The sequence below is a fragment of the Pelecanus crispus genome, chromosome 3, assembly GCF_030463565.1.
Source record: "Pelecanus crispus isolate bPelCri1 chromosome 3, bPelCri1.pri, whole genome shotgun sequence".
Classification (NCBI taxonomy): Eukaryota; Metazoa; Chordata; class Aves; order Pelecaniformes; family Pelecanidae; genus Pelecanus; species Pelecanus crispus.
Genome location: NC_134645.1, coordinates 46736327 through 46806917, shown reverse-complemented (window position 1 = coordinate 46806917; position 70591 = coordinate 46736327). Strand labels below are relative to the sequence as shown.

The 70591-nt window shown below is 53.6% G+C and overlaps 1 protein-coding gene across 3 annotated transcripts in view; it reads right to left on the bottom strand.

The window, feature by feature from the left end:
- Nucleotides 1-69739: 69739 nt before the first annotated feature.
- The window catches only part of MRPL14 (mitochondrial ribosomal protein L14), a 10739-nt gene continuing 9887 nt past the window's right edge, over nucleotides 69740-70591 (bottom strand). For 2 of the 3 annotated variants that reach the window (XM_075708022.1, XM_075708023.1), the window contains one exon: nucleotides 69740-70393. In XM_075708022.1, the coding sequence (XP_075564137.1) occupies nucleotides 70030-70393 (364 nt within the window). In that variant the 3' untranslated portion in view covers nucleotides 69740-70029. Of the gene's footprint in view, nucleotides 70394-70519 lie in introns of all 3 variants that reach the window. The other variant, XR_012830949.1, reaches the window with a different exon arrangement.

Below are 70591 nucleotides of genomic sequence, written 5' to 3'. Positions count from 1 at the left end.
GACATGTCTGCAGTACTAGCTGTCAGATGCTAAGAGGGCCCACAAGGGAAGCGATCCCTCTGTCAAGGCCCAGTTTTTATGCTCTAGTTGCCCTCAAAGCCAGGAGCATGAACTAGATGGACTTTTGATCTGACCCAGTATAGCGCTTAGTTCAAATTTATACTGGCTGGGAGTCAAGCCTGGTTTCTAACATAGTGTGTTGTGCAATCCTTGCTCTCATTCCTAGTGTCCCCTCATCCAGAGGTTAGTGAGTTTATATCTTGAGGGAAAGGGAGAGTGCTTTCTGACTGCAGTCACGTTTGTACCGTCAAGTCTTGCCCAAGCCTGTTTCTGAGATCTTACTCAGAGAACCGCTTATGCTTACTTCCAAAGAAAGTAAGTCTTTAAATGCAGCTGACCTTAACAGATGTCTTGAAGTGAGGCTCTACCAGCTCTCTATCCATGGACCGTGATGGCGCTCTCTTCATTTTCTTATCCATTTTCTGGGTTTTCTTTTATCCACAGTGAAATGGCTACTGGGCTGTAACACAACCTCTCTTGGGCTCTTCCATGCCATCAGTTCAGTCCTGACACAGAACCAAAGAACTGCTAACTTAGGCCCACAAGTCAGGAGGAGCTTTTCTCTGCTAGACTGGCCTAGGAGAGAAGAGTCAGTTGACTCAAGAAGAGCTTTCCAGCAAGAAGTAATGGTATATACCCTGTTTTTCAAATCCCCTTTGTAAAATCCTGAAGTCAAAGGCAGCAGCTGGGGGACCTAATCAGGTGCCACTGTCTGGGGCTGTTGGGATTTCTGTCCACCCATCATCCGGGCTCGGCTGCAAATCCGTACTGTCACATTTGTTGGCAAGTTTGTATTTTTAGCATCTTGAGATGCCTTGCATTATACAACACTCACGGATTTCCCTTTTCTGGAGCTTGACACACTCTCACCCAGACACAATAATACTTACCTGTTTATCTACCTTCCTCCCTGGCAAGGCTGCCTCACCAGCCCTTCTTCGCTGCCACGTGCTGGTTTCTTTAATGATCTGGAAAGGAAGATGTACAACAATACAAGAAGGATATGTAATGAGATAAGGAAGATGTATAATGAAAACTGATACAAATATCCGCTGGACAAGAAGAGGACTTGAGGAAGCTCAGGGAGACACCCCTCAGTGGCTTAGTGAAGAGGGATCCCCATTGCTGGAGAAAGCCCAGGATGATGAAAACAAGGCAGCCTGGAGCCCTTCTCTGACTCATGGGCTTTATGGGTCTCTAAGTGATCTGTAGCAATGCTCTGGGAGGAGGCTGGCACTGTGGCTGTGGTGTCAAAAAGGCCTGAGAAAGCATACTGCTGAGGTCCCAACACCTTTATATCAGCCAGTGTGCAGCTCCTGCCATAGGTCAACTCACCCATCACATGGGAGATAAGACAGTGAGAATGACTGTGGGCTAACTCTTGTCTGGCAAGAGCCTGAAAGTACCGGGATGCATTGCCTCAGAAAAGAGAAGAGCAAGGGGGTTGTCAGTATGAGTCTGCTAATGGTCTCATGGAGGACAGCTGGGGACATCTGCCTTTTCCCTCATAACCACAAAAGCGGTGGAGGAAAAGAAGTTAAAGGGTGGGGAATTCCAGTGGAACAACACACATTTTAACACCAGACATGAACTTAGCAGTACTCAGAAGGGGCCTGGGTAGCTAGAAGGCACAGGGCCATTGCAAATAGCAGTAAGTTATGCAATTTTTCTTCCCATTCTTATTGCTGGCTTCTGAGAGTTGGCCTGGGGAGTTCAGTGAGTTTCCCTCTCAGGGGACTGGGGGAGTACTGTCTGACTTAAGTTAGCTCTGTACCATCAGGCCAACTTCTATAATTTTGAAGGCAGTAAGCAAGGCTCAGGAACATTGTAAATAATGACCACATGTGTCAGAAGGGGTATGAGTTATCCTGCTCCAGGGCTTGGCTTTGGCTGCTCATTGACTGAGCTGCTTGGCTGGAATGGATACCCATGACAGAGGGTGAAGGGCAGAGATGTGCTTACTCCACACTCGCCCCCTCCGAGCCCTGACGTCTTTCCTAGGAGCACTGGTGCTGGCCACTGTTGGACATGGGATGGAAAGAGGTGGCTGGTGGGATTCATCCCATGTGCACATTTCCAGTGTTCCCCTTTCTTTTTCTTCTCTGGTGCTGCAAGCACAGTTGCAGGCTTTGGTTAGTACATCCTCCGTGACCTTCCAAGCTTTACTGTCTGCAGCACCTGAAGAGAAACCCGGAGCATCCCACATTTGATTGCCTGATTCCACAAGCTACGAGCCTGGGGATAACCTGGCTGTCATGGTGACAGTCTGGAGTACCACCTAGACCTTCAGGGTGTGGCAAGAGGGTTTGGTAGTGGCAGAGTGATTTGAAAGAGAGGCAGATGACTGCCTGCTCCAGAATCACTAAGGACTGTGCGTTGAGCCAGCCTGGTGGGGTCAACCGCTATAGGGACTGCTTGGGGTTGTCATATCCCACCTGTCTGGGGACTCCAGTGAGGCTGAAAGCTAGCACTTCGCTTTATTAAACAAGTGCTATTTTCTTGTGGCTTTCTTTTAGCTGTAGTCATAGCCTGTCTAGTCATGAGCAGCTCCAGGCTGTCACACAAGCAGAGGGAAGACTGCTCATCACTCATCAAATGCTGGGCTTATTTGCATGTTTTCAGTTTTTATGCAATTTTTTAAAGTGCAAACAGATGTCACAAGATTTTTATCTCCATTACCTTTGTATGGTTTTTATCCCCATTAAACTTGCAAAGAAAAAGTACATGCAATCAAGTTTCTGGTCCAGCAACTGCAAGAAGCCCCATGAGAAAGAACAGCCCAAAGCCAGGTAGCTTGGTTACACTAAAAGCCTAAATACTCCAGGACTGAAGTGTTAAGACTGGGAGTCTTAACAGCGCAGGCTGATCCAAGCTACAGATGACTGGGTTCCTTTTTCATATACTCATCTTTCATTTACAGCTCAGACGATCCTTGTATGAAATTCCCTCCTCTCTCTTTTGGTGATCTGCCTCCCTTCAGTGCATGTTGTGTCTACCCAAAACATTGTCTCTTCAGAGTAGCCCCTGCGGTTGGAAAGTGCTCTTGTCCATATGCTACAGGCACATGAACTGGGGCAACAGGAGCTGACAGTCTCCCCCTCAGGCATCAAAGAGGCAGTGGTGAGTCTGGCTGTCCAGGCACCATGTCCAGCCTTTTCTGTCTGGTAGACAGCCCAGAGGTAGGTAGAGGATTTGAAGTGGACTGGGAGGGTATTGTAAGAGTAAGTATGGGAGACACAGGAAGGGAGTTACAGCATTGCAATCCAGTCATTGAAAGCTAGGCTTCAATAACTCTGCTGCTCCCAACAGACTTAACTTCACTTACCCAAGCTCATGTCACAGAGCAACAGCTGCAGCCTTACAGGAGACCATGCTGGTGTTCCTCTTCCAACAAAAATGCCCTCAGGACTGCTTTGAAGTTGGAATTGAACAAGTCTTCCTTTAAGCTGCTTTATATTGCATCTAGTTCAGGCATCAGCAGAAAATTCATCTGCAACCAGGAACTGCAGCAGCATCCAAAGGTGAGGTCTTATCTCTCTACCCATGTCACCAACTTGCACAACACCATAAATGGTACTGTGCCACAACACACAAGGGGGCAAAAGAGACAGATCGCTTTGCTGTTCTGCCCAGGTGACAGGAACTATTCATACAATATTGCTCTTTATAGGCTTTGGCTGAGCCGCACAGAGCCTCCTACAAACAAAGGGGACGAGGCAGATTCTGCCATGAAGCACTCAGCTTGTAAGGAGACAAAAGAGTGATGGGATCAGAGAGGAAACAAAAAGAAAGCATTTTTTTTCAAGATCACAGAACAGGTCAGCAGCATTAGGTAACACAATACTGAACTAAATACCCAAGTGCAGGTGCTTCCTGTAGGACTCCTTCTGTAGATAATCTAGTCTACTTGAGCAGGTTTTGTTAGAGAAATATTTAGGGAGATGTTCACTGCTTTGATTTGGGCTCACAGGCACATCAAACGTGTTGCAGCTGTGTATCGTTTGAGGTGAAATAAGCAACTGACAGTGTAGAATGGGGCAATCTGTCAAACTCATAAAACCCTTTTTTTGGGTCCCATTTCTAGGAATAAAAGAAATATTTGTGCAATCACCTAAACTGCTAAACATTCTCGCATCGTTATGCTGTTAACTCCCTTCTGTACCAGACGGGAAGGGCCATTAGACCTTTTTCCAATCTGATTTTTGATAAGACTCTTTAAGACCCCTGTAAATCTTGTCATAAAAGGTATTTGGCACTAAAAAAAAATCCTTAGGTGAGAGAGCTGGAATGTGGGGTGGTGTTTTACGGAAAGAGCCTGCCCTCGCTTCCTGGAGCATTCAGTCCATGTGCTACTACATCTGCCAAGACAATTCCAGAAGAGATCACCCTGTTGCCCAGTTTCCAAAGCAAATGTCAATTAAAAAAAAAATTTCCTTTTCTTCTGTTTTTCATTCCACTAAAATATTGAGCTGGAATATTGTGAAGGGATGCATGGATTTTGCTCTGGCTATTTGCAGGTCTGCTTCACATCAGGATCATTGTTTCATCACTAGAAATGTAAATCACACCCGAGCCAGTAGGAAAGGTGAGACAGCTAAGATGGCAGGAATCCATTGTTTCAAGCCATTTTCTCAGAAAGCTTTTTCTATTTCTTTTTCCTGACATCTCACAAGTTGTTTTTTCTATTCTTCTTTTTTTTCCCCAAAAACATAACTTAATCAGATCTTCTTTTTTCTTTTTTTTTTCTCTTTTTTTTTTTTTTAAAGGAAGGATCCCAGAGATAGGCTGCAGCCCCTCCCAAGCGCCTTTCTGTCTGGGAGGAATCTGAGTCCCAAATATTGAATGTTCCAGTCTGGCACGCTGAATGACACACAAATATCAGCTGTGGTAGAAGTGAAATGCTTTGGTGGATCATTGGACAGTGCCTGAGGCTGCTAACACTTTGGTCGCATCCTATTGTTACATTAGCAGCCCTGTTAAAAAAACAGCCTGAAACTTATCCAGTGTAAAAAAATGTAATAAACTAATTTAGTGCAGACCTCCTAAGAGTAACAAAACACACCCTAAACCTCCTTTTTAAGATCAGCTGCATTATTTTTATAAACAAGTAGTCATAACTGGCCTTTTTAAGGGTTCAGAATTTGCATCCTGGATAAAGAACCACTTTAAAAAGGAAAATTCACTGGGCTTTCTCTATCTACACTTTATACCCAATTCACTTAGATGCCTAGGTTTTTCTGTGAGCAGAGGCATGCCCCATCAGATAGCACCACTTTCATCATTTCACCGCAAGGCTCCCCCCACTTCCCAGACATGGAGATTCCTGGGGAGGAGAAAGGCATCTTTGCAATCGTTCAGGGGATCGTGCAAGAGCCAGGATGTGGACCTGTGCCTCCCACTGAGCGGTGGGATCACAGTACCGTCTCCTGTAAAATGCGAAAATATCCACTCAGGCAATAACCAGGTGGACTACGCTCCTTCCACAAAGGAGTGCAAAACACATTTGTTCAAAAATCCAAAGCAAGTGTTTATCATGGACTACACATGAAAGAGAAGCAAGTTTCTGCTTTAGAGCTTGCTGCCTAAATGACCCAATATGAAATGAAAGAAACTTCCCTTTTCAGAAAGGCAGAGGCAGTCCATGTGATGCATTTTTGGATTTTAAGGCCAATGAGGGCTATGTAGTCCATAACACAGACCAAAACACCTCCCCACAAAGCAGGGGCTCAGTTATACCCATACTTTACAGAACCTTGTGCTGCGTTGGCAGGTAAAATGAATTTAAATAAGGGAGAGGCATGGTTGGTGTCCGCTTGAGGCTATAATGCAATGCTTAAACTTGCACATACGTAAGGAAATACAAGCCTACTGAAGAAAATGCGAAGCTGACACAGCAAGGTGGCTGCAGTCTTGGCTCATGTAGCCTGTGGAAGCTGACCTGCAGTAAGAAGGACATCTGCAAAGGAGTGGAGGATGACCCGAGATTCAGTGCCACGTGGGTGTCTTTTCATACATGGCTTGTTCAATCCATTTATTCCACATTGGCTGATGTCACATCTCCCTAGAGGTTTCAAGGCTTTTCTCTACCCCAGGGTTTCAGAGTGGTGTCAGCTGCAGAGTCACAGTCTACCTTCACCAGCCAGATGCAGCCGCCAGCCTGCAATCAACTGCAGCATCTGCATCCCAGCCAATCTCCTCCAAAAGTGTGGCCAGCCTCTTCCTTAAACAGCTTCCCCTTTGGACTGACACAATGCCAGTTTTCCCAAGCCTGTCTCCCCCTACCCAGCCAGGGGCCAACCTGCTGCAGCCAGGACAGGGGCTGCCCTAGCTGGGACTTGGGACAACCTCCGCAGCTGGCACAAAACAGGTGGTGGTTCAAGCGAAGCCAGTGAAAATACTGTGATTCACACCATGGGGAGAGACCCTGCCACATTATTCTTGAGCTCTGGTCCCTCGCTTTATCTGTATGCCACTGCCTTTCCCATCTCACCATTTCTTCAACCTCCATCACAGCAGAAGCCTCCACATTTAGCCCATGCCCTCTCAAATAGCTCATGTCAGCAGCACCCTGGCCACAGGCTATATTTTTCATTCAAATATTTTTTTGTTTTATTAAAATACTCATGGTAAATACATTCATTAGGAAGATAGAGCAAGTAGGAAACACGAGGTGGGATGGAGAGATTTGACCAGCTATAAATAGCAGCTAGAATAAACAGACAACTGGGAATTATGGGCTGTAAGGCTGGGCTTAGTGTGGAGCCAGCACCTGCTACTAGGAGACTTTCACCAGTTTATTTGTTTGCTTTTAAAATAAAAACTGTTTACAATGATGAACTCCAGGCTGACAGATTTGCCACTTTCTGGGAAAACATTACCATTTAATGATCACTTGCAGGTGTTTTTCCTACCTGCTGTGCAGTACTTGCCCCACTCTGCATGCCAGAGGCAAGGTAGGGCTTTTGGCACAGACTCCTCTTACCCCAAACCCTTTTGTGGTGCTGGCAGCCTGGGCAGCTGCCTGCAGGTTAACAGGATGGGTCACAGCACATTATCTGAGCTTACAGGAGGCTTAGGGGTTTTCACAGAAATGAAGGGTTTGGGAACAGGCGGTGCAGTTAGACGAAGGGAGCGCAGAGAGGGCTCTGCCTTTGGGGGCATACAAGAAGAGGGAACCCTGAAAGGCCCTTCAAGGGAAACATGCACTGATGCCATGGATGAGCCTTGGAAACATTTCTGAGCAGGGGAAAGAAAGGATGCCAAGGCAGAGGCTTGATCTGAGATGGCCACAGAACCTTCACGGAAAGGCTTCCTGGGCAGCGGGGATGGTGCCTCTGAGCAGCCCCGGCACAAGCTGCTGGAAGCACTTACGGGGTGCAGAGGCTCAAGCATTTTGTTTCCCCAGGAGGGCAGGTTGTCACGGACAGGAGGGATTGCCCAGTACGACTCTCACAGTGGCTGGTGCCAGGTGGATGTGTGTGAGCAGCGGGCATGTTCCTGCAGACACCACAATGACTTCTCCTGGCCCCAGGCCTCTGCTCAAAGACTGTTGCCTGTGGCTGCTTCCATGCAGACTAACCCCACTTTCCCCCAGGCGATAAAAGGATGCACGGTTCTCTTGGCCATGCAAACATCGCATCATTTTGAAGGTGACTGCGCTCGCCACCATCCTGGGACAGTGTGGTCATATGGGTGAGGTGTTTGGGTAAATGGTCTATTTTTCAGTCAAGCTTCTGCCTGAATGAAGAAAAGGCAGGAATTCTTAGCCTGACTAATGCTCTGCAATACATCACTGGCTGCTGAATTTCAGCCATTGCTGCAGTTGAGCTCAGTACCTTGTTTTTGTCTCCCACAAAATCAGCCTGTCTGGACACAAAGCCATTAAGAGATGGGGAGCACCAGACCCCTCCCGCTCTGTTTCGATGTGTGCCAGCACCTCCTGTGGGATGTGCCTCATTTCTTATTTACATTTGCCTGGCTTTAAATTGCAATCCCTGCTGCTTATTATGCCTCACTCTGCTAGATTAAAGAGCCCTAAAATGTCACCCTTTCAGTGTTATCATCTGCCCTCTGCTATTACTGCCTTGCAGTAATAAAAGGGACTTCCCAGTCATTATTTTATACCCCACAATCATAGTTCTTTCTTAGATCAATTAGTTTTTACTCCTCTTATCTGCATTCAAGCCTCACCTCCCCTTCAGTGTTTCCATTGCCTGCTCGGGGACCTTTCCTGTTTCTCCTCTGACCTCTGGGAGAGGAGCCAAGCTGAACTCAAAAGGGGGGCTTGGTGAGAGGACATCCGATCTGCTTACGGACCAGCTGACCTAATGTTGAACAGGCCAATGCTTTTGTGCATGTCTGAGCTTCTCACTGCGCATCCTGGGAAGATAACATGATTGCTTGCTTGCCTGTAAAGTTACATCCCCTTTGGCATAATCAACTTGCACAAGACATGTCAGTTTGCGTGACTTGGTACTTATCTATAAGGACTTTCATCTTCTACCTTGTGCCCAATTGCCTTTCAATAGAGTACTCTTAACTGAAACCATTTTATTTTATACACTCTCTCTTTCTTTCCTGGAGTACATAAAAACATCAGGGCAAAATCCTTTCTGCCAACAACTTCAAAAACTAACTGGACTGGGGATGCTCATTGGATTTTCTCCCTCTCTCTCCTAAATCAGTACTTTTTCATTTTGACAAGAACCCATCCAATTCCCCAATCACTACTTGATAATAAATGGGAGACAGAAATTAATCTTAAGAGGGTCAGACCCATTTCATTGTCCAGCTTGAGAAAAGTTTAAAATCTAAGCTATTAAGAATGCATAGTTAAAAGCACATTGGAAGCCATTGAAGGCCAGTTTGGACTATATGCCAGCAAAATGTCTTTTAAGGGCTGGTAGGAAATTGTTTAGCTTTTAAATATAGCTTTTCAACCCCCTGGTATGGTTTTACGAAGTAGAGGCAGCATCACTGTTCCCCAAAATATCCTAACCACATCATGTTAGAAATGGAGCTTTACTACTTCACTTTGTTTCCTAGCTACCAACAATTTTTTTTGGCTTAGTAGTAGAGATGAGCAGTGAAATTTGGCATTCAGACCGCAACTTCATAAAATCCTTTTAAAAAATCTCATACATATATATACGCATACATCTGTAACAATTACAGTTGCTTGCATAGTCACTCTTTTCAGAAATGTTTCAATTACTAACCTTCATCCTGGATGCACACTCATTTCTGTCCCGCGGCTCCTGCCAGCCCAGCCCTGGACCCCCCCCAGCTCTGCCCCTGCCCCACAGCCCCCTCCAGCCCAGCCCCAGCCCCCCAGCTCTGCCCTACACCCCTTTCCCACCCCAGCCCCATCTGCAGTCGGAGCACTCTCTCTTCTCTCCTCTCACCCTTCCCAGCTCTACCAGTCCCTTTAGATTCATCACATTAAAGAAAACATTTCATGGTCCTCTCTTTTATCTCCTTCAGTGAACAGTTAATCAGAAAAAATGCTTTCATGTTGCTAAATCAGGGCCAGTGGGCAAAGCCAGGCTGACAAGAGACATTTTCCTCTGCCACTAACCTGGGCTAAATAGTATTAATTACAGAGGCTGGGCTTTGATTGCTGGAGTGTGGTGGGGCTTGGTGAGAGCTCTCTCCTCCCCATCCGCTCCCTCCCACCGGAGACCCATACTGCACCTCCCTTACCTGCCTGCCCTGTGCTGCAGCCCCGTCCCGTGCCACGGCACGACTGCAAATGGGATCCCCTAAGTCTTTGTCTGTGCTGCTCAGGCAGCATCTCTGGGAGGGTCAGGTCCCTGGGCTGGAGGTCAGGCATTGGCCTGCAGGCCAGCTGGGTGGTTGGGGTATCTCTGTTCCTGTCTCCCCCGTGCCTGTCTACCTGAGGCGAGACTTTTTTCAGGGCAGGGACTGCTTATTTCTATGTGTTTCAGAGAACCTGAGAGAAGGGATGGGAGGCAACTCGAGAAACGTCACCCCATCCAGTGTTTCTCAGCCTGAAGTCTGTGGGCCACAAGTGGTCTGTCAGATGTCAAAGGGACTGCAAAGTGACTTCAGACAATTTGGGGGGACAAACACATCCATCCTCACACATGCCAGAAGAGGAGCAAGGACAACAGGCAGTGGGAATAGAAGATGAAGTGAGGGCAACATGGTACAACTCAGACCTCCAAGGGGAGGTCCAAAGGTGTTTATCGCTCTTTCAAAGAAAGAAAGGTCAAGAAACACCAGGCCAGTCTAGCCCTGCAGAGATGAGCGATCCCCATCTGTGTGCATCTCCACTGACATTGTGAAGGAAACGATGGGAGCTGGACATGGATTGAAGATTCCACTCGAGCCTGATGCTGTGCCCCTCTGTGTTGGCAATAGCATCCCCCAGGTCTCCCAGGTGGGGGGTAACAGCCTCACATCGCACCGGCACCATCAGCAAACAGCTGGTTAGCAATTCTGCTGAACTGGCTTTCCGCAAATTATCAAAACAGGCCGAATCCCCAGATGCATGAATCACGTCTGAAACATGGCTGCTCTTTAAAGGCAGAATACCACTAACCGCTTTCCCCGTCTGTCTCTGAGCTGAGCAGGGGTTTACGAAAGTGACCACGGGAGGAATTTGCACAGCAGTCACTCTCTGTTTCAGAGACTTTCCCTTGGGACGGGTGGCACAGCTGGGTGCCTGAGTCAAGCCATGGTTTAGGCCGATTAAGGTGACCATCTCTGGCGACCCATGGCAACAAGCTCTGCACCCATGTGGCTGGTGGGCAGCATGGTGTGAGCACAGCACTCCAGGCAACAGGCACCTCTAGACTCACTACAAAACTCTGCTGGAGCAGCCAGGCAGGCCAACATTTTTAAATGCTTTTTTTCTTCGTTTTGAGTATTTGCTGCTGTATATCAAGACCTGTTTCTCCAACCAGCAACCCAGCATGCTTATAGCTGCCTTTCCACCACAAAAATAACCGTGGTGTGAGCCCAACTCTGTGCCCTTTTCAAATTGGGGTCCCCTCTTTCCATCCTATGATCCTGCAGATCCCAGGTCCTTCCTCCTCTGTGCTGCAGCTGGTTTCCACAGGCTCACCCTGCCTCCCAAGCCAATGCTTTGCTCTACCCTGCACAAGCACAGAGAGAAGCAGAAGCAGTAGATCTGCTCCATTTTGCCCCAGTCCACACTTTGATCTTCTGTGTGCTCTTCCCAAGGAGTCACGGACCTGGTCTTCCCAGACAGCAACAACAGGCTGGAGTCTCCAGCAGGGCAAATCAGCACAGGGCCTTGGAATTCCACTGGCACGGTCTAACCACTTAGCCCTGTTGCTCTGAAGAGCAAAGAATTGGAGAACTGGGAAAACACCTAGGGTGGTCAGGGCCCAGCAACCAAAGTCAGCTAAACCTTGATATACCAGTAGCTTGCATGGACCCAGCTGCTCAAGGCAGGGTAATCCAAGTTCTTTGGGAACAGAGCCCTTTGCAGTGTCTGGATCTCTATAGAAAAAGAACTCAGACTTCTCAGTAGCTTCATTCACACTTTCAAATTAAAGTGCAGCACTTACAGGATGAAATCTGCAAGTAAATAACCCAACCAGGTAATTGTCCCCGTGCTATTCTTTCTGATATTCAAATGTATTTTAAGCTGACAGTGCTGTATTTACAGAATACAGTACAGCAGTTACATGCAACACCCTGGAAGAGCTGTTGAGGGGGCAGAAATTGGCATTTTGATGGCTAGGAGGGCAGTAAAGAGCCTAGGGGATAAGCATGTTCTCAGCCAACATGCAGTGGTGAAGAAAGCTAAGGCTTGAGTTGCCATTGCTGAGCTTAGAGTTAACAGCCTCTTGATATGAATGACAGTTCAGAGCCCTTGTTGCAGCATACTTCAGACCACAAACAATGCGGTTGCATCTTTTTGTATTAGCTTCAAATATTTAGGGCTCTCTTCATTGCCAGAAAGACACAAAACTTTTATTCTTTCTTTTTTTTTTTTTAATTTTTTACAGTGAAAATGTAGAAGATAAGAATGGCCAGCCTGGATCAAATTAAGCCTCCATCTAGCCCAATGTTTTCTGGTGTGCCGGTTTTTGTTGCTTCTGAGAGAAAGGCAAGAAGCTTTGCAGCAGTGGGATAATGTGCTTGCCAAAAGAGTTTCTCTCCCTTAGAAGTTGTCTCTCTTGCTTAGAAGTTGTCTTCTGCCTTGAGGCAGAAGCTACTTGATTTGACTTTGTTCTTTGTTTGTTTTCAGTTTTTCAGGCTGTCACTGTGAATAATGGGTCTTTGGTGCTGGAACACAATTCTTGGACAAATATTAGCTTCCATGGTAAATTCCAGGGCTGCTGAATTGCAGAATAAATCTCACCTCCACTGAGTGGGTGGCTGGTGTCTTTGGGGAAGGTAAAGGGTGCTGGTATGTCACCTCCCCGTTAGTCCACAGAAGGTCATAATTCCTCACTGAAGTTCTGCATGTGGAGAGCCAGGCCATCCTCCAGCCTGAGCAATGAGCCAGGCCTGCCTGAAGCTCTCCTGATCTTCACACTTGGGAATCTGCTGCCACATGGTGGCATCCATTCTCTCTTCCTGTCCCTAGGAATCCCTCTCCTTGGCATCCAAGAGGTAGCATGTGTGGGAAGAGCACTTCTGAGCTCTGCATTGTAACTACCCCACTAAGTTTCCAGGGACCCATTCTGGAGCTGCTAGAGCTTTTCCAAGAGCATTATTTCCTGTTTGGAGCTACACAAAAGCATCATGGCTGGTGGCAAAAATTCTGAGAGAATCTCAGGTGCTTTGGGGCCAATGGGTAGGATTTGTAAATGAAAGACCTTTACCAAACCTGATGGCATTAGAAGTCTTTTCACGAAGCAGAGCAAGGTCTGCATCTGTCTGCTTGCATTTCTGCTCTGCAGAAGTTGCAAGGGCAGCACCAGGCAGGAAAGGAAATTACCAAGTTAATTCCTGTTCCTGACAGAGACTGAAAAGCAGAAAGGCAGTTGTCACAAGAGCTGGTGGAGAGCATCGGTCTCTCTAGCTGTGTGCAGCACTGTGAGTTTTCAATGCTGTATTTTACTTCTTGAGGCCACAGGTTGCTTTGTCCTCAGTCAGGCAGCCACATGCAATTCAGAGAGGATGCATTTACAAGGCAGCTGCTCAAAACAAGGCTGGCTGCTTCCTTCCGGATGGGAGGTGGCACCTGTGGGTGGAAAACCCATGGGAAGTTCCCTGGGGGCACCTTTGGTTTAGAGACTGTGAGGCAGCATGCTCAGAGCCTGCTGTTCCAGCGGTGCTGCTGTGTACAGTGCTGCAGATGGCAGCTTTAGTCAGTGGGCTTGCCTGGCTGGGAGACGCAAGAAGCCATCCAGTCAAAGAGGGAGGGTGGCAAGGCAATGGACCTGTCCAACAGGTCACCTAGGTAGGGCCACTTGGTTTGCAACAGACTGTGGGGAACCTGGCCCAAACTAACAACGCCCAGAGTCTGGAGACAGAAGGAATGACGTCTGGAGTTGACAGCATGCCTGCTCTCCTCCACGTCAAGACAAAGTTGAAGTCCATCCAGGAGAAGCTCCTGGGTGGAGGAAAAATATAGATTCTGTGAGGATGGCGAGTTACCATGGACCTTCTTCCCATCACATCACAGGCCATGCCCAGTTGCAAAAGCTGCACCTCTTTCCTCTTCCAGCTTCGCCCCCGCTGCGGTCCTCCAGCGGTGAGAATAATGCAGGGCAGCACACTCAGCTCCACCTGGGGGGAGCAGCACGGGATGGGCACGGTGACACTGGGAGCAGTAAAGCATGAGAATAAAGATGGGGAGGTGTGACACCCAGGGAGGGAGAAGGACTGTCCAAGAAGCAGAACGGGGAGGGAGAAAAGGAGTAAGGGTGCTGTGGGCAACTTATTAGGAAACTCTGTGCTATGGTGAGATCTCTATGTTGGCAGGACACTGCTGCCCAGAGGCGCTTAGTACCCAGGCCTGCAGAGCAGGGATTCAAGAGAGCATCTCTCCAGTGGGACAAGAGGACATCTTCATGACACATAACAGAGCTGCCCCGTCTCCCTCCTCTGCTGTTCCTCAGCTGCCTGAGCTGTAGGGGAGGAAGGGGTGGCCAAGGAAGGGGATTTTGTAAATTTTGGCACAAAACAAGCAACAAAGCTATTGCAAGCTCAGCCACTGTCATTCCATATGGTTTGGTGTCCTGTGGCAGTACGTGCAGATAGGAGGGAGGCTTTGAGATCATCAGTATCCAGCTGTTGAGCATGCGGGCCCCCAGGAAGAGCCCTGGGTTCCATGCCACAGCCTGTGTGGCTGCAAGCAAACCCACTCGTCTTCAGCTGTGCCTCTCTTCCTCTCCTAATGGAGACTGGCTAGCTCTCTGCCCCAGATCCTCTCTCCTTGTTGCTGTTCTCTGCCCTTGCTTGCTGCATCTTGTTTCACAGAAGAGGATTCACTGTGTGGGGCAGAGGCCACGTCTGTGCCCTGGGGGGTCCTGCTGTGCCTGGGAGACCTCAGATATTGGGGTAACCAGCCTAGGTAATTAATAGCAGTGGAAGGTGCTGGAGAAGTGCTAGGGCCGATTAGACGAGCCACAGCAGAGGCTCTGGGTGAACACATCAAAGGAGGTCTCCCTTTCATCTCGCTGCTCCGAGCAGATGACTCTGAAGCATCTCTTCCAAGGACAATACGGGGGAGAACTCTAATAACCTTACAGTGTGGAGCCCTGCCAGCACTCCCAGCGGCCGCTCTGGCGGCAGCTAAAGGGGCGCCTTCTCCGCTTCCACCCTAATTGCCCTTAATTGGCTCCTGCCTGCTGGCAGCAGAATGGCAAGGCCTCTCCAAGGATCACTGCGCCAGAGTGACAACGTTTGGAGAAGGATCGCCCGCCCCTGCCTTGCCCCACCTTCCTCCTGCTCTCCCCCACCCACAAGAGCAATACAATAACCTTCCAGAGTATGAGATTTTCTGTCTCTGCATGACTTTTTCTTTCTAGGCCCTGCTCCCTGCTTCTCTGGAGGGGGCTTTGCCAGGCAGCCGGGGCAGGGTAGCGGTGCAGGGTTTGTGTCCTGAACCCAGAGGAGTGTGTGCACAGTGGCACAGGGCTGAGGGGGATACAAGTGTTGTGCCTTCATATAGCGCTGAGACTGTCTTGCCCGAGAGCACATGTCAGTGCAATGAGCCCTGCTGCTCTGCTGCTTGCCAGGACTGGCTATGCAGGTGACCAGAGCTTTGAGGTCCCCCATGCAGAACCAGCATCCTGGAGGACTCAGCTTGTCCCATCCCACACAAAATCCCACTTTCTCTAGGGAGACGTGCTGCTGTCCTGGGGCAGCCAGGTGGGAATGGGGCTGCATCCAGGGTGATCTCCTGCCTATGGCCTGGACTGTTATCCCAGGGGATTGGAGGGGAGGCAGGGAGGGCTGCTTTCCACCCTAGCTCTGTGTCTGAGCATTGGGTGAGGGCACATGGAGCAGAAGGCCCCTGCTGCCCCCCTTCGCCGGGAAGGGTTCTCCAGGACACACTGGCCCTTGGTGTGCCTGGCTCCGGTTTCCTGCGGCAGACCTCCCTGCGCTTTCCCCTCTCCGCTTGACACCCGCACAAGCCGTTCCCTTGTGTCAACAGGAGGGTGGGAAGCCACAACACGAAAAGCACCTTGTAGCCCCAACCAGGCACGTCCCTGCCGGGCTGCCTCCCTGCTCCTGCTCCTGGCCAGGAAAAACCCTTGCTGCAACAGCAAAATATAGCCAAGCATCTTCCCGGTCCCTCATGGTTACCCACATCTCAGCCAGGGCCAGTCTCCGCAGGCAGCGGGCAGTGGGCATCATGTGAGCAACACCCTCAGTGGCAAGCTGGCAGGGGCATGGGAAGGCAAACATGACACAAATCCAATTCTGATGGAGGGAGCTGCAATGTCTTTCACTCTGAGGTTATTTTTAAACTGTTTATCAAAGGCTTGCTGCTCTTGGCAGTGGGGTGGTGGGCTATTTTTGGACGCCTGCTTCACCTCTCCACAGATTTGGGCTGGCATAGGCTCATCCCTTCTTTTGCCTGGCACCCTCAGACCTCCTGCGGTCTCTGAGGTTTGCCCCGCTAAGGTCACTGCTGTATGCTTCTTCACATGCGGAGGGACTTTTTAAGCAGGAGGTCTGAGCTCAGGCACAGCCTTATAATTAGTCCTTATTAGCAAAACTCCTCTCATCCTTTCCTGCTATTGGTGGTGACACAGTTGCTTGGGTGTGGGCATAATACACACTTTCGCCTGCTATTGTCCTTCAGGAGGCTGACATTTGTCCTGACCTAAGAGTGGCATTCTGGAGCTTTGCATTCAACTGATGTCTCTGCTACTGGCTCCCCACTTGCTGCTGTCATGTCACTTTGCCTGTCTAGAAGAGCAAGGCCATATTTCCCTGCTCCACTGGGTTGCTGGGACAAGTAATTGGGGCAGGCTGACTGAAAACTCAATGCTGTCCTCACAGGGCCTCTTCTCTGTGGATGGGTGAAGGATATGACATGTTTCACTGAGGTGCGACATTGGGAAAGGTGGTCTGGTAAGGTGGGGCTCAACGCAAGTGTAGGTAGACAGTAGGGGTGCATGGAAGTGCAGCAGCTGTGTATTTGAGTCAGTGAAAATGCAGACTAAAATGGTAATGCAAAGCAAGGCTTTTGAGGTTAATAATAGGCTGCCTGAGTCTTGACTGTGTAGAAGAAATCTGTCCTTAAAAGAAGCTCACTGGCACAGTGCTTGGCCCCAACACAGTTATCCACAGGAGCCTGAACAAATGACTGGCCTCATTACTGACCCACAGCCAGAAGCATGGCTTGAGATACTCCGGGCTCACATAAAGAAATCAGCACTGTCCACACTGCCCTTGCAGTACCAGGGAGAAAGTCTTGGAGAAGTTTCCCAAGAACATCATCAAATTCAGGGATTTCATTTTGCTAACAAAGCACAAATCTTCTGCTGAAGGAAGATTTTCTACATTCAAATGACTCTGGAGAGCCAAAGGTATGTGCAGGCCAGGAGAACCTCCTCCAGGAATGAAGACAGAAGAAAGCCAGTGCTGGCATGTGCAAGATTCTGGACTCAGAGAGAATGGACATGTCTTTTCTTACAGGAAGCAACTGGATGAAAAGGTGAAAATCACTTTCCTTCAAAACTGGCAGGGCTGGCCAGATATCCTTCAAGCTATACAAGCATACGCAACTGTACTCTCCAGCCCTGACAGTTAATGGGCAGACAGATTTCTCTGAAATGAGAGACTGGTGGGAATCTAAGAGCCCCACAGGCGCACGCACAGGAGAAAATGAGGGGGAGCCCATTGTCATCTGTGACAACAACCACCCAGTCACCCCTGTGGCCTAGCTGGTCACCATCTCCATGGACAAGATAGTCAGAGGGGGTTGATAATGCTGGGGCAGTGTGGGAGATCATCAGCAAAGAGCTCAGGGGGAAAATCCTCGGGATAAAGAACCAAGAGGTATACACCAAAGGAAAAACATGGGTGAGGGAGCATCTCCCCATTAAGGACACTCAGATATACCCAACAGCGCCTACCAGTGCTGGTGTGCATGTAAGACTGCTGTGCCAGCACAAGGCAATGTGTCTGGGGAAACACAGTCATTCAGATTTCTAAGTAAGTTAGGAATAAAATGGGCAGGGTCACTAACCAGCTCCTACAGACATGCACCAGGGGAGGTGACCGCAGCGTGTGGCTGGCTGCAGGAGCCAGCACTGTAAGCGTGGCCAGGGCAAACCTGCTGGGAAGGACATGCTCGTGGAGTGAGTCTCTTGGGCACACTGAGGCTGCTGGCACAAGAAAACATTGCTGGCATGAGGTCTCACTGAGGCAAGTTGCCCTCTGACATCTGTGGGCATGTGGATGTGAGCAGACATTCCCGTGGTGAGTAAAGGTTATGCCATGTGGCACAGTCAGACAGGCACGTTCACCATGAGAGGGTCCAAAGGAAAAATCATGCCCTTGGCCCTTCCTCTTACTAACAGGGAGGGAGTGACTACGAACAGTAGGGTGATTGGGAAGTCTAGGGCAGTGACCACGAGAACCTGGAGCCTGCCTGGATGAGGGATGAGTTCACTGTTCCCAGTCAGAGACCTCAAGGGGACAGAATTTTTGGAAGGGAAAAAAAAAGGAACGGGAAAAAAAAGAGAGAAAAAAGTACAGTGCCAAATGTTCTGTTGCTGTGAGCAGGATTCACAGGTTAATGAAAGCAAAACTCATCCCGTCACTCTGTAGATCCCCCTCAAACCTGGAGCGAGAGCCCATCTGGTTGCCTTCTGCGCTGGACCACCTACCAAAGAAAGATTGACAAAAATGCATCAGAGGGCTTTGCACAGGGCTATGGCCAAGAGTCTGCCATAGGACCTTTGCCTTTCTGGGGGCATGACAATACAGGAGCAGGTTTCCCTGATATCAGTGCAAAGGCCTTGGGCTGGAAAAGCCCTGGGTTAGAAAGCTGGGTGAGAAAGGACTTGGTGCAAGCTGGAAAAGAGCCAAGGATTTGAAGGAACAGTGGGGAGACGGTCATCATCTTTGACATCACAGAGAACACTAACAGACATGAATGCAAGCACCTGCTGCACACTGGTAATGTCCAGAAGGGTCCTGGTGTCTCCAGACCTAGAGAGGTCCCTTTTTCTCCTCCCTCCATCCTTTAAGCTGTCCACACCAGACAACACATAGGCCCTGCAAGCTTCATCTGACAGTGATTGTGCCACAGAGTTCCTCGCCACCAGCCACCACCGTGCTTTGTACAGCCTCCTGACGGGCTCACCACCTACCCCAAAGCCTGGGCCAGGCCACCTATCCCTGTGTGTCACAGCGGGACCCTGAGGTGCCACAGGGAAGGAGGAGAAGGGATGGATTAGTTCATGTTGGAGAGGCCCAGGGGTCCCAGCCCCACCGGGCAGCAGTGCCCCTCTGCTTTGGGCAGTGGGAGCAGGGACCGAGACACGCTCCCAGGCACAGCAGCTGCTCGGAGAGCACTGCCTCCCCATGGGCTCCCCGCCTGGCACGGAGACCGTCCTCTCTTCCTTTGTGGCATGAAACAAAGAGCAGAGGGAGGGAAGGAAGTGACTTCTCTGGAAGCGATTGTGGCGGCGGGATGAGCACCCATCTCTTTCCAGACAGACGGAGGAGTGACGCCCCAGCCCTTCTCCCGTCCCCTCTTGCCTCCCATTCACTGCTGGCATCCCTCTTTCTCCCCCCTCTCCCTTGCCTTCTGCAGTTTGTGAAAGTGAGAGAGAGGAAAAAAAGAAGGGGGGGAGAGAGAGAGAAGGAGAGAGGGGGAGGAAGCGGATCCGGGGCACTGGCTGGCAGGCAGACAAGGAGCGCGGCAGGGGCGGCTGGGAGCCCGGGACGCGCGGCCGCTGCCAGGGCCTTCTGGGCTGCGGGGCATGTACGTGCGGTCAGCAACGTGCGAGCCGGTGTGTGCCGGGGCCGGCAGGCACGCGCTGCCGTGCCAAACGGCCCGGGCTGGCAGCCGGTGCGCCCGTCAGCTGAGGCTCCCTGCACGCAGCCCCCATCGGCTGGCAGGCGTCGGGGCGGGTGACGGGCGACTGACTGCTCATCCCCGGCACCCAGCCAGCCCCGGCGGGGGCCGCACCTGCCCCAAGGCCAGCACGGGCCACCCCGCGCGTCTCCGGCGGCTCCTCCGGCCCCACCGCCGGCTGGTGCCATCCAGGTGACCGCAGGTTTCCAAGCAGGCGGGTGTGCTTTTCTCTCACACCAGCCTGCCTGCCATTTTTGATCTAAGAAAGAGAGATCGTGACCTCCTCCATCCCAAGGCCACATGCCTCCTCCCGCTGGCCCACGGGCGATGCCTCGCTGGGGATCACGCTGCCGCGGCTCCCTTCTGCCTGTGTCAGCAGTTTCAGAGTGGTTCCCAGCCCAGCACGGCTCCCACGCCCTTGAGGAGTCCACAGAGCACTGAGGCTCCCTCCCTCCCCTCAACCCCCTGCAGCCTGGCCGTGCTCCTGCACCCCTCTTTGGGAGCATCCTGCCCTGCTCTCACTTCTCACCCACCAACTCGGGAGCAAAAAGAGGTCTCACTTGCACCCCCCACTCAAAAATGTCTCCCCAGATGTGCCCAAAATTCATATTCCACACTCAGACAAAATTTCCCCTGCATTCCTATCAAATTCACACAAAAGGGAAGAAGGGAAGGGAAGGGAAGGGAAGGGAAGGGAAGGGAAGGGAAGGGAAGGGAAGGGAAAGGGAAGGGAAGGGAAGGGAAAGGGAAGGGAAGGGAAAGGGAAGGGAAGGGAAGGGAAGGGAAGGGAAAGGGAAGGGAAGGGAAAGGGAAGGGAAGGGAAAGGGAAGGGAAGGGAAAGGGAAGGGAAGGGAAGGGAAGGGAAGGGAAGGGAAGGGAAGGGAAGGGAAGGGAAGGGAAGGGAAGGGAAGGGAAGGGAAGGGAAGGGAAGGGAAGGGAAGGGAAGGGAAGGGAAGGGAAGGGAAGGGAAGGGAAGGGAAGGGAAGGGAAGGGAAGGGAAGGGAAGGGAAGGGAAGGGAAGGGAAGGGAAGGGAAGGGAAGGGAAGGGAAGGGAAGGGAAGGGAAGGGAAGGGAAGGGAAGGGAAGGGAAGGGAAGGGAAGGGAAGGGAAGGGAAGGGAAGGGAAGGGAAGGGAAGGGAAGGGAAGGGAAAGGGAAGGGAAGGGAAGGGAAGGGAAGGGAAGGGAAGGGAAGGGAAGGGAAGGGAAGGGAAGGGAAGGGAAGGGAAGGGAAGGGAAGGGAAGGGAAGGGAAGGGAAGGGAAGGGAAGGGAAGGGAAGGGAAGGGAAGGGAAGGGAAGGGAAGGGAAGGGAAGGGAAGGGAAGGGAAGGGAAGGGAAGGGAAGGGAAGGGAAGGGAAGGGAAGGGAAGGGAAGGGAAGGGAAGGGAAGGGAAGGGAAGGGAAGGGAAGGGAAGGGAAGGGAAGGGAAGGGAAGGGAAGGGAAGGGAAGGGAAGGGAAGGGAAGGGAAGGGAAGGGAAGGGAAGGGAAGGGAAGGGAAGGGAAGGGAAGGGAAGGGAAGGGAAGGGAAGGGAAGGGAAGGGAAGGGAAGGGAAGGGAAGGGAAGGGAAGGGAAGGGAAGGGAAGGGAAGGGAAGGGAAGGGAAGGGAAGGGAAGGGAAGGGAAGGGAAGGGAAGGGAAGGGAAGGGAAGGGAAGGGAAGGGAAGGGAAGGGAAGGGAAGGGAAGGGAAGGGAAGGGAAGGGAAGGGAAGGGAAGGGAAGGGAAGGGAAGGGAAGGGAAGGGAAGGGAAGGGAAGGGAAGGGAAGGGAAGGGAAGGGAAGGGAAGGGAAGGGAAGGGAAGGGAAGGGAAGGGAAGGGAAGGGAAGGGAAGGGAAGGGAAGGGAAGGGAAGGGAAGGGAAGGGAAGGGAAGGGAAGGGAAGGGAAGGGAAGGGAAGGGAAGGGAAGGGAAGGGAAGGGAAGGGAAGGGAAGGGAAGGGAAGGGAAGGGAAGGGAAGGGAAGGGAAGGGAAGGGAAGGGAAGGGAAGGGAAGGGAAGGGAAGGGAAGGGAAGGGAAGGGAAGGGAAGGGAAGGGAAGGGAAGGGAAGGGAAGGGAAGGGAAGGGAAGGGAAGGGAAGGGAAGGGAAGGGAAGGGAAGGGAAGGGAAGGGAAGGGAAGGGAAGGGAAGGGAAGGGAAGGGAAGGGAAGGGAAGGGAAGGGAAGGGAAGGGAAGGGAAGGGAAGGGAAGGGAAGGGAAGGGAAGGGAAGGGAAGGGAAGGGAAGGGAAGGGAAGGGAAGGGAAGGGAAGGGAAGGGAAGGGAAGGGAAGGGACAGTGGAGCATTTTATAAGATGTGGTTTCTTTGTGTGCGCCTCTGTGCATCATGTCATGGGCCAGCTGGGAGTTAACTAAGTCTTAGTCTCCTTCTCCTCTTCATCTTCTGAAAATGAACGAGGTTTCCAGATGTTCTGGAGTCCAGAGAGCAGTCTCCAGAGCCGGAGGTGTGCTGAACCCATGAGTCAGCAGCTGTCAGTAGCGGTTACACACATGTGGGTGACACCGCTGGGGTAGGAAAGTCCCTGTGATATCACGCACCGGACAATAGGCATGTAGTAACTTGGCTACTCTAACCCATCCTTGGCACAACTAAGAATACATCAACACTGCAAGCAAGGTGTCCCTATGTCCCGGAGAGCACATACTACTCCAGCTCTCTGGGGAGGTAGTAGCAGCACAGCTATGCAGGGATAGACCCCACAGCAGCCTCTGTGGGTCACAGCTCTCATGCCAGTGGCTGTCAGCTGCCATCTGCACCTGCATTTGCTTACTTTTGGTGTATCTGACCCTTTTCAACTGTTCCTCAGAGTAAAGCAGACCCACTGGAACCCTCTGAGAAAGATGTTTACCCCTACAGCAGACAAACCCATGGGGAAGTGGTAGCACATGAAGCTGTGGGGGGTGGCTGGTGCCTTTTCAGGGTACTGAGATGCTCCTGGGCAGTAGGTTACCTCCTTTGCTGGGTGTCACTTGCAGAACAGCCCAGCAGGGCACTGCCGCAGAGCCCCAGCTCTTTGCCTGGGAAACATGAAAAACGCCATGGGCAGGGAGAGACAAATGTCATGGGGAGGCAGGAACACCAGCTTTTGAGCTCACACCAGTTGTGCTTGTAAATATTTTATTAATTTCTCCATTATTCACTGTAGCAGGCTGCTATCTAGCCTCTGGCTATCAGAGGGCAAAAGCATTAAAGAGCGCTAAGTGTATAAGCAGGCCTGACACGTAACAACTGCTGCATGAAGGCAGCACTTTTCATCTTCACGTCCTTACTGCAGGTTGCTAGCCCAGCCCCAGGCCCCCGGCTCTGCCCCGACTCTCATTCCTGCCCTGCAGCATGCTTGAATGCCATTTAACACATCGCGCACACGGTGAATTTGTAATTTATGCTCCCAGACCCAGCAAAATATTAATCTTCTATGTGTGGGGAGCCAAATAATAATCCAGGTTTCTTGAAGCAGATGAATAATTACGTATCTATAAAACTGGACAAAGCTAGATTGGCCATGGGCTGCCATCACATTCCCTTAAACAAAGGAAGCAGATGAGGCAGATCTAACCACATCCTTCATTCACCCCATCCTGCAAACTGCCTTTGCAGTGTTCAGCAGGGAAGGGTGAGCCTTTGATCCAGGTGGCCTGAGCTGAGCAGCTAAGATGGGTAGAGATGCAAAGAAAGTCCAAGCCCCTGGGTCCAAACCAACCCTAGAGAGCTCTCCAAACATGGGGGCTCTTCAGTGTTGTGCCTCTAGTGGAAAGGCATCTTGGCCTGTTGGCCAAGGCATGGCAAGGTCCAACAAAAGCATGTTGGATTTCATTTCAGACCACTGGGCAGCGCACTGGAGTGACGTGACAACCTCTTTGCCACCATGGGGCTAAGTGAAAGGCCCTGCTCTCTCCTGTACAGCTCTGCCCATCCCATGCCAGGTGCTGGCTGGCTGCAGGTAGCTTTCCAGCTCTGTGCCCAGCACACCCCTCCCTTCCTTGCCCAAGCTGCTGAAGATGGGCACCACCAGCATTTCCTTCCTTCAGCTTCTTCATCATGAAGGACATGACCAGGTGAGCTCAGAGCCTGTGCCAGCAGTGGCAGAGGAAGCGGGAAGTTCCCACTCTGATTTGCAAGAGCCTGTGGCATGCAGGCAAGGCTGGCCACTGCAGAGACTTGTTTCTGGTGTCTGTGGAGCAAATTCAGCAAGGCACTGTTGAGACAGGAAAGTGGGACTGCGGAGAACTTGTCCTCCCATGTTCTCCAAGATCTCTTCGCTTGACAGTTTTGTGCTTTCTGCTGCTCACGGCAGAAAAAGTGAGTGCTTACACGAAGTGGATGTCAGAGAAGGTTCAGTTCTCCTTTTCTGCCTCTGGAAACCAGTCAGACATAACTCTGCTGGGAGCATAACACCTGAAGGCAGGTGAGAGAATCTGGGTCTTGCTGACAACACAGAAAAAGGTGATGCAAAAGATGCCAAGCTTGTCAGTCCAGGCTGGTGACAAGGGCAAACCCCAGCTGCCGTCAGCTATCGTGGCTTCCCCTATGCCAGCAGCCCTTTAGCAGGCTCAGACCTTCCCCGGGGCAGTGCTGCTGGGAGGCTGCTGTTTGGCGTAGGAAATGGGGGCAGCAGCTTCCCTGACTGTGTCTGTGTCAAGACCTCAGCCAGGGCATTGTGCTCCAGGCTTATCGCCTGCCTGGCTTTTTTCCTGCTTTCCCTGGGGCCCCTCAACTCTGCCAGGGCATTTCCCAGCCCCAACCCCCTGGGACCCTCTGCCTGCACAGCGGCAATGATGTCCCCCCAGTGCCTCACTCCAGGCAAAGGTGGGGACGGCTGAACCCCGTGGCGGGGGAGCTTTGTGCCGCTGGCAGGCTTCCCACCTATCTTCCACCTATTCCCCACCTTCCTGCCAGCACCACTCCAAACAGCAAGGAGAGAGCTGCCTGCAGGAATAACAGGGGTGTATTAGGCTGAGGCTACTTGCTGGGGCTGTCTGTCCAAATGCCTTGAAAGCTTCTCCTGTGTCAGCCCATGCTTGTCCCTCTGCTGCCAATTTTGGGATGCTACACCTCTGAAAGTCACTGCTTTGTCCCAGAGGCACGAGCACGGTGAGGACCCCCATGACTCTTGCCTGTCTCTTCCAGGGAAGCAAGCAGGTCACTGGGGGAGAGGAAGAAGAGGAGCCAAGAAGTAGCAAAGGGAGGAGCTGGGATGAGTAGAAAGCAGGGATGAAAAAGCAAAAGAAGTGACAGGGTCAGATAGGGGAAGGGGCAGAAGGAAGGAGACGAGTTAAGGGATAAATTCAAAGGACTAGAAAGGAAGAGGTTGCTCAAAGGGAACTACAGGGGTTGTTTAAACCAAGAACTACCTGGGACAGAGACTGCCTCCATGGTTGCCCAGCCTGTAGGCCTGGATCCCAAATGAGCCACAAATTAATAGATGTGTGAACTCAAAACAGAGCTTAGCAGGCAGATGAATGGGAGGGAAATTACCAGCATTCGGAAGACTGAGGAGACATCCAGACCCAGAAAGGCAAACATAAAAAGAAGCAGGAAACGCAAAAGCAGCCAGGTCTCTGCACTGAAATCACTAACACAAGGAGGGAGAGTGAAGGAAATGATGAAGCCGAGCTGGCACACTGGGAAACAGCCTGGCCCCACCATGTACCGCCAGCACTGCTTCAGGGGAGCTTAGCACCAGAGCACTCCGTTTGGGAAATGCTGTTCTGAAAATAGCCCACTTGGTTGTGAGATCATTCATTCTTCTCAGCTGGAAACCTGACCCTGTCGCCAAACTTATTTTCCAGACTAGAAGCTGACGTTCATGGAAAACTTCATCCCCAAAGTCCAAATAGCGAGATCCCGAGCTTGTCGGTGCTAGGGTTCAACACCTCGGCAAGCTGCACAGCGATCTCAGCAGTCTCTCTGGCCTTGTTCCAGCCTGGCTGGTGGCTCAGTTGGGGAAGAGGAGCGCAGCCAGCGTGCCTCAGTGGCTAGTCACGCTCCACACACCGTGACCAGCTCCCAGGCAGCCCATGGGCTGGCTAACCTTGGGTTTGCATGGAGCATTCATTGGATGGTCTTCAAACAGATTTTACAGGGCCCAAAGCCTGGCAGTAAATGACAAGGGTGTAAGAAGGCTCAAATACCTGGTTTGATATTAGGTCTCCTGGCTGCTATTAAAGGGAGTTAATTTCTCCTGGATCTCCGGCAGCAGGAGGGGACGTGCTTTTGGAAGTCTTTTCTGGCTCGAAGCATCACATGAATGAGTGTGGATATGTCAAACACTTTTGGTCATGGCTTTTGTCACGGAGTCATGACTCTGCCAAACCACTATCCTACTTATGAGGTTTTGGGTGACTTCCACCGCGCCATGCCGGGGATGTGAGCCATTGCGTCGGCAGGGCACTCCCCCCGCCCCGGCTCTGCACTACCTGCCATCTGCGCTGCTTCGGCTGCTTTTCCATAAGCAGTCGGCCCCAATCCAAAGAAAACAGCAGCAGCGATGCCATGCCATTGCAAGCATCTGCGGGAAAGCCAGGCCTGCCACAGGCAAGCAGCCTTCATGGAACTTGGGGGGAGGCTGGGCACACTCCAGGCCCTGTGCCTAATATTTGCCATGACACCCAGATCATATTTGTGTGCGGCTGGCAGGTGCTCACCTCGTTTTGGCTGGGGCGGTATTTGAGTGTGTGGTGAAGGTGTGAATTATACCCTGTTTCAGGCACTGCAGAGCACTTGAGGGACAGCCAGGGCTGCAGGCATCTCCGCTGCCTCCAGCCTTGGTTGCAGGCAAGCTCCTGCAAAGCCCTCGCCTCCCTGCCTTGCCGTCTCTGCAAAAAGCACCAGCGTGGGGCACACAGGGCAGCCCCGGAAGCCTCCAGCCGCTTTGCTCTCAGGCACCCCAGGGGGAACCAAGGCACGATGCTCCTGAGGAGGAGCTGAATTTGGACAGTCAGGAGTGCACCAGTTGGGAGGCTGGAGGGAACCAAAATGCCAGGTATCCGGATGCACGGGTGGCCCCACGGGGGGCGAAAGTCCCCGCTCCTGCCGGCAGTGAATAACCATTATCCAGGCCGCCTACAAAGGCCGCTGCCTATGGGCAGACGTGATTGCAGGCACAGCCTCGGCTCCTGGGCTTGTGGGAACCCAGCGGAAACCCTCCCGGTTTTCCCTGGGCTCAGCTGCACTGGGAGATTTGCATTGGCAGCGGGGTGGCAGGGAAGCTCGCCCACCCCTTGCCCATACACTGCCAGCGTCCTGCCAGTGCAGGCAGCCTTTCGCCTCTGTGAACTTTTTGTCTCTTCGTGTGAAAGGGGAGTGTTTTTCAAAGGAATCATTTAAACATTGGCATCTTAATTAGAAGTGGGCAAATGGCACGAGAAGCCATACCTTTGGCTCAGAAGCACACCTTTGCCCACGCACTCCTCTCTCGCCTATAGGCACCCAGCCCGGCTGCGCATTACGCTCGGCTGGGTTGGTGCCCCCTCCATCCCCTCTCCCAGCCTCCTGCTGCTCTCCCAACCCCTGGAACCTGCCCCCTTCCTGCCCCCTCCCAGCCACCCCTTGCTCCTGACCCTGGTGTCACCTATAGCTGCAACAGCTATTCAGCCTATATCCATTATTAAATGAAGAATCCTCTGTGAAGCGGCGGAAAAGCCCCGGCTGTACAATGTACCCAGAGTAAAAAGGGAAGGCTGTTAACACCACTTGGAAAGGGGCCTGCATTTGACAACAAACATGGCCAAGTTTCGAGCTCCTTGCTAATTAGTCTATTAGCTATATGAGTGGAGAAAGCCTCTCACCATCCAGCGCCGCTCCACTCTCGTGCTTCAGCCCTGTCACCTCAGGAATCCCCTGCCCCGTCTCCGTGGCGCGGTGCTACGTAGGCATCACACCAGCGGCTGCCTGGCCACTCGCCTGTGCCTGGACAGGAGAGCCAGCCGGAGACGGTTCCTTGCCGCCGATTTTCTCTAAGGGACAAAAGCTGCTTAAAAAAAGGAGCCAAAGCCCCAGGTGCTGCTGGGATGCTGGGCTGCAGAAGGAGAGGGCACCCTGCAGTAACCCATGGACCCGTGCACCTGTGGGATGGGCGTCCCCATCCTGATCGTGCTGGCAGGAGCCACCGGGAACAGCCCTGTGAAGAAGGTGTTGGGGACAACTCGTCCCCCTGCCAAGCCCCACACCTCCTGGACACGCTTGGGTGCCAGCAGAGCTGGCAGCCCGGGGCAGAGGTCTCTCCCTGGTGCACCTTCAAGCTGGGAGCAAGCAAAACCATCACTGTGCACGATGGTCCACGTTGTGCACAACCCCAGTGCACGAACCTGCATGCTTCTGCACCCCCAGCCTTTTGGCACCTTTCTGGCAACCCGGCCAGCCAACCCAGCAGAGAGAGGCTCCCAGTGCTTCAGCAGCAGCTGGGGACCATCTGTCCATCCGTCCATCCATCCGTCCATCTGTCCAGGGAAGGGGTTAAACAGCCCGTGCCCCACCCCGTGAGGCCAGCCTGGGCTTCCAGGCATGGAAGGGAGAGGCATACAGCTGGGGCTCATTACGGGGCAGCCATAAAGAGGGTGGAGGCACTTCCTCCCACACTGATCAGAGGAGCTTCTCAACTGTGTGCCCTGGAGCCAAGGGATGAGGTCCAGGGCTTGTTTACCACCTCCAGTGAAACAGGGGAGTTTTTGTCCATGTCAAGGAGAAAGCCGGCTGATCCCACCAAGAAGCAATGTGTTATGCGCCCTCCAAAGTGAGGGGACCACTTGATGACCAGCTGGTCTGCTTTAGTTAACTTCTCCAAATCAGGAGGGCCTGATTTGGCTGGCCTGCTTTGAGATATTTATTCATCTAATATTCCCTCCACCAGGAGACAAGAGGGGATACTGTGTTCCCTAACCTTTTACTGAGGGTCTCTTACTAACAGAGCCTGTTGACAAATCACGGGGACAGATGCACCTCCAATGCCTGAAAACATGGAGCTGTAGTGGCAAAAGGTCCGATTCACTCCTGCCCTGTGCAGGACTTGCAGAAATCAAGGGAAAAGAGACAGCCTTTCTGACTTGGCCACAGTGCACTGAGGGATCGACACCAAAATCTCCAGATGCTGAGCTCTCTCTGCTCAGACAGACTGTCCAAAAGACTTGGAGATCTCTGAGAAATTTAGCAAAATCCTAAGGGATGCACTAATAGCAGAGGAACTAAGCAGCAGCCATTTTGTCCTGGGGGTGGCATGTTGCCTGGCCATCAACAGATGAATGGAAACCCACATGCCAAGGGATGCCGGAAGCATGGCCTTTTCCCTTGGAATGACAGGGAGCTCCACATGAAAAATGGATGACTCACTCTCCCGAGCACCACAGTCAGACGTGGAGGGGAGGAGGTCGTGGTACTCCTCCAAGCTCAGCCCCCGGAACAAACTTGCCAGATACCAAAATGAGATGTTATGAGATGTTTGGCTGGTGTTGCTGGTCTCCCTGCTTCACACCCTCAAGCAGCAAAGCTGTGCTGGCTGGTAGAAATCAATAATGTAGATGTAATTCCCTTTGGTTTCCAGTGAAAGCTGAGAATGTCTGGAGGGCCAGTTGCAGCTTCTGAGTGTTGGTGGGATGGTCCTGTACCTCTTCATCGAGCAGAACTGAACCAACTCCTGGGGCAGTTTTGTCTTGGCTGAGCAGGACAGCCAGAGAAGGTACTTTCCAAGATCCGAGCTGTGTTATCCACTGTGACCCCTTTCTCCCCCCTTCTCAGGACAGGGGATTTTGTACTCCCTGCGGGATGGCCTTATCAAATGCTCTTGAGCTGCAGTATGAAGTCTTGGAGGAAGCTATTCCCCTTGGTTTCATCCTGCGCCATTACACAGGGGCGATCAGCCAAGGAGTTTGAAAGAATTATTTATTAATGGATCATGAGATCACTGAGGTCACTCATCTGTGAAATCACTGAGGAGCAGAAAATGGATCGTTGACCTCAGGTCCTTGAAAATCATATAAACCTGTGGGGAATGTCTCTGCTCCAACCCTCATCTGCCTTTGACAGATGTTTATACCACAGTGGCCTCTCTCATCTCAGTGCTGTAATCCAGGCAACGGTCAGCCCTTTCATTGCCAATGCCTTCTTTAGTGCGGTGGGTTGGCTTTTCCATGTCAGTGAGGCTTAGGGTCTAGTTTTTCCATGCAGCCTCCACCCAGCCTCTGTGAACATGCTTACCCTCTGGCAGAGGCACCCATTTGCTTGAGCCAACCTTCACAGAGCATTTGAGTTTGAAGGGGAGGTTTGTACACTTTAGCATGGGGCTGAATGAGTACAGCCATAAGAGGTTTTCCCATATAGACTGGCACCAGGTCTGCATGAAAAGGAAGGTAGCTCGGGTCTGCTCTGAACAGCCTTCTGCAGATGTCTGGCATGGCTCTGAAGGACTCCTGTGGGTTTGCTTCCCTGCTGAACCCCTGGAGGACTTGCCAGCTTCAGTGTGTTCTCCTCCTGAAGGACTGCTGCAAGGTCTAATGGAGACTGGGCCTTCTTTCTCCTGCCATCATGAAAGCTCATTCAAGGACTGATGTTTACTCCACACTTGCAGCTTACCCTGGATTAGTGGTTTAATTTCAGCCACAACAAATGGTAGGCTTCATCCACCACTTCTCTAAATCTTTACTTGGTGTCTAGCCATCACCGGATGAGGGACCTATTCAGGAAGTCTTCTCATCTGATTCTTGTAGACAAGAATGATGTAATCAGCCTTTCCGGTTGACCCCTGGTTCTGCAGAGCTAGGAGCCTCCACGGTGCAACTAAACCACTGCATTTCTCAGCAAGAAGCGATAACAGCCTGCTGTCTTCTGTCAGCTGAATGGTAGGGTTGTCTGAACAGTGGGTTAAGCTTCATCTGGGCAACTGACAGCTTGCTGGTGTTGTACCATGTATCCTGCAAGGCTATCAACTTTTTGAAAGAGGGAATATGGTGTGGTTTCTGGACAACATGGCAATGTGAGGAGAATCACTGTTCATTGATTTTCAGCAATGCCCTTCTTGTTAGCCTGCAAAGACCAGCTCACTTCTGGAACTGCATGGCTGTGCCTTACCATGTAACGGTGCATGACCAAAATCAGGGTACCTGAGACATCATCTAGAGATATCTCTGCCAAGGGGGGATACCACTATCTAACCAGGCCTGACAAGTATTTGTAACAACACCTTGGTTCTGGAAATTTCTAGAGAAGGAGATTGTGTGGTCTCTGCAAGGCACTCTGTCTTAAGAGGGCAGGAGCCCTTAAGGGCTTAAGGAGCTGAGAAGTTTTTCTGGATGTCTAACCTTATGTCTCCTGGAGATGAAGAACAATCCATTCTGTTCCTTTTTCAGACACTTTTTACAAGTCTGAAGTTCATCATGTTTTCCCTTTCATTTTCTCCTAAGCAGACTAAACAACTGCCGTTCTTTCAACCTTTACTCATAGGTCATGGTTACTAGGCTACTGATCATCTTCCATGGACTCTAATAGGTGTAAGCCTTTCTTGAACTGCATTGCCCCAAACTGGATATATCCAGAAAGTATGAGGCTTTCCTAATGCTGCATAAAGTGGAATGATTGCAGCACTCTTGTTTATATAGCCTAGTAGGGAGGTTTGTTTTTCTTCACATCTGTGTTTTGTCAGGTCACTCAGTAATGACACCTGTCACCACAATGACACCCATGTCCTTTTCTGAAGGCCTTGTTGCCCCCTTGTATATGTATATAGCAAATTACCCTGCTGTGGCTTGCATTTGCCCTTATGAATTGCATCCTGTTTATACCCGTTTCACCAGTGTCACAATCTGCCTGAACTCCCATCCTGATCTCCAAAGTACCTGCAACCACCACGTGGCCGATCATCGGCAGCAAATGTAACACGCGTCTTTGAAACCAACACCGAGGCTGATCATGCAAGTAGCTCACAGCATTAGAGCGAGGACATATCTTCCTCATCTGCTACGGCCTTGCCCTCCAACCCTGTTGTAGAAGGAAATCAGGTTGTTGCCAAATCCATGTTGGCTCTTATTTCTCACCTTGCTATCTTGGTCAGTCTTACAAATAGGGTGTCTGCTCCAGGGCCCTTGCTGGCGCTGAAGGCAGCCTGGTAGGTCTGCTGTCCAATGGTTCCATTTCCTTTACTCGTCTAAGAACAGGTACTATCTCTCTGCCTTTTTTCTCTAGTCATCTGGAACCTCACCCCTCCTTCGTAAGATAATTGCTACCACATTTGAGACCGTTTCAGCCAGAATTTCAGCAGGGCTAGCTAATCCGAAAGGAAGGGAGAGACTCATCTGAGGTCACTGGCGAAAGGACGAGGGAAGCAGTGACTCTGCCCCAGCCGGGGGGCACATGGCCCCAACCTCTCTGCCTGGCTCAGGGAGCCCGCAGGTGCAAGTCCAGCACCTCCCGTGGCGTAAAGAGGGTACGTGAGCCTGCAGACAGCATCCTGCAGCATCTGGCCTGTTTACATAGCAGGGAGCTTTTGTTAACATCAGGAGCTTGGCCAACGAAGGGAAATTTTACAATTGCACCACACAGCTCTGTTGACTCAAAAGGAAGAGTTAGCTTCAAAGCAAAACAGGCTCCACGTAGCCAGGCTCACGTAGTCCGGCCAGCTGCACAATGAGGCGTTTCAGCGGAGGGCTGGGAGGCTGCTGGATGGATGCACAACATTCACACGGGGCAGATAGCGGCTCTCGCTAGGCAGCTGGCAAACGGGCAGCTCCCAGGAGCCAGAGAGCGCCCTGGGAAAGGGGCAGGCAGAGGGGGAAACAAAGGCTGCCGGGTGACTGCGGGGAGGCTGCGGGTGCGATGCTGACATCCTCTCCATCAGGGAGGAGCTGGCAGCTGCCTCTGGGTACCCGGGAAGGCACAGGGGATGAACAGGCCGCTGAGTTCCCAGGCCCCTTGGGGGATGTGACAGCAGTCACACGAAGTGCAGTTCTGCGCATCAGTGAAGGGGTCTGCCCTAGCGTTGTGTCCCCCCACCCCAACCGCACTATTTGCCATTTCTTTTTCCAGACAGGAGTGGCACAATTCTTCGGTGAACCCTTTTGCCTTGTCCTTACCTTTAGCCAAGAATGAATTTATTCTTTGCCCCGCTTTTTGGTCCAGCAGTTTTCCCAGCCAGGCAGTGAGAGAGGCAGGCGGGGGGAGCGCTACACCCGCCCCTCACTTGTTTCTCCCCTGCCTGCCACAGAGCCAGGCAGCCCTGCACGCCATTAATTAGAGGGGACGGAAATGCCCCGTGCCCGATATCCGGTGGGACTGAGTGATGACAGCCTGCTAATCATTTCCAGAATTTGTGATTGGAATTAAAAGGCTGAGTTCTCCTTCGGCAAGTGTGGGCAGGGCAGCTGGGGGAAGGGAACGGCCCCAGTTTGGGTAGGGAAGAGACGAAGCTGCACAGAATATTGCTGGGCTGCTGGAACGATTCAAGCACTGGCCAGCTGGGAGGTGATTTATGAGCCTATGGGACAGCCATAGATGTCCTGTGGGACATCTCACGGTAGTGAGCGGTTACAGCTTTGCGGGACACCAGCCTTTCTCCCTGCCCATCACACGCAGCACCTCCACTTCCAGCACCTGCTCCCCACCTTCTTATGCTCCTGGGAGAGAACAGGTCCTGCCTCCACTCTGCCGGCCCTACCAGACAATCAATGCTGCTTGCTTGCCTGCTTTCCAAACAAGCACCTGCATGCTCCCTCCCTTCTCACCCACTTGTGCCTGGGAGAGGCTTCCCACACACCTTTTCCAAACCACTTTCTCCACTGTGGTACTGGAGAGCATAGGGAGCCTGGCCACTTGCTTTATCCCAGGTGGGGACTTGCCCCACTGGATTCCCTGGTGCTCCCCACCTCCCCGCTGGCTGGTGGCTGCTGCTCGGCTGCCTGCTCTGGGAGATGTACATCCTTGGGAGGGAGCAATCTTTCGTAGTTTTGTGGCTCAGCAGGACCCAGCAGCACTGCAGGAACTCTGCTTGCACAAGGAGTGCTTGGTCAAAAATGGCCCCATCACACAAGGTGTGGCCCAGGGGTGCAGGACACTAAAGGCAGCAAAGCCTTTTATTATTATTCATGTCACCAAGAGACAAGCACTCCAGAAGAGAAGCAAGCCTGTGCTTGCTGATCTGGCTCGTTGGCCTGAAGCCTCTCATCTAAAAGCAGCCCTGGGAGGGCCTCTGAGATGCTGCCCTTTCTAAGCACACACCAGAACTGTTTTCTCTTGGGAACAAGGCACTGCCCCTTTTTTCCCCCTTTTAGGGGCTTCTCACATCTTTGTCTGAAGCTGCAGGTCTGGGCTGTAAGACAAGGAAGACCCCCGTGGTCTGCCTGTACATCTCCACGCTGAGCCCCAGCTATGAAGCTCTTCTGAAGGGAGGCTCAGGGCAAAGTCCTGTGGAGATGAGCTGGAAAGAGCTGTGAAAGGGAAGCCAGCGAGAGGGTGGGATGCCTGGAGGGCTGCAAAGAAACTTTTAAGTAATTGTGGCAGAGGAAGAAGAGATTGGGCTGTGCAATGGAAATTAATGAGGTGTCTGCAGGGTATGTGCAGGACAGGCTGGAAGCCTCGGGAGCCTCCTGATGCTGGGCGGCCAGCTCCTGCAAGAGGGACATCATATGTAATACCCTTGTGTCAATGGTACACAAGGAGCTTTGGCGGCAAGCCCATATATTTTGGGATGAGCCTCACTGCCTGACTTCCAGATAAGGCTTTTACAGAGACTGCTTGCTCCCAGTTTCAAGCCACTGCAGATGTGACGTTTCCAAGCTTCAGGTGGCCACTTTTTCCCAACTGCTGTGGGCAGGGCTGAGACATCCTTTAGCAGAGGTCATCAGTGCCGGAAACTCCTTCCCTGCCTAGCCTGCCAAATGCAGGGTTTAACAGCCTTCTGCAGACCCCGTCTGCCCAGGCAGGGTGAGGAGGATGTTTGCAGAGAGCCTGGGATGAAATCGCAGTCTGGGAGGTCTCTTACTCCTCTTTGCAGCCTCAGAGCTGAGCTCAGTGCCCGGCTAGGATCCACTTTATGAGCCATTGCTGTTTGATGTGAAATCTCCATCCTGAGCCCAGGGCTTGAGATAGATACAATTAACAGATTTGATGAAATAGCCGAGATAAAAGAAGGTGTCTGTTGGTTGCCAGGACAAGCCCTTGCTGGGATCATGCCAACATCACATTTTGGAGAGCAAACGTGCATCAGGAGTGGGAATTAATTACCCAGGCTCATTTATCACCGCTCTCCCTCCCTGCCTCTCACAGAGGCTCACACCCCGTCTCAGTGCCAGGCTGCACGTACGGTAGCAGGGCTCTGACTAAGGCTTGCCTAGGGATCTCAGGCAGCGCACTCCCATCTCCACTGGGCCGGGTGCTCACTCCTGAGCCTGGCAGGTAGGGCATATCCGCAGGGCAAGCCAGGCGGGAGGGGAGGGTGGCAGCCGCCGGCGTGTGCCTCTTACCTGTGCCCGTGGGGCCTGCTCCGAGCTGGTGCCAGCTCCTTGCAGGTGACCATCAAGGATGCAGCTCGCTGGGTAACGGGGCCAAGCAGAGCTGAGGGATGCTGGGGTGCTGGGGCAGTGCTGGTTAACTTCCAGGAGTGGGACAGTACTTGCTGGGGGCCCGGGTAACAGTGGGGTCTCAGGGTTATGTGGAGGAGAGAGGACCCGGATCAGCCCTTTTCAGATGGAGAGCAAAGCAAGGACCGAGCAGTGGTGTGGCATGCCAGGTGTTGGGACAGGCCTGCAGTCGCATCCTGAGGGACAGGGATACTTGGAAGGTGACTGCCTCCAACTCTGCTCCTCTCCGACTGCCAGAGCCACACTGCAGCTTCCTCCCTCCAAAGCCTTTAGTACCACTTCCGTATGTCCCTGAGCTCACAGCAGAGCTGGCACACGGGTGCCAGGATGGATCTGTGTGCCTGCGGCAGTGGAGGTGGTGAGGGGTGGGGGAACCCAGCCCAGACCTCCCGGGATGCAGGGTACCTCCCCCAGGCTAGCCCCATCTCCTGGGCCCTCCCCTGGCTCCTGATGGGCTGCATCTCCCGTCACCCCACGGTCGCCTCTTCCACCATTGGCCACCAAGAGCTGAGTCCATCAGTGTTGTTCGGATCAGCCCGTCCCAGGTTGTTCCAGCCGGGGATGCTACTGAGAAGCTGGAAACAAATAAAGCCCCGTACCACTGTCCAAAGATCCCCCACACGCTCTGAGAGCAAAATCCCTCTGGCTTGTAAGTGAGATGCAGCCACTTTTTGCAGCTTGTGTAGCAGACAGCCCCCTGTGTTCACCTTCCTAGCAACCCCACCGAGGGGTTAGGTCAGTACCAAAACAATGAGAAGGTGGTATGTTGCCGATGTCTTCTGGCTAAAGAGCCCCACAGCTTTCTGAAACACCTCGTGCTCTACATGCCTACAAACTTCCACAAGCACCAGCTATGCTGGGACTGCAGCTTGCAGAAGAAGAGGGCTCAGATCTTAAGGAGAACTTGGACAGTGTTAAAATCTTGGGAGACAAAGACCAGGCTTGGATGTAAAACAGTCCAAGGAAGAGAGAAAGCTTGTAACCAGCTCAAGGAGAGCAACTCGTGGGAGGACGGGGAGCGTGCTCCGAGGGATGGCACAGTGCAAGGTCTGCGCACGCACGCACGCACACAGCAGTTCCTGTGTGCAATGAACTCTTGGAGGAGCAGCAGGGAAGGGATTCAAACATGAGTCAGACAGGCGCGCGCTTAAAGGAAGGAAATGGTCCAGAGGACAAACACCAGACAGTCAGGTGGAGAGAAGGGCCACCTGAAGCGCTGCTCTGGCCCTCACATACTGCAGGTTCCTGCAAGAGGAACCAGCAGCACCACCTGGGGGAAGGGATTTGCTCCACCTGCCCAGCTCAGATCAACAGAAGTGAGGGAGCTCCTCAGCGCGCTGCCTAATAAAACATAGCAGCAGCCCAGGCACTCACCTTGCAAACATGTCCTAAAACACCCTGCCCACCACGTGCCCCTTGCCCTCCAGCGACATCTGCATGTGGACTCAGCACGGCCACAGCAGGCAGCCCGGACGGTGTGCAATACAAGGAGTAGAGACAAGGCACAGGGACTGAGACAAGCTGGTGAGCTGCCCAGTGCAAAAATTCTCCCCTTCTCCCCACTCTGTGTAAGAAATTCCAGCAAATTTCTTGACTCTGTTGGTATCTCCCTCAAACACGCAGCAGGGTACTGATGGAGAGGATGGGCTCTTGGGCTCATCGGATGTTTGTTCCAGAGAGCATATGTGCTGTCCTTGCAAATGGCACAGCATGCTGCGAAGGACTCTCTACCAGTCCTGAAGGATGTACCCAACCTAGCATTAAATCTAGCTGGTCTGAGTGCCAAGAGCAACGAAGCTCTGGTCCCCCAGACTTCAATATGAGTCATTTACCCCCAGCATGGAGCCTGGACCATATCCTCATGGTGACTAACTATTGGCATCACTAGCTCAGAGGTGTCTATATATGTTCTATACCTACCTAGCTGCTGTCCTTTCCTAGAGCAAAGTCATCCCCACACACAAACAGCCCTTGGGCTCTGCCACCAGTGCAGCACAGGTCCTGCCCCTTCACACTGGCTTGTTGCCTGCCCTTGCCTTGGCTGAGGGGCAGCAGAGCTGCGCTGCAGGTGCCCCCGTTCTCCCTTCCCTGGTGCTGCAGCCAGTCTGTGGGGACAATGACTCTGTCCCAAGATGATGACTCTGTCCCAAGACAGCGATGATGGCAGAAGTCCTCATAACGCAGCCCACAAGCACTGATGCTAAGCTGGTTGCCACACTCAGTTCATGACCCATAGTGCCTGTCCTTTCTGGGTCCCTGGTATTTTGTTTTCCTTATCCGGGCAGACTACATCAGTCAGTACAAGGTTTCCTTGGCCATCCCAGTCCCACTGGCTGACGGGCATCTCACACAATCAATACACACTGTGTATTTGTGTTTTGGCCCCAGGTCATGAGCAGGATGAGCAAAGGACTCTTCCCCAGGATTTGCCTGGTGGTTTCACCTTCCTTGGTTACTGGGAAATATCCCATTGGAAAAGTGAAGGAATAAGTACTCCTGTGTCCCTTCTTTGAGCAAACCAACCCCAAAGTCACTGACCAGATTGGAGGGGAGAGACACAGGGGGCCCCCCCAGGTCTTCCCACTCAGAGAGGAGCAGCGCAAGAGATGTCAGCCAAGCTGCGACTCCCCAAAGCCTCCTTTTCCCCCACTGCTTCCCAATACCCCCACCAATGTCCCCCGCTCCCTCCCTCCCTGCTCCTGCCAGGTCAGTCCGGCTGTGCTTGCTGTACGATTCGGTCATTTCCTGACATTCAGCACCAGGCAGGATGACCAGGAGCAGATGTACACAAGCAGAGAAGAGTAGGAGCTCTAACACTGCATCCAACAGCACACTGACAGCGTGTTGGGCAAAGGAAGGAGAAAAAAAAAAAGAGATGGAGGGGAAAAAAAAAAAAAAAAACCACGCGGCTCAATACTTTCCATGTGCTGCCGCTAAGGAGGAAATCGCCTCCATTTGCTACGTGCAAAGCCGGGTGTCTGCACAGCGGGCCGGGAAGAGAAGGGAGCCTGTTTCCCAGGTGGGGAGGAGGGGCTGCCGGAGGATCTGCAGAAGGGAGGAAGGTGCCTCCCACACCCACGCAGGACGGGGACGGCAGGAGGGGGTGGCGGGCTGAGCTGCAGGTGGCGGGGGGAATGCCAAAGGTTGGGGGGTTGTGATGTAGGAGCACTTTAGGAGGAGCGCCAGGTTCGGCGCTGCCCTGGATTTCCCCACCACCAGGCTTGCTGAACCAGGTGGGGGAAATCTGGGTGCCTGCTGCACTGCCCCGCTTTCGGCTCTGCCCAAAGGGAGGCAGCCCGAGGGAAGGGGCAGCGGGGGCTGCCCAGGGGCTCCCACTCCTGCCTGCCCTCCCAGCACCAGGGGCTGCGGGAGACTGGCTCCTTATCCAGCACCCAGTCTTGCTGTTTGAGCTGGGGTGCCAGCTGTGCCCCTCTGCCATGGGGTATCGTGTTCTCTCTCACCCCTCAAAACAGGGCCAGAGGACAATTTCCCACCCCCCTGCCTCCCTCTGAACAGTGTGGGAGGGTAAGACAAGGCCTACAATGTCTCCCTCCCTTCCCGTGACTGCAGCTCTGGCCTCTGTGCACACCGGTGTGCTGCCAGCCCGCAGGGGCTGTGCCCCTGTCCCCTCCCTGGGCCTCCTGCCCAGCTGCCTCTGGTAGCTGCTGTCCCCACACCTCGTCCCAGCTGGCAGCCTCCTCCCACACCCCCCTGGAAGCCATCTCTTCTGGGGCAGGAGAGGGGGAAGGATGCTCCTGCCCAAGGTCCCTGTTGGAGGCGCCCGCAGGCTGCTGCCTCCAGGACAATTGGCAGAGGATGCAGCACCTGAGGGGAACCGAAGCCCCCCCCTGGGATTTCAAAGGCTTATCCTGTGAGACACTCAGCATCACCCTGCGGAGCTGAGCACCTCAGAGGATGGGGGTCCCCTCTCTCCTATCACTCCTTCCCCACTCCCACCATCCCCACCAACACAGCAGCTACCCCTCCACCCACACGCTTGGTCCCAGGCTGGCACCACGGGGTCCATGCTCCTCGCCCTACTCCACAGCACAGCAAGACATGCTGCAAGCAATCAAAACCCACCCCTCCTTGGCTGCCCCCAGTGCCAGGGTGGGGCCACCCCACATTGCCGGCCTTGCCGGGGCAGGAAGAGCCTTGTGCCTGGGGGTGGCACCACATTACCTCCTGCACCTGGATCAGGACGCAAAGTCCCTGATTAGAGAAGGTCTGCCACAATCACCCCTGATCTTTGCAAGCCAGAGAAAGTCCTTGGACTACAGGATGAGCAAGGGTGGACTGGTGAGGGGGCAAGTGTTAGCCTGGGGACCAGGGCACGAGAGGTCCTTCTCCCCCAGCCCCAGGCACCTCAGTGAAAAGCGAGGATGTCTTTGCTGCAGCAGCAGCTCTCTCGCCAAGTCCCTGCCCAACACAGCCCAAGGAGCACATGGGCTTGACATGTCACTGGGAGACTCTCACGTCCAAAGCGTTTCTCCAGCTGTGAGTGGGGACCGCCAGAAAGACTGGGAAAATACCTTCTGCTGTCTGCAGCGTACACCTCAGCTGTGAACTGTAAAGTCAGCCTGGTTCTGCTCCAGGCTGCTTAAACATCAGCCCAGATCCCTCGAGCACCTTCCCCATCGTATCTGCAGGCTCCCAGCTGCTGAGGAAGTTACAGCCCCCCTAGCCCCTTGCTGGGAAGCCACTGCTTTGTCCCGATTTGACCCGTGTCCCCGGGGCCTTGTCTAATCTCGTTTGTACAGGTGGCCCACAGGTGGGGAACCCTTGGAGTCCACAGATCTGCATCCATGCCAGCTAAAGCACAATCAAGCTTTAGATCATTGCTGTTCCCTGGGAAAAGACAGGATTAACAGGGCCAAGTGACAGGAAATCTAAATGGCCCCTTTCAGAAACTGGGTCTGCTACAGGAAAGGCTTGAGTGGGGGGAGAATATTTTGAAAGCTGGGGGGTCTTCATCAAATCCATCAACCATCAAATGCAGGGAAGCAAGGCTGTGCAGCACAATCTATACCATTTTGGCTGGTCCACCCCTTTTATCATAATCCTGCTCATGCTCAGAAGACCCCATGTGATGGGTGCCATGACCTGTTGCAGGTTTTTGTGGAGCACACTGGAGTACAGATCATTTGGCAAAGCCTTCTGTGATACACAGAGGAAAGCTTCAGACTGACACACCAAAGTCTCCAGCACCCCAGTGGAGAGAGGAGGATGGCACTCAAGCTCTCAAAAGTGTCTCTTAGTTCACCTCCTGACCCAACAAGATGCTCCGGTGGTTATGCTGTCCTCAGGATGCCACAGGAATCACGATCCTGGACAGTCCACCCTGAGGCCCTCCCTGACCTTTTGCAAAGAGTAGAACTTACCTCCAAACACCTCCTGTCATGTGGGACTCTCCCCATTGGGATGTCTCATGGTTCCCCTGCAAGATGCCATGGCTGGAGACCTCCTGTGCACCTACTGCAATGAAGTAGGCTGTCGAGCGTACGGTCATGAAGTTGTGTGTCCTAGCTCTGCAGCTGCCAGCCGGCTCCTGCTGGAGGGGCTGTCCAGCTCTGTATTCACCAGCTCTATGGTGTCTCTATGGGTCATACACTGTTGTCAAGAGTTGGCGGTGCCTACTGAGGAAGGTCTAGTCCATCTATCTGCAGGACGGGTGGCCCCTCATCACATGGAGAGAGAAGAAGCAGCCCCAGAAGCAGGAGAACTGGGTGCAAAGCCATGAGACAGTGGCTCAGTTTCTGTCGGGAATCAGTGTGGTGCCCAGAGGAGCTAGCAGCCCCCGAGCAAAGCAGGGGGATTTCCAACAGGAGCCCCAGTTCATCTGCCAGGAAGGTGTGGGGATGCGGCATCTTCTGCTTGCTGGTGGTGAAGGCACAGTGGGGATGATGGCATACCATGCTGCCTGGAGCAGCTCTGAAAGTGGACATCCCCTTCTGCTAGGCATCTCTCCTTCTGTTGGCTTATGAATTTATTTTTCATTTTCCCTCCCTCCTTCTCTTCTTCCTCCTTCTTTCCCCCTAATCCATGAACAAGATTCTCAGAGCTAGAAGAGAGGCGAAAATCAGCACAGCTGCAAATTCGATCAGCCGCGCACTGGCAGGCAGGCACGCACAGCTGGGAGAGGGGAGTGCGCTCTCACACACACAAAGCAGCACCAAATGGAGCACATGGATGAAGGCCAGCAGAGGCTGGTGACTCACATACCCTGGCCTCCATCAGCTTCAGTCCGAGGAACATTAGCAGATGACCGAGGCTGGCAGGAGATACCACAACGCTGGAGCCGTGCTGAGCAGCTACCAGCCACACAAGTCAAGGATGGGCAAACTCTCTTGACCTCAGAGGCTGCTCAACACATCTTGGTGGCAACCAGATGTAAAGCACTACACTACCTTCTGTGGATCTGAATCTAAATATTTATAGAATCATCCAGGTCCTGACATGTCCCTCCTCCCTCCTTCCTTTGTCAAAAGTGTTCATACCACCAGTGGCAAGAGGTGCTTAAACAGGAGAGAGTGCCTGGTGCCACAGACCCAGCAGATGGGCATAAAGGAAAGTGAGCGTGCTGCTAGCTGAGCACCAACGAAACACAGAGAGCCCTTCCCATGGCAGAGGTGGGGAGCAAAGATGCTGTCATTGTGAAAACTGCAGCTGCCGCACCACGATCTCTCGGGGTATTCTATCCTCTCCCAAAAAAAACCCAGCAACACAGCAGGGCCTGCAATTGTTGCCAGAGTCTCCTTGCTCAGAGGCTATTTAGTCTCCCAGAAAGGAAAAAGCGTGCTTATGGGAGCCTCTGGCAGCAGAGCAAAACCGGAACCTCTGAGGACACACGGCACCTTTGCCAAGGGGAGCAGTGCTCCCCAGCCCTGCCTGCACCCACCACAGCACCACCAGCTTCTCGCCTTCCTTGTCTGTGATGGCAGCGGCCCATGCCAGGGCTCAGCAGCAGTGCAGGAGAGAGAGAGGAGGGAAAAGGGCCCTGTGCTGATGCAGCATCCATACCCACCTGTCGGTGCATGGTGCTGCAGCGGATGGTGCTAAATGGGGACTCCAGGCTTCTTCCATCCTCTTCAATGCTTCCACCACTACAGAGCAGCTCTATGCCATTTGCTATGGCCCAGCTAGACATCCCAGTGCTGGTCTCCTTGCAGTACAAGTTCCTCCTAGTCCTGGGCAGCATCACTTTTATTTGGGATGATGACTCCCCAGCTTGACAGAACACAGACACGCCACAGAGCACCTGGAGGGAGGACGGTGAACCACTGTTTCATCACACTGCAGAAAAATGGGTCCTGTACAGACCTGAGCAGTGGTACAGCCTCACCCAGCCCTGCCTGCCCTTGGAGCCCTCATCTTCTGTGATTTCTTCTTGCACAGCCACACTTTCCAGCATGTTGGTCTGTGATGCCTGGCTCCTCTCTCTCCTCCCCTCCTCGCCCTGCCACGAGGACCACACAGCCTCCCCCTGTGCACACATCCGCAACACCATTCAGAGCTGTCATGAGGTGTAAGTTTAAGGTACCTGGAAAGCACTGCTATAAGCTGACCAACTCTCCTGTGCATAACCAGCCATATCCTGTCCGCCCCGAGCTCCATTTCCATCCCAAGACTGGAGCCTGGGTACCACTCACAGGTTAAATATTGGGCACTGCCATTCTGGCCTGGGGGGAGAAAGAGAGTGAAGGCAGAAAAGGATGGAAGTTTTAGGGTTTTCTCATACTTTCTTCACCCCCACCAAACACGGTCTCCACTCCAGCAGCTCTGTGAAAGCAGAGATACAAGGAACAGGCGTTGCAGGTAGGTCTGCTCCTGCCAAGTGCTATGAACATGCTGTCACTCTTCAAGCACTGGTTTTCAGCCGGTTTTAACTTGGCCATACTTAAACCATTTGGGTTGAACCTTGTCTTGCTGGTTGGCTGCCTAACGCTGAACTATCTAGACAAATATAGATATAAAATATATCATTTCAGCCAAAATGATTGATCTGCTCCCAAGAACATTGTAAGGGGAAATACTTTGGTTTCTCTTGCTTTTGTTACAATCTGATGACCTTTTCTTTGAAGAGCTCTAGGAGCTGCATGTTTTTTGGCATGTGCACTTGAAGTTTGGCAAAAGGAGAAGCAGGGAAGGCCTTTGGTTTAGTCCAGATGCGCCAAACTTAGCCAAGTCCTTGAAATATTCTGTTTCATATGTGGTCCCTTAAGACAGCCTTATAGTGCTCACCAGCTAAATTCCCTGAAACTTTTCCCCTTTCAGGATGTGCTCCAGCCAGGGGCTGAGCAGGATTTCCAGATAAGCAAAGCTGTGGATCACTGCAATCCAGACTGCAAGTCCAGTCCCTCCCTGAGGTTAGGCAGCTCCTGCCCCCTCACACTCCCCATCCTGGCCCAGGCAGCGTGAGCAATGCACGCACAGGCAGGTGGAGAAAGGAGCCAACTGGACCAAGAGACGCAGCCACAGGAACTGCTGGGAGAAGAGAGGATTTGGGAAGGGGATTTGGCTGAAGGTAGATTGGACTGGATCCAGGAGGGGAAAGAAAGGTGAGCCTCCATGAGGAGTCAGCATGAAGAACTGCGATCAACCAAGAGCATGGCACAAGGATGAGGAGGATCCCGCAAGGATACAACCCTGGAGAAAGCCACGGTATCCCAGGAGCCAGAGGAAATGACGAATGGGGTGGGAGGAGGGGGGCAGCCAGCTGCTGAGTATCACCAGCACGAAACAAGGCAAGGGTCCAGGCAAAACCAAGAGGTCTTGGACAGCATTGCAGGCAGAGGTGACAGCCAAAAGGTGTGCAGGGAGTGTAAGAGCTGACGTTTGGGGGTGTCAGGATAAGACCACATCTGCAAAGAGGGTTTTTTTAACACGAGACATGGAGGGGAAGCTGCATATTGTGGAAATATTACTACAAGGGCTCATCCTAGTAGGGGGTGAATCAGTCCTGCACCTCGACATCAGGGTCCTGCCCTGCTAGTGAAAATCAGCAGAGCTCTGTAAGTGTGAGCTGAGGGTCTCGTAGAGATGTGCGGGCTCCACGCTCTGAAGACAGAGAAGGGAATTCATTGGAAAGTAATAAACTTTAAATCAGGACATTGCTTCCAAGCAGGGAGGGACACATCCTGCTTGGTATGGTGCAAATGAAACCCTCCAATGTGGCTGAGGCTCAGAATAGCTCCATTTGTTTATTTATTTTCATTGTGATGCTCTGGTTTTCCTTGGAAGCAGCCACACTGAAATCTTCGCAGCTCCGAGGTCTCCAACCTCAGCTCCAGCCCAAAGGAGGGCAGAAGGTTTGGAGACCATCCAGGCAAACATTTGAAGCTCGTGAGCCTCGCTTTGCGCTAGCATTAAGAGCCCCCTTCACAGTCATACTTCATTAGTTCTAGGCACCAACGCAGAAGTCCCTCCATGGATGTTAGCTGGCCTTTCATGGGACTGCTGTTCTCCATGGATGAGCAGTCAACGCTACCAGTGTCTGCTTTTGCTTTATTCTTCCCTTAAGGAGGAAAATTCTCTTACCGCTTTCTTAAAAATAAAAAAAACCCTAATACACAGAGGAAAAAAACCTGCACTTACACTCACAGAGCAGTGATACCTTTTCATTTTTTCCCCAGGATCCCACAGGAAGCCCAGGACAAACCCTGCCACTTTTTCTCAGGAAACACATCTCTTCCTTGTTTCATACCTAGGCGAGAGCAGAAAGTTTGCATTCAGGCTGTGTCAGCAGCACAGGGGTGACTTGCCTATCTTCCAACTGGGGTGCCAGCCAGTGACTCATCTGCAACGAAATCAGGGAGCATGAAGCAAAAGAAGAATGGAGAAGCCAATGGTCCATGTTATTCCGAGTGCGTCACTCCTCCAGGAGATGTCTTCCTGTGCAGATGGGGTCACAGGCCCTGGCAGACACGGCGGGCAGAGCTGGACCTCAAGCTGTGGGGAAACCTGTGGTGGAGAGTGTTTGTGCATACAAATGTCTTTGAGAAAGGGAGCGTCTCTGGGCAGCTCTCCACTTAAATGCTTCCTATACAGAGCGGCTGGAGATTATCTATTGGAGCTATTTCTTTGTATTGAATCTTTTATTCTGTTTTAACAGCAGGTTCTGGATTCTGCAGGGAGCTTTTACTTTTTAACACAAACCTGAACTCCTGGAAGCCAGGCAGTTTGGCCAAACACCCTCCCTCCCCAAGGCCTTGACCCCAAAGCACCGGGGCTGCCTCCTGGTCTCCGAGCCCTGCCTTGCCATGCTCTGCCCCACCATGCCATGCCCTACCCTGCCATGCCAGGCTCCCATCCAGCACCGCGGTCATGTTGCCACATTTTGTTAGCAGGGCCCATGGTGGGATCTGCAGTCCAACCAGGATGCTGGGCCTGTGAAAGGGCAAGGTGGGCACGAGCCACCTGGACTGCAGCTCCCAGGAGACAGAGCAGCATCGAGAAGTTGTGAGCGTGACTTTTTTCTTGACAGGAGCTGAGCAGCTGAAGAAGGAGCGATGCTCAACCAGCTCTGCGTTTTAACCTCCCTCTCTAGCGGAGGGCCAGGTGGGCATCTGAAACAGGGTAGTCCTCGGAAACTGCACAGCAGAAGTGGCTTCCCAGGAGCATTTGGCATCAGAAGAAGGACCAGATGAGATCTGGCTGCTGAAGTCCTTCTGCCCTCAACTTCTCCTCCGCAGGCTGGCTTCTGCCAGCTGTTCCTCCGTCTCTTTGCCGCAGCACTGCCAGCTTTGGCCAAGTTGAGAGATGAGCCTTTCCAGCCTCAAAGCTAGGAGCCTGCCGAGGGGAGCTACACCTTAACCGAGATCCTTAGCCTCACAAATTGATCTGAGAGCTCCTCCAAGGGGCAACAGCACCGCGGAGGAAAAGCACGCCCACCGCCTCTCTCCCTCCACATCCGCAGGTATCTGCAGAGCCATCAGACCTGCAGTGCTCCATGACCTCGGGCGTCTGCTCCACTTTCTCTGGGAGTGACAGCCAGGGCGCGTCCCTGGGCGCGAGCAGCTCCCACGCAGCGGGCCAGCGCTCGGTGCCAGGGGATGTGTGTGCAGAGCCAGCCGGAGGTAAAATCCGAGCCTGCTTTCTCTGAGACAGCCAGGGCCAAGCCCAGAGGAAGAGGCGAAGAAAGCCCTTGCTGTCAGAGACAGGGTTTACAACCAGCGGTAAATGGCCCCAGTCCCTAAAGTTCCCATGGTGACAGTCCTGGTGGGAACCGAGCTGTCTCCTCGGCCCCGTCCCCGCCAGCCCTTCCCAGGTCAGGGGGTGCAGCTGCCTGGTGCAGCCCAGGTGAGCACACCCAGCTCCAGCACCCCCTGAGATGGGGAACAAAGTGCGGCCCCAGCTCCAGGGGAGCAGCAGCCAGGGCACCTTGTGTAGCGTCCCTCCAGGGCCAGGCTGCAAATGCAGCAGCTTTGGGGTTTGCTGCTTCTCATTCGGCCAAGTGCGGGGTTTGGTATTCACCTCCACTCAGGCTCCAAAAGGCAATGGGTCGGTGATGACGGCAATGGATGGACCAGTTCTCCCTGGGATGCAGACAGAGATCACCTACCCCTGAAGCCAAAGGAAAGCTTTCTGGAGAGAAAGGCTGTTTGCAATCCATGATCTCTGCTATCAGCTCCTCTTGAATTCACCAGCTACTTTTCTTTGCTGGTATCTGGCCAACTTGACTTACAACCCTTCCCAGCACATGGTATTCCCCTGCTTGTTATATCAACTTGCTTACTTAACGCATTCACTTGGGGGAAGGTCCACTGCAGAGGCGTCAGTGTGCAATGCAGACCTAGGTTCTCTCCCAAGGAAGGCTTCTCTTTGACCTGCTGTGAGACTGTGGAAAAATCCCTTAATCCTTCTGTACCAAAGATTCCCATGCATAAAAAAAAGGCATAGCTTTTCCACTGCTCTTGCTCTGCCTTCCATGGTACCAGCAAAAAATCCTTTCCTTGTGGAGATGGATGTATGTACCACATCCCACCACGGGAGCTACTCTAGACTCCCTCCAAGTGGGGCTGGTCCCATCAGACTATCCCCAGCGTGGACACTGCTGCCTGAGCTAGTTACCCCAGGCTCCCCATATAGTTGGTGGGAAGAAAAATCACTTTTAGGACTTGATGGAGCTAACCTATTTGAGATGTCTACTTGAGGATGAAACAACTGATGCTGTGTAAGTGCTACTGGCTGCTCATGAAGCCCAGGACATCTTGGTCACATTAGACGTCTCCACTGCAGAGCCTGAGATGTGGTCAGACAACTCGTGCTGGCCACAGCAGCTGCAGTTTGGATGCACAGATGGTGTGACCCCGGTGAGTGAAAAAGATGACGTTCCCCCAGTCATCTTTCTGAGCGTAATTCCTCTTAAGGCAAAAGGCCTGGCCTTGGCTGGTTACGGCATCACTGTGCAACGAACGAACGTGAGTCACCGCTGTAACAGGCTGAATTACGACTCCTTGCTTGCTGAGTTTAAAACAGAGGAAGGCAGCTTAAGCAAACGGAAGGGGCTAAGCATGTGAAAAATGTTCCCTTTTCAAAACTGCCATTAGCCAATTGAAAATCTTTGTATTTGGGCTGCAAGTCTATGCCAAGTCTCTGTCTGAGGCTCAGTTCAAACACTCAGGCTATATAATCCCTTCCAGTCTGGGCTCATAATGGAAACGCCAACAGACCGTTAAGCACAGCAGTATTGCCAGGTTCTACTATAATTAAACACACACAGGAAAAGGTATAAATAACCAGGTTAAATTAAGGCGGGGGCTGTGATTGAAGGGATCTCTGGGAAAGCCTGCAGCCTGATTATGTCTGACTGCTTCAGGGGTGGTCGGCCAGGGACCTGGGTTTTGCACCTGGCCCAGGTGAGCCCTCTCCAGCAGATGCTGTGTATTAAAGCGAAGTCCACTGGCCATGATCACCTGCGGAGTGTGATGTTCCAGCCCCACGCTCCTGCCCTCTGTGCCTTGCAGAAAGCCAGGTGAAGGTGAAAATGGGAGCATCTCTGCCTTCTGAGCCACGTTCAACCTTGCTGGGTTTATTTGCCTCATTGGGGGCCCCTGTTTTTTGTTTGCCACCTTGTCCTCATTTCCACAACAACTAGGTAAGGTGGCCTGAGGAAATGATGATGCGGACACTGCAGATAGATAGAAAAAGCTCAAAATACAAGAAAGAAAGGGCAGCAGAGGATGCAGAGGCTCCTTTTGAGGACGTTGGTCCTTGGGTATCACTTTATCCAGAGCCTCGGGGTCTTCTGAGGGAAGCACCTCTCTGCAGCATGGAGATGTTGCAAAGCGGCCAGAGGAGACATGGCAGGTTCTGCTCTCTTGTCTCTGTGGGTTGTTACCACTTCCATGTCCCAGCTGACAAGAAACCCTCCCGCATGTAAAAGCTGGGGAAAGGTGGGACATTCCCCAGCAGGACACTGGCCTGGCTGTACCAGCAGACAAGTAAAGCCAGGAAAAAAGGCAGACTCACAAGCGAAATGTTCCCACACCAGCCTCCTTCCTTGTGCTGACGGGTGCGAGAAGTAACGCCACCTGAATGCTGCGGGACCCTCAGGTAAGGTGGTACGGACTGCAAGACCCACAAACACCACCACACAGTCCCAGCTTGCTCAGGACAGCAGTGCTGGCCCCCGAGCTTTTCAGCAGGATTAGCTGCACGCACATGTCCCTCCTGGTTTTCCTCCTATGACTCCCAGCTCGGTTCGACTGAGTTTTCTGGGCCAACCCTTCCAAATCTGTACAAGTATCCAGGGAGCTTTAATAAATAACACAGTAAATATTTGTTTTCAATAGCCCCACCATGAAAAGACAACGAGGCAGCAGCCACGCACAAGGACACAGCCACGCGTACAACCCTGGGTGATTGTGGAGCACCCCCAGCATCAGAAAGCTGAGGCTCGCTTTTCTGTCTGAAGAAATAACTCCACCAGGATTAACATGAAAAGGACCCCCGTCCACTGAAATCAGATACACGCATGCTTCAGCACATATGTATATTTGTGTACGCTCGTATATTTTTCTGACCGCAGTCATCAAGCATCAAATCTTGCACTTTCCAAAAAAAGAAAAAGCTCATTTCCAGCCTGCAAGACCGACTCTGACCTCAGCCTGTGCTTCCCCAGCTGAGCTAATAACGCTCCCAACCCCCAAAATATGGAGGCAGCTCAATGGAAATGTTAAAGAGCCGTAATTCCAGAGGATGTGAATGGCTAATTCTGTACATTCAAATGAAACAGAGGGGAAATATACTGAATGGAGCCCATGTATAAGATCATATGAAATGTAAAAAGACTTGTTGTTCGGCGCGCACACTGCCTCTTCAATCTAGTTCTGTTTAAATGCCCATTCTTTTCGTTTGGCATCTCCTTGTCCCTCGATGGCTGAATCAAAAGAGGAACGAAATAATGACACAAAGATTTTAAAAAACTCAGCCCCAGCTGCAGCAGGGAGAAGCCTGAAGCGAAACGTGAGAGCGTACGGCTCTTTGTTAAGGTTTCCTTGGCTATAGAATATGGTATATGAAACGCCTGGCGGATCCCGTTTGGTCCTATGGAGGGAGAGCTCTTAAGGTGGCTCCCTTGGGTTTGGGGAGGGCTGCGGGAAGGCTTCCCCACATTTGCAGGCAGCAAGCGTCCCACCTGCAGAGACCCCAGGACCCGGCCAGTTCCCCCTCCAAACGCCCTGGGGGCCTGGGGCTCTTTCTCCGCAGACCGTGGGTGGTCCAGCCTTTTTTTGTCTTTTTCTTCATTGTAGCTGCCGCTTTGCATCGGGAAACCAAACTCAGCGCTTCTTGTTGTGAGATGGTTCCAATTTATATAGGTTTCCAGAAAGTAAATATGTTTTTTTCCGTGCCTCTGAGGTATTTTGTGCATGCCCATCCCCAGCCGGCAGAGCTGCGCACGCAAGCCGCTACGAGGCATTGGTGCCAGCAGTGCACAGCCCACACTCCCTGGCCACAGCCTCTTCTAAACTCTGCGCTTGGAAGCTGATGAAGCAGTCGATGCCCTGATGACTGCAGGGACCCCAACATCACCAGTCCAGCAGAGCCGGGGCAGAGCCGGGGCAAGGCTGCCTCTTGCCTCCTGATCTCCAGCACCCACGTCGATGGGAAAGTTCGGCAGGTCCTTGCACCAGATGCCCCCACCACAACCTCCTTGCAACTGCTGCAAGAGATAACGCCTTTTGGGAGAGGGCATCACCCAGAGCATCCACTTCTGGGAGGAGAAACCACCATTTGCCCAGCTCTCCGGCTGTGAGGAGCAACCAGGGAGAGAAGGTGCAGTGCAGGGTGGAGGAGGAGGCTCACGAGGACAGGGCCAGCTCTCCCTGCCGCCGCCCAGCCACTTGGCTGGTGCCGTGAACAGCGACACCGAAAGACATCTAGTAAGTGCTGCGGTGACCGGCTCCCCACAGCTGAGCAGCTTTGAGCCATATTGCTTAATCTAAACAAATGTTCTGTGAACATCAACACTAATTCATTTTCCGTGGGCTGCACAGTTTTCCTCTCGGAGGCTCTTCCAGCAGCTGCAGCTGATTTCTGCTCATGCCCAGCATGTTGTCCCCAGGACTCCCCACCTTCACGGTCACCAAGGTGGATCTCAGCGTGTCCCCTCACAGACCCCAGACCTTGGGACATGCTGGAAATGGGGTCTTTCCGTGGGTCCCCCGCAGGAAAACCCAGTGATGCTGGGATGCCCTCAGCTAGCATCAGCCCTGAGGGCCCAGTGGCCAACCTGTGTCACCTGGATAGGTGCTAAAACTATTCATTGGCATTGACGGATTCTCTGTATTGTGTATTACTTGAGACAGACTTGGGCTGTGGGCTTCCTGTACTTTGTGCCTATCTCATGCAGAGGAAGCCTAGATACAGTATCTCCTGTGGTCCTGCTCCAGCATCTCTCAGAGCTCTTGGTCATGGCCAGGCTGGAGTTCCCAGCTCCTGGGCACCCACCACAGGGCCAGCACAAGCGGAATGCCATGGCCAACCAGGCAGCAGGATGCTTTCCCGCAGCAAGGAGCTCAGGGCTACTCTGCTCAGCTCTTTGCCTGGCAGGAGGGCCTTTGCAAACCGCCGGGGAGACATTTCCAAAGGCATCAGATCACCCCAGCGCCTGTGGCTATCTTGACTAAATCCCAGAAAGGAGGGGTGCCACAATCACCACTGCCTCCTGCCAGGGCTGCACCCCGGCCATGTGCGCTGCAGGCACATCGGGGTCCCCAGGGCTGCTGAGGAGGATTACGTTCCTCCACAGCCACTGAAGCCACTGCATGATGCTTGCATGCATGGCTGCCAGGAAGCTGGCGTGGTGCAGGGGAGGACAACCAGAGCAGCCATGTGATCCCCTCGCTGTTATTCCTGGTCCCCAGGAGGTTGGAGGACTGTCACATGAGGCAAGAGTCACCCAGCTGCAGCATACAAGCCAGGTGAGTCCAGCTGGGGTGACAGCAAATTCCTAATTAGTTCATTGCATCAGCCGGCCAAACACTCAGTCATTACCCAAGGATGGCCTACGTGCCGGGCCGGGTGTACTCCCCTGATCCTTGCTTCCCAGAACGGGAGCGGGAGAGCCAGACTAGCTCGTGCTGGAAAAGGGACACGCTGTGTGCTATGCCTGGCAGGCCAACCAACTCCAGGTCCTGCAAACCACATGGGGAAAAAACAGCGGGACAAAGTGCCAGGCAAGGAGCAAATGGCCTGAGTGTGACTGTCCTGCATGGCGAGGTCTCACCCTGCCCCGTGCACTGATGTGGAGTGGGTCTCTCTTACCCACAGGCACAGGGACCCAGGCACAGGATGGTGGGGTGCACACCGGCTCCCCCCATCCTGCTCCCCTGCGCCTGGGGCTGTAGGCAGGCATGACCCACTCCTTTCCAACCGCTTCCTGAGGACGGAGAGCTGGGCACGTGTTTGGAAGCCCCTCAACACTACGTGAGTGCCGGCTGGCAGGTCAGAGCCCTGCCACGTGCCCACTCCTGGCAGCATCGAGGGCAGCAGCATCTCTGCCTCGGAGGCAGCGCAGGCAGGTTTGGCAGGGAACTATGTATCTTGGAGCTGCTTTCCCCGCAGCGGTAGCTGGAGCCGATGCTGAATACTTAGCTGGTTTAATATGCAAACAAAAATCCCTGGATTGTCAGCTCTTCCAAGCAAGGGACCATCTGAGTTCTTGGCAAACACGCAGGGCGCAGGAGGAGCCGTGGCAGCCGAGCAGCGATAGCTAACGCTGGTCACAGGGCAGAGGTGAGAAACTGCAGGACCAGCCGAGCAGCCCAGGCCGGGGTCTGCTTCATGCTCGCTCTGAAGTTTAGCTGCTCTCCTTTGCTCAAGCCAGGCTCACACGGGGTAGCAAGGTGCGCCCCAATCCTCCCTGGGCTTGAGCCCCATCAAGGCCTGTGCTGCCGCTGGCTTTGAGGTGCCGCAAGGTGCTGCTCCAGGCAGGGACAAGGTGGAAGCCCCCACGCTGCTGCAGGGTCCCCTGTCCTCCTGCATCACCTCCAGGCCCCAGGGGCACCTCACCCCACTGGCTGGAGAGTCCCCCTCTCTTCGACCCTCTGGATGAAGGATCCTGCCGGATCCAGGATGCCGCTGAAGCACGGACTCCTTTAGGGTGGCACTCAGTAACCACCTCCCAGCACACGGCAATCCTACCTAACTGGTTCAGACAAGGGGTGACGAAAAACCCTGTGTCCCACTGAAAGCACTGTGGGATTTAGGTCAGGCAGGTGGGATCACCTAGGCTGGAGCGGGACCAGCGGGCAGGAACCAGTTCCCAAACGGTGCCAAAGGCACCACCAGATCTGCAGGATACCACCCCGAGGCACAGCCGGCCACGCTGGGGAGTCAGTGCTGCGGCACCAGCCTCGTCCATCCCTCAAGTAATGCAGGTGCTGCTGAGAAACGGGGCCCAGCCGCTGCGAGCACTGTGTCGGGGCTTTCTGCGGGGTCCCTCACCCACACCACAGGCCAGCTCTGCTCCTGTGCTGTGGCACGGGAGTGACACAAGGGTAGATACCCCCAGCAGGAACCCGATCAACGTGCTGCTCGGAAAAGCCATGTTAGAGCTTCCGTCCTGGACAAGCACTGCTCTTGGGGGGGTCTCCTCCAAAGCTCCCCCTGAGCAACTCTGCACCTCGAATGCTCCCCAGAAGGAAACTCAAGCCTCACCAATGCAGGCAGCCAAAGCTGCCTCTGGAGGAAATTTTATCCCCCCTGTGGCAGAGTGGGCAGAGTGGATGGAAAGCAGCGATTCCCTCAGCCTGCTGGCTCCCAGGAACAGCAAGGGCTGTCCGTGTTGTGCTGCAGGCATGACCCACACCTGCCCAGGCGTTAGAGGGAAGGCTTTGGGGCTGTCACTACTACCGCTGTTCAGTCACCCATCCCACAGCTGTGCCAGCAATGCTAATGTCCCTGTCCCTAGAGTAGGAAATCCCTGCGGCAGCTCGAAGTGACAGTCATGCAGTCCCAGGTGATGACTCAGGGGCCCAAAACCACAAAAACAGGGCTTTTCCTCTCCTTATCTCAAAGCACTGAGCACTTGTCACCCCCAGCTTCTCTGCCAGCAAATGGCAGGGAGTTACTTAGCTTCTTCCCCCGGCTTTCCCCACCAAAGGGGACTTCTGATGCAACTGGGAGGTCATGGGAGAACAGGATGGGGGGCTGTGAACACCCCCCGGGGCACAGAGAAGCTGCAGGGGAGGAGGATGTCCCAGCGCTGCCTCCTGAGGCCGGGCATAGAAATGGGCAGTGGGGAGAAGGGAGTTTGCTGACAGCAAAAGGCAGCTGTGCCCCCCCGAAAGCCCAGCCTGCTCCCAGACCCGCCCCCCCCCCCCCCCCCCCCCGCGCTGGCCCAGCGCCCCCACCCCATGGCTGCCGACAGCTCTCCAAGGGGTGCATCGGGGCACGCCAGGGCCCAAGGTCACAGCGGCAGCCCGGTGGAAAACCTATGGGTTTTTCCTGGCTCCTGGCCCGGAGCCCGGCTCCGTTCGGTGGAGGGGCGGGGGGTGGGTGGGGGGCGCCGGGGGCCTCCGGTGCAGCGGGGGTGCCGGGGCGGGAAGCGGCGGGCGGCGGTGCCGGCATCTCCACAAGGACACCTTAAAGTCGGTGCCTGCGGGCTGCCTCCCCGCCGCCCCGCTCCGCTCCTCGCCGCTCCTCGCTGGGAAGCAGCTGACTCGGGGCGGCTGCCAGCGCTGCTGGCTGCTGGATCCGGCCGCTGCAACGTGCAGCCCGACATGTAAACCCGGGCAGGCCTATGCTAATGGCTGGGGGAGGGCGCCTGGCGCAGGGGCGAGGGGGAACGGAGGTGGAGGCCGGAGCACAGCCAGCACATTCCCCCCCCCCCCCCCTTCTCCATCACCACCTCCCCGCATCCATCTGCCTCCCCTCCTCCTCCTCCTCCTCCTCCTCCTCCTCCATTCATAAAATCCGGGCGGCACTGCCATCTACCGTAGCGTGCGACGGCCAGCCCGCCGCCCCGCTCGGCCCGGGGGCAGCCCCCCAAGTCCACCGCCCCGCCCGCTCCCCTGAGCCCTGCCCGTGGGTCCTGGCCCCATGGCGAGCCCTCGTCCCAGCAGCACTGCCCAAACCCCCCACCAGACTTCCCACGGGGCAAGAAAGGCAATCCTGTCCTTGCCCTTAATGCCAAGTTGGGGTCTCTCTGTCCAGCCCCTCACCCCAGCCTCAGGCCTGCCCCAGCTGTATTTGGGGGGGGGGTCTCCTCGCCACCCTCTGGGGCAGCACAGCCACCGCCGCCCAAGCAGCTAGAAATCAGGAGGCGGCAGACACAGCGGTCTCCTACCTATGCTGTCTGCTCTCCCAACCTTAGGAGAACCCTCAGTTTGTGTTTTCAAGCACCTCCTTAAAACCACAAAGTCCTCTCTCAGCGCAGGGAGATAGGGGAGATAAAAGCCCAGCTTCTCCTGTGAGGAGCCATGGGCCTGAGGCTTTAAAAAAAAGATGAAAGCAGCACGTGCCTGCGAGGAGAAGGGTGGGAGTTAGCCATCAGCCATATTCCCCTTGGGAGGAAACCCTTCCAGGGCCAAGCAGCCCCCTCCATGAGGAGACACTGAGGGGCAGCCCCTTTCCCCCCACGATCCCTTTCCAGTTCCCCACTGGGGAGGGCCTGGGCTCCCACCCCCCTCTGCTTACAGCGTTTTATTCTCCCTCCTCAGCGTGCAATGGGGCAATCCCTGGTTGGGTCTTATTCCACGTCCCTTTCCTAACTACCACCCACAGGAATGTAGTCTTGTTGTGTGTCCCGTCCCCCCCGGTTCAGAGAACCCTCCCCAATCCCCCATGCCCTTCCTTGCCTTCCTTCCCTCCCCTCGCTAGGGAGGGTTATCCCTGGCAGCAAACATGGCAACCCCACACCCCACGGGGAAGCGAGCAGCCCTGTGGGGTGGCCAGGGCCAGACCTCCAGGCTCACGGCTGGGCAAGCAGAAGCAGCAGGCTCCCTGGCCAAGTCTCCCCCCCTGGCAACATCTCAGCTTGCACCAGCCTCCCTCTTCATTCACTGGAGCTCCCCCCCAAGGACTGAACCCCCGGAGAAGCGGGAGAAAGGGAAGGTGGTGAATTTGGACCGGCCCAACAGAACAACCTGCAGGCGGGTCAGTGTGTGCAATGTGCGTGCAGGTGGGAGACCTCGTGCTTGAAGCTGAATGGGGAGCACTGTCTGAGCATCTCTACAGGGAAGAGAGAGAGGGAGGGAGGGAGAGAGGGGAAAAAAAAACCTTGTGAGTGTAGCATTTGCAAAATGAGCTGGCGGTAAATAGCTGGAGGATAGACAGCGTCTCTGTACGTGAGGCACAGCACGGAGAGCTGCACCTGAGCGAGGCTGGGCCACTGCTCGCTTCGGCATCACACGTCACTTACTGATGCATCCTCCCCAGCCTGCCCTCTCTCTGCACTGGCTCCCCCGCCTCCGCCATGAAAATGCAGCGGGAAAAATGGGTTCCCCACCAGCACCCAGTGCAGCCACAAAGCAGAGAGCTGGGAGAGGCACAACTGAACTTGATTCAAGGTCCAGCTCGTGCCTGCCCCGGTTCCAGAGGGCATTCAGCGTCACGAACCTCCTCATCCCCTTTTCCTGCTGGGGACCCACACTCCCCTGAGCTCAGCCTCTCTCCACGCCCCTGCTCGGGCGCTTTCTTCCCCGAGCAACAGCAGCCGTGTTGCCAGCACGCCCTGCTTGCAAAGTGTCGCTCTCGCTATCCAAGTCCCTTTGTTCCCCTCGCAGGGCAGCCCTCTGCAGCGTTTCGCAGTGAGAGGCTGAGGCCCAGCACAACTCATCTCGCCAGGGGTGTTCCAGGCAGGAGACCACCTCCCCTCCTCCTCCTCCCACGGTGAAAGACCAGGCAAAATTCACACAGCGCCTGCAAAACGTAGCGCCTTTCCTACGTGCCGTAGGAAAAGGAGCAGAAGCCAGCCTTCCCCTATGGAAAGGCGCGCTCAGGGGTATCGGTTACAGCAAAACCAGCCGGTTTATTTGCAATTTTCCAAGGCTTCCTCCCCAGGCCCACTGGGTTTGCTGGTCCCACGGGCGCTAGCGAGCGGTCCGGCACCCCGTGCTCCGTGGGAAGGCCGGCACCCGCCTGACACCCTGTGGCCGCCGCCCGCCTTGCAGGGCGGGAAGGCTGCGTGGGAGTGGGCACCCGGGATCTCGCCTGGACGGACTGACGCTTCGCAGAGCAAAGCTAACAGGAGCGGGGAGAAATCGCAGACCGAGCGCGTGCCTGACTCCTGCCGCCCGCCCTCCAGGGATAAAGTGCTACATATTTTTAATAAAGCAGCATGCACGTGTCCCGGCAGTTTCCATTAGGTGCCCATGGGTTCATCCCAGCATGTCCAGAAGGAAAAGAATTTCAATTTACTGCTAGCTGATGCCCCAGACTCATATGAGACCTCTCGCTCTACGGGCAGCATGTGACAGCAGGGTGTTGCTGCGATAATGCCTCAACAGATGAGAGGCCCCTGAGAACATCCATATGGGTTTCAAGCCCCTCAGAGGGTCCTCCCCATTGCACGGCAGGGCCTTTCCCCTGCCATTCCACGGCTTTGCTCACCTCCTGCCGGAAGGCTGAATTTCCACTTCCCGAAGCGCAAAGGTTGGGGTCTCCACAAAGGCTGCGTGGGAGTAAAACCCAGTCAGCTGCGCCCCACCAACCCCATGGGTTCCCCATTTGCTGCACCACCTGTGAGGCGTGAGGGTCAGAGCAGCCCTCTATGGCATATGTCCCACACGGGTCAGGGTGGGGGACATGCTCCAGCAAGAGTTGAAACACCCCAGCAATTCCCACTGCTGGGAGCTGACCCTGCAGCGTGCCTGAGGCACCACCAGCAACTATGACACTGCAGGACCCCAGCCCGGGAAAGCTCCAGCAGCAGCTGGGGACAAGGCTGGCACTCACTCTTCCTGGGGAAGCAGGAGGAAAGGCTCCACGTGGTGCTCCAGGGGAGTTACTGACCCTCAGCATCCCCTCCTGTAGGAAAAGCTGCAATCCCTGGAAAAGCTGCCGGGATGCTGGGGGCAGGGGGAGGTGAAGGTGTTTGCTGAGAGGGCTTTGAGAGTCGAGCCACCTTGGAGCAGGCAGCCCTTGCTCCTGGTGCTTGCCCAGGTCCCCAGGTGAAGTCCTGCAACCTTCATGGAAAAGCTTGTCTCCATTTAGGAGGGGATCCTTTGGATACCCTTACTTACCTGCCTCCCTTCTCCATTTTACAAACCCCAATGGATGTCCCACCCTTATTCCTCTTAGGGCCTTGGAGAGAAACCTCCAAATCCCACCAAGCGCTGAGCGTGGCGCACCAGCTTGGTTCTCCTGCAGGTATATCAGCCGTGCCCGGGGAGCTGGGACCCCTAACCCCGCCGTACTGCTCACAGCATTCACAGCCTCCCCCGGGCAGCCCCAGCTCTGCGCGCCCCTCTGGGGAGAGGCACCATTTCTCATTCCCAGGCCTTCTTGGGGCAGAGCTCGCCCTTGCTGTAGGGCCCGTTGGCAGCGGTGCAGTGCGGCTATCAGCTGCTTTCTCTGCTCCAACTTCAGTTTCTCTAAACTGGCTGCAGTTCGGAGAGATGTTGACGTGATACTCTGCCCCAGCACGTCCCTCTGGCCGGAGCCCAGCGGGGAGAACCTGAGGCATTCAGATGGAGCATGGCAGGGAAACCATTTTAATTAAAAGCGATGCTCTGGTCAGCGGGGCACAGGCTTCTTTGGGGATATGGGAAGGAGGAGTGAGCTGGGTGAGTGACGCCGGGGTAAGACATGCCTGCTCAGGGTTAGCTCTGGGCTCAACAGCTTTGCAAGGAAAGTGGGAAGCAGCAGGACAAGCTTCCAGCAGACTTACCATGGGGCTGGTGCTCCTGGCAATGCTTACAGTGCCCTGAAAGCCCAGTGCAAACTGAGGGACTCCCTCCCATAAACTCAAAGCATTTGCTGCTTCCCGATACCAATCCCTCTCCCAGCAGAGAAGGAGGATGTCTGTGTGCTGCTTATGGATGTTTGGGGGTACAGGGGCCTCATGCTGGCTCTCCAGCTCTGCCAGAAAAGAAAGCTAAAAGCTCAGGAGAGCCCTGCACCAGGTGGGTTATTGCAGCGTGGTGGGAAGCCTCCGCAGCCACAGCCACCTCCTGGAGGTGGGAACGACTGCTAGGTCTGGTGTCCCTCCTGTTGAGCCACAAACCGTGCCGTGCTCTCAGGTCTGGTGGCAGAGGGGATCCATCACTGCTGGGGATCTGCTAAGAAGACCAGAAACAACTTGTGAGGGGAAGTAGGGTTTGAGGAGGAATTAGGCAAGGGGATTTTTCCTCACATAGAAGTGCAGGATCCTCAGGGACTGGGAGGCTTGAAAGAGGGCCAAGCCCTCATGTCCATCCTAAAGGGCCTCTCTCAGGCTGGCCTCCCAGCTAGCACCTTGTCCACCCTGGGTAGCTGTGATCCTCCCGCCTTCACCTGAGGTTCCTGGGATTCTCTGGGAAAAAAGCTCCCAGACACCAAACTATGTGGCTCTAAATCACCAGGGAAGTGTTTCCACCCAAATACCTACCAGGCCTGTTTTCCACTCCCAGGACAGCTGTGGAAAGCAATGGCCGGGCCCTGCTTTCCCTCCAGCCGTGCCCCTGGAGCAGTCAGAGGTGGAGCAGCCTCCAGCCTGGCACAGAGGCAGGTGCCACGATGGTGAGAGGCACCACGGTCCTGTCCCAGCAAGGATGTGTCCTGATGCCTCCTCGCCTTGCCTAGCGGCAGCCCGGCAACATGAAACCACAATTATATTTCAGGCAAAGCGGGGAGCATTTCTAGCCTGCACCGCCGGTCACTGTGAAGAGCCGTATTTTGCCAATCAGTGCCGGTGAGACGGAGGGAGCGTGGCAGGAGGATGGGTGGCACAGGATGGAGGTGGGGAAGCTTTGCCACCAGTCCTCGCCAATGCCTGGCGAGACAGCGAGGAAAGGGTGGAGAGCGACTACGTGATGCTTCGCAGGGAGAACTGATCTTATTAATAAAAGCTGCTTCTTCCCAAGGCCTTAATAATCTCTCCTGCTGCAGATTATTTACAGCTGTGGAATTTAATACTCCAATGAACAAAGCTCCCCGAAGCAGAGTGGGAGCGAGCGGACTGTTAACCCTTCTGCATGGCACCAGGGGCTTTCGGCTCCGATTTGATGTCTCAATGCAGCTGAGCCACAGGCTGCCACAGCCCCACCAGATCTCAGCACCTATGTGGCCAGCACCCAAGCCAGCCCAATACTTGGCAGAGAGTCAACCCAAAGCCCATTCAAACACCTGGGTGGGGGGAAAACCTCTTAATTAAAAAGGCCAGTGAGTAGTGCTCGGAGGCAGAGTCTGGGCAGGGCTGGGGGCTGTGTTGTCAGCGAGGTGGTGCTGCATTAACGCCAGCAGGTAAGCACTTGACCTTACAGATATTGGGACAACAAACTCAGCCCACAGGTTGAGAAGATTGCCAGCCCCAGCTAAGTTACCCACCCCACGCACTCAGTGTCAGGTGTGTGTGAACCTGAGTCAGCTAAGGCCTGGGAGCCTTGCTGCGGGTCTGTAACACTGGCGGGGCCACAAACTGCAGCACAGCACTCCCTCTGCCCTCCCCAGGACCAGAAAGCCCATGGTTAAAATGTATGCTTTAACATGCTCTGCAATGTACCCCCTTCCTCAGCTTGTCTTGAAACTCAGTGCATCTCAGGATGAGGGCATAGGACCCATCAGACTTGGCTTATTTGCCTGAACAGTCCTTTAGATACAGCTCATTTGGAGGGAGAGAGAATGGGGTGGGCTTGAGGCACAGCCTGGTGAAAGCAGGGGTGAGAGGGATATATAGAAAGGACTGGTTGATCATACAGGCTGGTTGTCCCACCAGTGCCTGAGCCTGGTTTGAGCGTGTTCATCGCTGAATGGGATGGGTAGAAGAGAGCAACCAGAGGAAGGGGTGGGAGAAGGAATGGAGAAAGAAAGGCAAACAGGCTTTTTTGTTGTGTGTGTCCTCACTCACACACTAAAATCCACTAACCACCCCATAACAAAGTGGCAGATTGTGGAGCCGTAAATGCAGCCTGGTTTTGATCTCCATGTCTCTTAGCATGCCTGTACTTCAGACATTCCCCAAGGACCACACAAATCCCTGGTCCAGTTCTGTACAGCATGGTTTAAAGGGTCACAGTAGCATCCCTACCGTAAACTACATAACTGTAATCCCTGGACAAGATAAACAGCCCCTATCCACCCCACACAGCCCATGTAGGAAAAAGCAGAGCTATGGCAGAATTCAGGTGGGATCCGCTGTCCTCTCAGCCAGTAAAAGCCCGGCTCCTGAAGTGCAGGAAACACAGAGCTCACGCACCAACTCATGAGTCTGTTGGGATGGCAACCCCTCTATTTCAGCAGCACCCGGCCTTTGTGCAGCACAGAGCAGCCTGCACCTGCCCTACAAACATAGGATGTGCCTCCCAGGTTATGCAGCCCCTTTGCTCTTGACTTGCAACACCCCTCCCTACAGCCCCTCTCCCACCCATGTGATGCCATCTGGCAAGGATCTCTCAGATCTCTCCCCCATCATTCAACCACCCCACATAGGAGGAACTGGAGATTGTAGAAGGGAGCTCAGCCCAGCCTCAGATGGCCTAAAATTTGCACAGGAAAGCCCACTAACTCTGCATTTCCCCATTCTTAGAAGTCTTAAGGTTTGCTCAACTTTCAGCAGAAACACAAGATACCACCTGCCAGCCACCACTCTGGGTGGGCAGGGCCTTTTGCCATTGAGTTTGCCAGCAAGCAATGCAGGCTGCTGTGAGCACGTTGAGTGGAGACACCAGCAGTTGAAGGGAGCCCAGGGAGCAGGGGAAGGATGGACCCTGCCCCGCAGAGCCCAACGGGTGTTTGGACACCCTCTCTCGCAAGCAGGGGGCTGGCCTGGCTTCCCTCTCCCCGCTGCCCCAGAGCCCAGCCTGCCAAGCCTCCAGGAGGGAACTGCCTCTGCAGGTCTGGGTGTGACGCCCCGGAGGTCCCCATGTCCTCAGCTCACCTCGCTGCAGGTGAGGCCTCCTGGGGACCTGTCCCTCCTCCGCAAGGCAGAGCCAAGGCACATCAAGGGCAAAGCGGCAGACCTGTGAAGCCAGTTAAACCAGGTATGTACTGCTGTTAGCATCATGAAATGCAGATTCAAGGTTTCCTAGAGCTGTCTAGGGCCTCCTGGGAAGGGCCAAGAGCCGAGCATCAACCTCAGGAAACAAGGGCAAAGATAACGTCTACTGTCCTACCACCTCCTCTCCTCACTTTATCTACCCCTCCAAGCAATGAGTTTTGTGCCATCAGTGAACTGGAGCTTTTGCCACCACTCTCCAGATGTACACAGAGTATCTTGGGCCTTGTTTTGAAGAGGAACATAGACATGGTTTGGAGCAAAGCTCAGGTGGCTGGGCAGCACGCAATCATTTTCTCTGCTGCAGGCATGCATGAATGCAAAAGCCCAAAAGCTCATCATGCAGAGGTAACAGCCCCTCCTGCACTGGAGACAGGTAGCACCTTCCCAAGCAACCTGTGCATCCAGACAGCTTGGACCAGACCATGGGGCAAGCTGTGAAATTCAGGACAAAACAGCACCCAGGGGGCCCAGGCAGGGCTCCCCTGGGATGGCCTGAAGCATGGTGCTAAGGAACACACTCTAGCCTGTTCAGCTTTTGCCATCCCTGGTGAACCAAGAGCGGTCTGCTGTCGTCAGTGCCTCCAGGGAGTTGCTGCTGGGCCAGCAGCATGGGTTGGGTATCACTCACCCCACTGTATCTCCCCCCGCCCTGTCCCAGCATAGGGTGCCCGTTTGGGTGAGCAGGACCAGGCTTGGCAGGACTAGGATATCAGGGAACACCTGAGCTCTTCCTACTTCCCAGATGCAGGAGGTGGAACATACTCCCCAGCAGTACATGCCGCCCCTAATGCTCGACTGCTGCTCTCTCAACCCACAAAATGTTCCTCGTTTCAGAGCCAAGAAAGCACCACCATGATTTCCGATGCCTGCACCCTATTGTCCCAGAAATGGGAGGAAGGTTTATTTTTATCTCCTCCTGGGTCAGCCCCCAGTCTCACAAGCTAGAATAACAAATCCTTTAATCCCAAGAGATGCATCTAATACGGGAAACCACATTGGGATGCCATGGTCACAACTGGGGTCCATCAGAGGAGGAGGTTTGGTTCAGCGTCTGGGCCACATGGCCACGGTTGTGAGCTCTATGATGGCCCTCTTTGGCCAGGGGTGGATGTCACAAGGTGACATTACCATAGCTGGGAGGTTTCAGCTCTCAAGGGCTGAAGGTCAGCCACCATCCACATTCATACTGGTGAGTTAGAGCAACAGTCAGGAAGCCCGTCAAAGCATCACCCTTGGTTTTGGTATGAGGACAGCCCCAGCTGGGGGGACTGCTATACAAGGGGTAGGAGATGAGAATTTCCTTGGGGTGGCCCAGTCCTGGCACATTCCTTTTCCTGCCTTGCCCGGATAGATCCTGACAGAAAGAGCAGCCAGTGGGATCTGAATGCAGTTTCACCTCCTCTCCCCACACTCCATGGGCAGCCTGGGGCACAGATGCTGTAGGTCACCACTGGAAGCACCCTAGTACACAGGGCAGGATGCCCACTGAGCCCTTCCCAGAGCTGCCGTCCTTCGGCAGGCTGGGACGCTGGCAGAGCTCACCCCACCATGCCTCCAGGCAAGCAGAGGGCTAGCCTCACTGTACAGGAGCTGCAGGACCACCACGTCCTGGCCTTGGCTCTGGTGAATACTCACCAGTGCCCTGCTCACTCCACACACAAGTGCTACAAGGCCATAACTATGAAGAGCAGCTCATTTGAGCTAGAGAGTGAGAAAGGTCTGGGGTATGATCTTATACCAAATGACCTTGGATTTGCTTCACAGGCTCTGCCTTGGTCCATGTTGTATCTCGGGGCTTGCGTGTTTGTTTTTAAAGAACCACATTAGGTTCATGGAGTTTACAGCCTTCAGACATTTCAAAGCAAGCTTGTATTTCAGATGCCCAAGTGACAGCCAGCCTTTGGTGTCTATGCCACAGTAACTGGGCACATCACTTTCCAACCTTTTGGGGAGGGCGTGTGTACTATTCATACTGAGCACGCTCACCCTAGCTGGCATGAAGGTGAGCATCCAGGTTCATTTTGAGCTGTATTAAGCAGTGAAGCTTGCTGGTGCCCTGGAGCAATGAATTCCATGGTGCAACTTGTGCTTCGGGTGAAAGGAAAAATGAAAAAAAGCTAATTTTATTTCCTCTGCCAGCCTGTTTGATTGAACATCGCCTCTACTGCACTCTCAGAGAGTGTGAATGGATGTCCCTGAAGTGCTTTCTCCACATCCCTCTTTTTGTCCTTCTGTCATGAGCCCTCATTAATCTTCCTTCCCTGCAGGCTAGACGCTCCTGAGCTTTCCAATTCTAGTTTCTTGTTAGAGGGTGTATCTGCAACAGGCCTAGGAAAATTCTCATCCTCTACCCCTGACAGCTTCTGAGATAAGCTGACCAGCCCAGCACACACTAGCTCACTTGAGGCTCCACCACTGATTTACGCAACAGCATTAAGACTAGATTCGGTATCGTTCACCACCCCATTTCTTATGCTGGAGAACGGGAGAAATGACTCGGAAAACAAGTGGACAAGGCTGCAGTCAGTGCTAACTCACTCATGGGAGAGCCCTGTGGGCAGTGACCACACAAGCTTTGACATCAGGGCTCTGCCCTGGCAGCGGTGCCAGCCCCAGCCTCCTCCCCTCAATCCCAGCTCTTCACCCCCTCCAGCCCCTCTGGGTTTCCCAGTACAAGTGTCCAGCCTATGCAGTCTCCCTGATGGATGCTCTCCTCCTGCCCTTGTCTATCTTGAACAGTAGCTGCAGGATATAAATAAGTGAGGCCCCGCATCCAGCTGTTTCCCAGTCCTCTTTGCTCTCCCTGGGTCATGCAGATCCTAAATGGCACAGCCACATCCTGAAGAGAAGCAGACGGCTAAAAAAATGACAACCCTCACTTGTCTCATCAGGGCTCAGCAGGGTCCCCCCACTGCCTCTCTGTGAGCAGCCGGGTGGAAAATGCTGCTCAGCCTGCAAACTCCGCTCACTTTGGCAAGCCTCTCTCTCAGGGAAAGGGATTTGGCATCTGCCTCTAGGTGAAAGGCCCCAGCAAGGGGTTTCAATGCATTTTGAAGGGTTGTTTTGCATCGGAAGAGTGGCCCAGCCCCTGGCTTCCCAAGACAGCCAGGCTGCGCCTCCCCACTGCCCACCCCTGCCCCCTGCTTTGCAGCCCCCTGCCACCCAGGAGCCAGCATCCCGCCGCTGGGCAGGGCATCGTGTCCCTCCTCTCCCCGCCACGAGCAGCTACCAGTCCTGCGGGAGTCACAGCGCTGCTCGCAGACCCATATTTCCATTGATTTCCATAGCCCAGCTTGCCCTCACCAAAATGGAATGGGGGTTAGATGTGACCCTGCTGCCCCCGGCCACTCAACAGCCCCCCGTAGAGACAGGACTCGGCCCCGGTCAGAGCTCCCTGGTTCTCACAGGGTGTTTCCCCAAGGGACCAGGTCAGGCTCAGTCACCCCAAAGTCTCCATCTTCCTCCTCCTTGCTGGCGGTGGCTCCACTGCCCTGCTGCGGGCCAGTGGCTGGAGAACATGCTGACGGAGGGAGATTTTGGCTCTGGTACATCTGTCAGGCTTAGGGGCCCACCAAGCGGTGCGGGCGGCCGCAGGGGCAGGCTGCCGGGCACACCATCATGCCCACATTGCCATCTAGCCTCCCGCTCTGGGATGTGCAGCTCGCCGCCCTCACCCCTGCCAACCAAGCAATGCTCGCTTTGGACCAAAGTCTGGCCTCTGGCTGCATTGCCCCTGGTTTGGCTGGGGTTTTGGCCATCTCCCCCTCCTCCTAGCCCCCAAACTCACTAGCTGCCTCCCCCAGCCCTGTGGTCCCTCCACGCTGTTGGCAAAGGGCCACGAGACGGGGCCGCCTGCCTCCCAGCCTCGGTCTCCAAGCAGATGGAAGACATCAGCTCCCCGCTGCATCCCTCTGCGATAATCTGTCTCACCCGCTTCCTTTCGGGGACACCCCTTCTCACGGCCAGCTAATTCCCAGTGCTCGCCTGTCTCTTTCCAGACCCCAGCCCTCATCAGAGAGCCCCGTCGCATGTCTTTTCTGGGCAAGCATCTCCCCAAAGGCCATCTACCCATGCAGGATGCCCTAAAAAAGACCCCTCTCCCCCAACTCCCATGGAAGAATGTCTGGGCACAAAGTCCCCGCCATCGCCAGGGGAACAGACACCCTCTCTGGAGCTTTATCTGACGCAAACCCCATATCCAAACACATGGGAAGAGACACTAACCCAGGACCCAGTTGGAGCTGACCAGGGAGGCACATTTGTAACGGGGCAAGAAGACCCTGGGAGGACTCTGCTTTTGGCTTCCCCTTCCTTCTGCAGCGGGTGGCAGCTCCCCCAGAGACTGCACAGGAGATGAGAGAATTCCTCCTAAGCACCGTCTCACGCTGGAAAATTTTCCCATTAACCATATAAAATCATGTTAATGGCAGAACAATAAACATAAATAGGGAGCAGGGGAGAGAATGACCTTCTGGCAGCAGCTGAGGTAGGTGGTGGTTTGGTTTTTCTTCCCTCCTCTGAGGGAATCATCCTGCAGCCATCCTTCAAGAAAAGGACCTGCAAGAATTGCTACCCACAGAGGAAATCACATCTGATTTCCTAGCAGGATTGATGCACAAGGAAAAGCCTCCCATTTGGGGAGAGCTCAGTCTCAGGTGGAACCCATAAAAGGATGCCGCAAGCCGGAGCCCAGGCAACCCAGCAGCCGCTCCCAGGATACCGCTGCCTCGCTGCTCAGAAGGCTCTGGCACGTCCAGAGCAGAGCGGGGGCCAGCGTGGAAGTTGAGAACAAGCAGGTATCGTCCCCTGTGCTGCAACAAAAGAGAAGACCTGGATAGAGGGCCTGCTCGAAGGGAAAGAGAAAGAGAGCCCGGAGAACCTACATTGGCCTGGGCCGCTGGCAAGGTGCCATCCATCTGCTCCTGCCTGTGCGGGCTCTGCCGCCGGAGCAGCGCCGGGGCAGTCAGGGGCTGACCGTCCCGCAGCCATGGCGGGGCCGAATTCAGTGGGACGGGTGGGAGCAGGCTAAGGGTTCATCCACGAGCCAGGCCCTTTCCCCTCGGAGAGACGCTGCTACACGCAGCGCCTGGAATGTGCCAAGCTGTCACCGTGGGCTGGAGATTTCTCCCGAGGCTACTTTCCTCGTTAAGGAAAGACGGGTAAAAACTGCAGGAGACGCTCTATGGGATATGCTTAGCTTAGCTGTCTGCATGCCTGGTTATTAAGCTCTGAGGTTAAGGATTTAGTTCCACATATCAGTTTACTTAGAAATAAAGCATCGCTTCACATTTTAATCTCAAGTATGCTGCATTGTCTTGCCCACTTCCTCTCGTGCCCTCTCCCCATGACCTCTTCCCCAGCGAAACACTGCAAAGTTATTAGCAAATATTCTGTGAAATATTTAATATCCAAACAGCAGGGTCTGTGCATCCCATGAGAGACTCACAGCCCTTATGGTCAGGACAAGAGAAACAAGGATTGTTTGCAGGCACCCACGTGCTACTGGGAGACGCTTCGAGGCTGGAGCTGTTGCCAAGGGAAAACCTCACAGTAAAGCAGCCCTTTAGATGAGTTATAAACAAGGCTAGCTGGGACCGACCCCACTTCCACTGTGCCCTCAGCCTTTGCACAGAAACGAAATACCCTGTACAAGTGCCATTTGAAAGTGTATTTTCCAGCCCTATGTTAGTGGAAGCCATCTTCCTCTTCTGTTCTCGAAAGGATTTACATTGAGGAAGTCTGAGCTCCTTCTGTCTGCAGGAAGGGCATGACAGACATGTCAATTGGCTTACAATTTGTTTATAAAAAAACCTACAAAAGTATTTGTTGATGTATTTATCAGGGTTGGGGGACTTTCAAAGGTTGCGGAAGGTTTTCTAAAGCAAGACCGCAGAGCTATTAAGCACCATAAACACTTTCCCTAAAGATGCATAAAAGCACGCACCCTTTTTCTACTCGAAACACTTTAGCCTGCTACTGGGATGAGCTTTGAAAAAGCTAAAAAACACACCTAAAGTGGGCTGTGAAGATTTATCTGCTGATGGCAGAGCACAATGCTGACTTTCCCACCCCTTAGCTGAACTTGGGTAGATTCAGCACCCTGCAGCCCTGCACAAAGCCACCCCGGTGCCAGGATGGGACCTGTGCACCCAACACTTGCTAAAGCCCCTTGACCTTGAGCAAGGCCTAGCTAGTCCCAGGCCCCTGGCCTGACTCTGGTCCTGAAGCCAGGCGGGGTGGGATGGGGGCTGGCGGAGGGCCCGGATGGCTCGCTGGGGGATGCCAGGGCCAGGCAGAGCCCCACTGGGCCAGCCTGCTCCCCGCCACCCGCTCCCAGCATTAGTGCGCCTGCCCGCACAGCTCCCCACACCTGCAGGGCAGGCACCGAGCATCGCCAAGGGGCTGGGAAGCCACCCGTAGAACAGTGCTCATCCCAAAAAAAGAGCTCTGTGAGCATCCCACACTGACCTGGGAATAAATTCAACCAGGGGAAAAAAGGCGGTGAGCAATGCCCAAGCAGTCACGTCATGCCATGCCCCTGTGACATGGAGGCAAACCCCACCCAAGGGAGGGAGGCCAGCCACGCTCATTGCTGTGACCGGCACGCACAGTTTGTTCACCATCCTGCTTAGCGAAATGGCACAAACATCACCTCAGCATGGAAAGCTCCTCCTGGAAATTGACTGTACTCAGACAGTCTGGAAAGACTGACATCAGCCAGTTGAGCTTCCACTCCGCTGCTATGCCAGCTGCCAGACACCTATGAAGCAAGCAGGCTGAAGGCTTAAAGGCAATGCCCACGGGGTTCAGGACTCAGAGCAGCAGACCCAGCGTCCACTGGCTCGTGGACAACAGCAAACAAGGAACATGCTGCCAGCATGTCTGCTGTCCCACAGAACTGGGCAGCACATGGGCTTGGGCCCCTCCGGATCACAAGGAAGTTTTTTATTAAGCGGGACAGTACCATTACTTAAAGGTTGAGATTGAATTTAAATTTGAAGTATCATCTTATCTGTGCTACCTGGAGTAACAGAATATGAGGGGATCCATGGCTCACCTTTTCCATGGGCAATGTGGATTCCACAGTGGGGAGCATGGAGCAGATATATCTGCCAAGGAATAACTAGTTAAAATGTGGAATAGCTCAGCACTGCAGTCTTCTGATCTTCATAGGGGAAACACAGGGCCAAGGTAAGGAGCTTTCCCAGCACAACAGGGAGGGGAGGTGGATGGACAAGGCACAGCCAGCCAGCACAGCCACCAGACCTGTGAGGAGCCGGCTCAGGGGCCTGAAGCTGGCCAGACTGCTGCTGGCTGCATCCCCTGCACCCTCTTCCGCAGCACTGCTATTTCCAGAAGCGCTCTGCCTTGATGTCCCTTTACCTGCTACAAGCACCGAGTTTCTCTGCCCAGCTCCACATAAAGGCTCCTGGATCACAGCTGGCCCTGAAAGCAATACAAGTAGCATTTGTCCACCATTTTGCCCGAGCTTAGGAAGCTGGACAACAGCCAGTCTCACCAACTGAGATCACAGACAATGTCTTACACAGTCCCTAAAAGCAGTCCAAAAGGAAGCTTCTTTCCGTGGACCTTTCAATCTGAACCCAGCCCTCTGAGAACCCAAGTTCCTGAGCTTGGTCAGGTGGAGGGCATAGGCTGCATCTCAAACCTACCCCATTCACCTCCCTTTCCTGCCTCTGCTTCCCCATCTCTGGCATACCCTGTTCAACCACACACCACTGAAGTTGTCGGCCATCATGCTCTCCCAATTCTGATTCCTCCTAAATACTTTTCTTAGGCAAAGATGTAGAAACTAATCCTTTTACTGAATGCATCCAAGGCACCAGTAGTTCATTATATATCTCTCCTACTCTATTACACGTGAATCCATTTTGTAGACCCCAGTGTCATTAGGGCAGGGACTGCGCTTTGTGCCTTGCTCCTGGGAAACTGGGGAAGGCAGAAATAGGGAAAAAAGCACAAGCAGTACAAAACAAGAAGGATTTTCATGTTCTCATTTTAATGATTAGAGACCAAATTAACACCACCGGAGCAGTAAGGGTGAAGGACCATTTCCCAAACACACTGCAGATGTTCTGTGAAACGAACCAACTTTCTTTTGGAGAAAAACAAGGTATTTAAACTAGGTGCTTGCAATTCTTAAACAGGAAGAGAAACTCTTGATGAACCTCAACTTTTTCACATTTCACCATTTTCTAGAAAAGGACCAAGGAACAGCTACTGTATGAAAGGATATAAACAGGATTGCCAGAGACCTTTCTTAGTTTTCATACAAAATTTCGGGCAATGGCCAATACTTTGGAGAACTCTCCTTTCTGTCGCAGGATATAGGGTATTGGTGTTTTTATTCTAGTCCCTATTGGATTTCCGTTGTCTTCTATGAGTACCACATTGTTGGAATCAAATCTAGGCGTCATGGTGGGGCCAGGCATCTTGTGCCCTACAATTAAAGCTTTCTTCTTTTCTCCTTTGATAGCCAGAAGGATCCTATCTCCTACTTTGCCAACTCCGGTCTTGTTATACACGTGGATGCATTTTGGTGGCCGGTGGTACGGCGTGTTCCCCAAGGCGCTGTTGTCCACCACTCGCACGCGGGTGAGTTTCTGAATTGCTCGGCATGCTCCAGTGATACTAGCAAAAGACAGGAAAGAATGAGAGACAGATCTCCTCAATAATCCTTGGGGAGCAAGGGCAAACCCAGCACAGGATCTTGTCATTACACAAACGACTTGGAAGGCGCCAGCAACAAATACATACCATATGGGTGACACATTTACTGCATTCAACGTGCTCTTTGAAAGCCAGATGCTACTTTGGGCTTTGCAGAGT